At 39.8% G+C, this 52,757-nt stretch overlaps 1 protein-coding gene, 1 non-coding gene and 2 pseudogenes across 2 annotated transcripts; all 4 read left to right on the top strand.

Annotated features, from left to right (window-relative positions):
• The first annotated feature begins 9,607 nt into the window (after window positions 1-9,607).
• LOC104435102 lies at window positions 9,608-13,064 on the top strand (annotated as a pseudogene).
• Window positions 13,065-16,003: 2,939 nt separating this feature from the next.
• Window positions 16,004-18,597, top strand: LOC120290975 (annotated as a pseudogene).
• A 3,404-nt stretch (window positions 18,598-22,001) lies between these two features.
• On the top strand, window positions 22,002-24,888 carry LOC104423680. Its single transcript, XR_005548787.1, has 2 exons — window positions 22,002-23,236; window positions 24,150-24,888. It is a non-coding gene; the product is annotated as a cytochrome P450 736A117 (transcript).
• An 8,311-nt stretch (window positions 24,889-33,199) lies between these two features.
• On the top strand, window positions 33,200-34,798 carry LOC104434242 (cytochrome P450 71AP13). Its single transcript, XM_039305969.1, has 2 exons — window positions 33,200-34,081; window positions 34,161-34,798. Exons 1-2 carry the CDS (start codon window positions 33,200-33,202, stop codon window positions 34,782-34,784), a joined length of 1,506 nt encoding a protein of 501 aa, XP_039161903.1. The 3' UTR covers window positions 34,785-34,798.
• Window positions 34,799-52,757: the final 17,959 nt, after the last annotated feature.

Genomic DNA, 52,757 nt, shown 5'->3' with positions numbered 1-52,757 from the left:
AACTTCGTTTTTTTTTAAATTAATAATTTAGTTTTAAATTTAGTTTACTTAATATTAATGTTAAAATTCAAATTGAGGCAAAATCGTCATTTTTTTGTTATTTAGCTATGCCATCATGCAGAATGATCTCGTTTTTTGCTTTTCTAGCCACATCACATGCAAAACGATGTTGTTTTGTATTTGTCTCCCTAAAAAATTGCCATGTCAAAATTTTGGCCAGATTTTCTCGTCGTTGGCACTTAACTGATTCATTTTACTTTGATTTTGACGTTTAAGTATGCTTTTCCTAACTTTTGGCACTTAAGTGTCCTCCATTGTCAAGTTTTGACACTCTAGAGGTCTGGTGTCTATGTATTATGTAGCTTTTCTTTTGACCCATTATTTATCATGAAATCAACAATAACATAGTTTTTTAGGTGATGTGTATTAGCCATATAATTAGTTTTTTAGGTGATGTGTACTAGCTATTAGACATTATATTCATCACCATACTAGGAATATGTATGAGAAACCATACTGTTAAGGAGAGCAAATCACCTATGAATTATGATTGAATGTAAACAAGAATAAATTAAATTCATACCCATGAATTCATACATTTACATGCAAATGTATTTGCCCGTAAGTTCTTACCATATTTTTTTCCCAATTAGTAAATAAAATCAATGTATGTGGCCGAAAAATAATTTAAAAAGAAAAGTAACTTGTTAGATGTGGGAACCTATGACAAGGTAGGCTCCAAATTTCAGGATATGCAAGGTAAGTGCCAGGTTCCAAAAAGTAAGGAACCTATTCTAATGGAAAGGTTCCAAGTTCCAAGTTCAAGTTTAAGATGAAACTTGTAAAGAATTTGGAATCACTCACTCCTAATGATTGCTACATCCCCACAATCAATGTACCTCATATCATTTTTCTTATCATTTTTTGCTTGGAATGTGTAGAATGTATTTTCTTCACTTTCTTTTCCTTCAACATAGCTGGTTTGATAACTTGCTTTCGAAAGACAATCTTTTTTTTATGTGGTCATATCTTTTACAAAAGCAACTTTGTGGTTTCTTTCTAAATCAACGATCTTTCTCTGAATGGATAGCTTTCTTGCAAATACTGCAAGGTGAATATTTTTTTAATAGTTTCATCCGATCCGGGTTTGACTTAGGTCAGTGCTCAAAAGTAACAGGTCAAGCCACGATTCTCATCTCGTGCTCAACATATTTTATTAATACATTTCCAGTAGGTCATGAGCTACACATCGCTTGACACATCCTTTGGGTACTTATATCTGAGACTAAAGTGGAAGATAAAATAGATTGTGTGATTAATTTGTCTGGTCACACGAGATTTTGTCACTGAAAGTTTCTAGAGACAATGCCACCACCGAGAGATATCGCCCAAAGGTTTCCAGATGGCGTTCGCGGTGATGATTACAGAACGATGCATGAAAGGATACCTGATGGGAGTTTGGATGCCGTGCTCGATAGGGCGAGACGATGTCCCAGATATTTCCAGAAGAACCGTAGGTTTCAGCTATGTGTGGTTAACAATTGGACTCGAGATAATATATTATTATGAGGTATTATATGATTCTCGAGGCGTTAAACGTGTGCGAAGCATTTGAGTGTGATGTGCAAAGTTGCTATATGGCTCGCACATGTTTGATATGGCCTTCTATGAGATGTCGAGACATGTGCATAATTTAATTATCATTTTTTTTGTAAGGATTTAATTATCATTTTTAGTGACTGGGAAGGCATATGTATTTGTAAATGCCGTTAATTATGATGTAAGCAATGCGTGGATGTTTTGGTAGTGATTATTAGAGTCTCGAAGGCTATGATAATATTTTAGATGCTAATATTTGACACGTGAGAATACTATCGGCTATTAATTACACTATGTGTAGTATTTGTGAATTTTTATGCTATTATTTAGGACTCTAGGAAACGTGTATGTTTTTGAAGTGATTAATTGTCGTTCTTGGAATTTTTATGAGCATGAGATGCTTCATAGATTCTTGTTAGGATGGATGTTTAGGTTGAGGATGGGCACCCCTCATGTATATAGTTTTAGCAAAGCAAAGGTTTTGCTATTGATCTACTATTGACATGTTTGGATCAAGTAATTATAAGATTTTGATATGAGGCATTCGCCTATACGAGATTTAGGTTATTTACTTATTGAGTTTTGAACTCATTTGTTGTTGTCTAACCTTTTTCAGGCCAATAGGTATGAGTCTTCCGCCATCTCATTTTGCTCTCGTTGTAAATATGGAGGTTTTGGTGCTTGATGTAGAAGACTCTATGATCAACATCCTCTTCTAACACCACATCAGGATGGTGTGGGTGGACGAGGTCATGGGGTACCTGGTTCCCCATCTCTACGTGGCCTAGTTCGCCTGGGTTGACGAGGACTTCTACAGTCCTCTTCATGGATTTGATGGTCCGTCCAGTGATGTTGATGGGTTGATGGTGTCCCCTCCCAATGGCATCGTGGATGACCTCAAGTCTGGCCTAGATTACAACCCAAACCCAAGCCCTAGCCATGAGGACACCAGCTTTTGACAGGAATCATTTTTGGTAGCTACTCTCGTAGAAGAAGTTAGGACTAACCCTCCTCCATTATATCTTTTTGTGTGGGATGAAAATCGGAATGACCCTAAAAAAGTGGGCTTGTAAATGAATTGTTCTGATATATATAAATGAAGCATATAATATGTATAGTTTATGTATGTTTTCCTTACTATCCATTTGACATTATTGATTGGGTGATTAAGTTGTACGTTTTTGCATATGCTTAAAGGAAAGATGAAACCAATGGGATGGTGACACCTCTTGGGAGGTTGCAAATTAATCCCGATGAAGCAGTTGCCTCATTCCCATGGCGTGACATCATCAATATATCTAGTTGGATCAACATTTACTCAAAACTTAGGCCAATAAGTTATGAGCCAACTTGGATATATTAACTACTATATAGCACATTAATTCTCCGATGTTGGATTTTTCTAACACAATCACTTACACGTGCATTTTAACAATTTTCCCCTCACGTGTGGGTTTCAGTGTTAAGTTTGCTATCCCTTAATTCAAGTATCCTTCTAACCCAATTTCATTACTACGGGCCCACGTTGCTACATCGTAATGTCCACCTACCCGGAAACTGCAATCATGGAAGCTCTAATAACCCCAACAATCTCTCCCTCACACATCAAGCTTAGGTTGGAGGCCACAACAACCCTTTCCGAGTGACTATTAGGTACAGACTTGTTGGTAACCTAGGCTTTTGGTCTTGGGTTTCTCTCATCCCAAAAACTAGCTCAAGAGGTGTAAACTAACCGTTTGCTTCTTCTCCAACCGATGTGGGACAAACCTCAACAATCTACCCCTCACATGTCGGGCTTAGGTCGAAGGGCGCAACAATTGGTTTTGATACCATTTGTTAGGGGCGAGAAGTAGAAATCCGACACCTTCACTTGGGGAGATCACCAAGAGAGGGCCTAAGTCCGACCTCATCAATATATTTAGTTGAACCTACCTTTACTCAAAAGTTTAAGCTAACGAGTTATGAGCCAACTATGATATATTAACTACTCTACATTATGTTAATTTTTCGATATGAATTTATTTTTTCAACACAACTCACTTACACATGCATCTTAACATGCAATTTACATGGGATTAATCCTACTAAATGAAAGTGCTCCTAATATACAAATGCATACTTAGTTTAAGGGTCGAGGTCATCTCCTAAGCAATGAATGACGCAAGGAGGTCACCAAAAGGTAGGAGTTAACACCATCTAACGGCAACGTTGAAAGGGGGAAAAGATTGGGATGATGGGAGGTCAATCGGTCCTCAAGATCCACGAAAACATAAGATACAAGTGACTTTGGAGAAAATTTTACACGTATAGTTCACAAGATGAGTGCTAAAGAATTCTGTAATAGTTAGAAGCAATTAGGCGAGCTCAAGTTTCTCGTAATTTCCAAGTATTAGTTGGCTCCTTATAAACCCTAATCATAGAAGGATATGACACGTACAAACACCTATGGAATGTAGTTGTCAATGTAATATTTGTTCAGTTGGTATAACAAGCTTGATGCTATAGACTTCATGCTTGCTAATTACTTGGTACGATTTGTCAGAAATTCCCAAGACTAGTCAGAAGTAAAGTCCATCAAGGTCACCATCTTCTCCCACTAAATAAATCCAATATATTTATAACGAATTGGCCAATCATATATGACGAAAGGACTTGCAGATTCGTGGAAAGGCACACCAATAAAAATTATGATCCAACCCTTTGTTCAAAGGCACGTGCATGAAGGTCACAGTTGATCTCCATTTATTTCGTAAAAAATAAATATTTTTTTTATTATAAATGATCGTTTGTGTTATTAGAAATAAGTAGTCAATGACAAATATTTTCATTACCGGTAATAATTTATGTCTAATATTTTCAGACAATTAGAATATTCTTTGTTCATTCTGTTTTGTAAGCGAGACGAGTGATAAATTTTAGGAAAATGTATCATAAATAATTTTTTTTTATTAAACATTATAGTCATAAAAATTTAGTTACTTCCATTAGATAAGAGTGAAGCCATCTTGCGTAGACGTGAAGTCAAGAATGGATAACTCGTATCTTCTGCTGTACTCCGTTCCTCGTCACTAAACGACGAAAATGCAAATTTATGCATTTAGATGACCACGCTTATCATAACTTTGTAATTAAGAAATTTTTAGACTTTAGGGACGGTCGCTTGATATAGTCTCAATGGTATCTAACTTATTATCGACTTACTTTTTTCCTTTCTTGACCGTTTTGCAGTTACGACCATACATTCCAAGTCACCTTCCGATCACCGAACTAATTCCACATGTTCAATCCGGTCAACTGCAAGTCATCTATGTCGGAATAAAAGAGATTCACAAAGACTTGTACTCTCATGACCTAGCTCTAAAATCTTGAATTAAGCATACAAAATTGAGCCGGCCACCTTCGGTTTCTTTTAGGCCAGTCGTTTGATTCTCACTCTGCCGGCCCCTTGAAGGCCTAATCTCAAGACCATTTTGTAATGTTCAATTAGAGGTGGGGGCACTTATTCACGCGTACCCTTTAGAATCGCTTTCTTGCAGTACATGTTTCAACAATGCGCAAGCCACGTCAAAGTGCATTATGGTGTTGACCGTGTCGTTGTTGGTTCCTGACAAATGCTTACTGAGCCATCCCAAACGATGTTCCCAATTTTACTCTTTCCTTTCCACGTACTTCTGTTTCTTCTTTACGATAGTGATCTAAAAGAGTCGGCAATTTAGAATGTAACACAAGTACGACAACATGAATATTACCAAAGAAAAGCCACCTTAAGATACATGCGATAGGACCCACGATTCAATCGAATCCATCAAAGAGACACAAAGTTCTTTCGTGATATTTAATCTAAGATCTCAATCTTAAAATTCATTAAGATACACACTTTGCCCTCAAAACCTTAAAAATGATTTATATAGATTCAACTTGGGATGACTTCCAAGCATAGACAAATCCCGTGATTTCTAACATTTTTATTACCCAGGAGTCAGGACAATGCTAACAATCCCCATGCCAAAACATAAATAAGAACATTGACTCTCGACTGTGGAGATAAAGTGCAGTGTGCATTGGACTCGACGAGAACGCAGAAAATTAAAAGACCCACTCTCGGATTTGCCGACCACCTTCTAGTATTTTTAACACGACTTCCTCTGGAAGACCCCAACTTGCTTGAAACTTGATTCATTTGATATTTTACACGTAAGTTAGTCCAATCATATATCATTCGACCACATTGAAGCACGAATTTCTCTTAAGTATCTGATGCAAGTGATCTCTAAAATCCAGCAATAAGCGTTGAACTTAACCCTTCATGTTGCTTCATATATGGGATTGCATCATTTGATTTGAGCTAGTTGGTGATTTGTAAAGGAATCTCTATGTCACATTACCGAGGGCTCGTTTTTAAAATAAAAAAAATACGTTGTCTTGGGGCTTTACTGGGACTGACTAGTAAAGGGCCTAGAGCCAGGGTGATGTTAGAAACTAATCACGCTCCGGGAAAAATATCAATATCATTTTTGTTTAGAAGGAAAACAAAAATTTCGTTTTTATTATGGTCTTACAGAATAATAATTACTTAAATGTGTACTATGTACGCCTTCTCAACCTCTCCTATAAAATTGGAACTACAATTTATTCTTTCATTTTCTTTGCACGGTTAATTGACATGTAGGAAGAGTACGCGATGACCATGCAACAGTAATGGTGACAAGGGGAAAAAAGATTGCGACGCTTTGAACAAATACACCTTGAGCCAAAAAAATTTTGGGGGAAAATGATGCATTCCCCAAAACTCAACCAAACGCAGCTGATGGCAGGTCAATCCGTCCGCAAGAACTACGAAACAGAGAGATCAAACCCTAATTTTTGTCCTTTTGCAACTTTAATTATTCAATAACGCGCGTTAATTTTTAAGGATGTTTGGGAACCCCATGTTTGACTGATTAAGCAGAGAGTGGAAGAGGCAAGATCGAGTCCAAGTCGAGCCTTTTTGTCCTTGCTTGCTTGTCCATAGGGGGGGAGCAGGGTACGTGAGCAGTATGTGAACGTTGCAGACCCTGCGATTGCGATAATCCCGAGATTTGGAGAGGGATCAGACGCCGAAAAACAAGTACTTGGTGACAAAATCTCACACCAACGCGGCAAAGACTACAAGAAAGGAAAGATAATATCTAATCACGCGGTCTAATCCACCTTGGATTTGATGTTTAGTGAGGGATTGGGTAGCTTAAATCCTCAAATTAAGGGTGGATTAAACCGTTTGCGAGAAGTTTTCTATATATCGACAGTGTATGTTTTAATTTTCCGAACTTCACATTGTTGGCTACAAACGGAGAAAAGATATTGTGTGGTGTTATTGTGGAGATGAAAGAGAGAGATATGACAATTTTAGTTTTATTTCATCATCATTTCAGAGTAGCTTCAATATCAGAACACCCATCATGATCCAAGATCTTTATCTTGTCAAACCGTAACCATAAATTTTGACCGACAACCATGTTGATCATCTTGAGAAACCTTCTTTGAGATATTCAATCAAAACGGATCCCCATTTAGGGCAAACGAATAAAAATTTCAGCTTTAAATGAATCTTGTTCATTAAATTTTGAACGTACAAATGAACTTCCAACAAGATTCGAACACAGAGAATTTACAAAGAGAGAAACTCCAATCCAATATGACATGAAGGCAATATCTGTTATGAATATAGACCAGCGAATCGAAAAATAGTCGAATGAAGAAAAATGAATCGGATACCGGATTTACGTGGTTGATCTAAATATTAGAACTTACGCCCACGGGAGAGTAATACGGAATTCCACTATGTAAAACAAGCGATACACTTGGAAATTACAATCACTCGAAAGATTCAAACACACTTTCAGTATTTCACAACCCCAAATTACACCCAAATAAGTCACACAGTGTTTACCCCATTATAATTCCTAGTAAAACCTCACTTAATGAATTAAACAAATTCTACTCACAAGAATTTAATTGGCTAAAACACTCGGATATAATTACAACGAGAAAACCCTCACCCAAGAGAACTCTCTACACTCTTCTACAATCTTAGAGCTCTCTCTCTTGGCCACCGAAATAACTTGGCATGCTCTTCTATGTCAAAACGTCTCTCTATTTTATAATACAAAAGAGAGTCTCTATCATTTATTGCAACATTGCTGAAAGTCTTCTTCTGATAAAGATAAGACAAAGAAGCCCACAATAATTTATGGGCATGGATGCATGTGCATGGACAAACACAGGACCTTCTTTCTTGGACAAAGAAGCCCACCATAATTTATGGGTGTGTGTGGACAAATATAGGACCTTCTTTCCTCTTCTTTTTCTTTCTCTCTCAAAGTCAACAATGATGCTTGTCAAAAAAAAGAAAAGAAAAGTCAATAATGATGGCTTTGGCAGAGACAAGAAAGGAAGTGGGCCACCGTTCACTTTCCTCCATGTGATTTCCCAATTCAAAAGTTCAACCTGTAGAGATGAGCAGAAGAAACGGAAGGAAGCCACACATAATTAGCCCGTTCACACATGCGGCTCACGCTTGTGGCTCATAGATGAAATCCACATGCAATCTTCTTCCGACAATCTCGGATGATCAATTCGCATGTACTGTGTTGACTCGCATGTGGTCAAGTTCACGTATTCTCATTAGTCCGATTTACTCGAGACATATTTTTAATAATATATCAACTTAAAAATTAATACAATTTGACATGTCTTGATCCATTTCCTAAACTATAATGACACGACTCATAAACTCCCTAATCAATATGAAGTGGGGTCGCAATATGAGGCAAAATAAAGTTTATTTGTATTCGGTTTTCTGAACGAACTTTCGTTCGTGGGCAAATGAATTCTGACTCCTCCTTTTTCTGGCTAATTTTTGTTTCCTATTGACAAGATGACCAATAAGGGGAAAATTATAAAAAAATAATCCTAAATTTAGTCACTATAGCCAAATTTTGACCGGATATCGTTGACGTGAACGCTACCGTCCTACATGAAGTGCAACCAGCGTTAACATGCACACTTTTTAATAATATTAAAATATTTTTTTGATTTTAACATTTTTTCTTTTTTTTTTTTTTTTTTCCCTCTAGCCTCAACAAACACTGGCTAGAGGCGTGGATGGTAGAGCCTTTGCTCTTCCGGTGGAGGCCAAGGTTTGAAGCCTTGCGGCGAGTGGAGGCAAGCGCGTGTGGTGATTTACGCGTGTCGTCGGGGTGGTGGTTTCCTGCTATCGACACCTGGGGTTTACGAACCGCCGCTCGGCCACGTAGCGGTTCCTCCAAAGACCGAAAAAAAAAAAATAAAAATAAAATAAAATAAAATAAAAACACCGGCTAGAGGAGAGGTCGAGCCTTGACCTTGCTAGCCATGGTGAGGTCAAGTCTTGCTAGGGGCTAGCGAGGCTCGCCCTCACTAGTGGCCGGCAGGATTGAGCTTGCCCACTCTTGCTTCTAGCTTATCACTTATTGTCAGCAAATAATAATTCCATTTCTAAGTGGACTTGCTGTCAATGATCTTGAGGGATATAAGTAAGTTATGTGAAAATGGACACGTAGACGTTTACGCGTTCAACTCCTTTTAGTATACTTGCTTTCAAACTATAATAACTTACTCATTGGTCAGAAAGATAAGAGGTTTTGTCAAAGGTGGATTAGTTGGCCCAAAAAAATAGATATTTCGAGGATTACAAAATCGATCTACCAATGATGATAACAATATCAATAAAATTGTCGCATCCGGAAGAAAACGTTGTTGGTCATATATAGTGATCAAGGCAAAATAATAGCAAATATCTGTTTATCTTTAAGATGGCTGTTCATTCAAAATTATCGGAGGCGAACGAGTCAATTCTCTTTCGTGACAAGTGAACAAGATGAGCAGTTTCCTGATATTCTGCATATGAAAATTCAGGTGGAGTTCCACAGTCGCACGAGCAATATAAATCCACATGTTCGCTCCCAGTCCCTCCACCACTCGTCTTCACAACCCCTAAAAGATAGGCATTCACTCGAGACGCAGAAACAGCGAAAAGACACCGTCGCCACCGGCAATGTTCAGCTTCAACGTGTCACCGCTACTCTCCTTCACACCCTCGGTGGCCTCAATCACACTCGTCCTCTTCATAACCTTCCTCACCTTCAAATGCCTCCGCTTCCTCTTCTCCTCTGCCGCTGCTACTAACCTTCACCTTCCGCCATCACCGCCGAAGCTCCCTGTCATCGGGAACCTCCACCAGCTCAGTGATTACCCTCACCGCTCGCTCCAAGCCCTGTCGAGACGCTATGGCCCCTTGATGATGCTCCACTTCGGAAGCGCGCCCGTCCTCGTCGTATCTTCCGCCGACTGTGCCCGGGACATCTTGAAGACCCACGACCTCATTTTCTCCGACCGACCCAGGTATAGACTAAGCCTGTCGATCCATGTTCGTGCATCTTAATTCTCTGTTAAGAGTTATATTTTCTGGCATTTATGATGGAGAAGGTCACGGTGGACTACAGATATGGACATTGACCTTGTGCCGATTCATGTCATTTCTTCGACTCAGGTCAACCCTGTCCGAGAGACTTTTGTACCACCGCAAGGACGTGTCTCTGGCGCCGTATGGCGAGTACTGGAGGCAAATGAGGAGTATCTGCGTGCTCCAGCTGCTGAGCAACAAGAGGGTCCACTCGTTTCAGACGGTCGAGAAGAGGAGATCTCTGTTGATGGACAAGATCAAGCAGCATCGCTCGGTGGACCTGAGCGACTTGTTTGCGTCGTTGACGAACGACATCATATGCCGGACGGCTCTAGGGAGGAAGTACAGCGAAGGCATGCAGGGCAAGAAGTTCAAGGGACTTTTAGCGGATATGATGGGGTTGCTGGGCATTTTCAACGTTGGGGACTTCATTCCGAGCCTTGGGTGGATCAACAAGCTAACTGGTCTAGACGCAAAAAGTGGAGCGGGTCGCGAGGGAGTTCGACCAGTTCCTCGATGAGGTGGTGGAGGAGCATCGGAGGAAGATGGAGGAGAAGAGCATCGGCGGCGGAGGTGAAGATAGGAGAGACTTTGTGGACGTTTTGCTGGACATTGAGAAGGACAAAACTGTTGGTTTTGCTTTTTGGTGCGGATAGCATCAAAGCACTCGTCTTGGTAAGCTCCCTCTTTTCTCCACCAACGATCTCATGCAATCAAATTTTTTTCTTTCAAGATAATTATTGGATGGTCTTGAGGCTATTTCATCCCAAAAATTTAAAGAATGAAGCTTTCTCTCGTATCTATAAATTGATATGAAGTTTTCTCTCATATTTATAAATTGATCACTAATTTTTCCACAACCGACTTAGAATAAACCCCAACAACAATATTGTCCACTGTACTTTTTAAAGAAAATTTTCTCCAATCAATTGTTTATAAATGAATCACAAATATAAACTATACTTACATTTAGTTTAACTTAATTATGGATGATGTTCATGTTTCTACCCTACAAATCATATAACACTAATTAGTCGGGTAATTGATGACTTAATTAAGAGAATTCTAAAGTACAAATTACAATTTTATATGATAAGTTCTCGTTAATTTGGAAATATCTCACAATTTTAAATATTAATTTTTTTAAGTCATAGTAAAATTTATAAGTCTCTCTCTATATATATCCCTTCATTCAGTTGTGACTCGTGTTTGAAAGAGTATTTATGAGTCATAACTGAATGAAGCGATAAGCATCATTAGTTATCCATGACGATTGATTATCAAGTACCCTTGTGCTTGTGCAGGATGTATTTGCTGGTGGAACTGATACAACGTACACTGTCCTGGGGTGGGCAATGACCGAGCTCTTAAGGCACCCTCGTGCCATGAACATTCTCCAAACTGAGGTTCGCAAAATCGCCAACGGCAAGCCTAACATAACCCATGCGGACTTGGAGAAAATGCATTACTTGCGAGCAGTCCTCAAAGAGACTCTCCGCCTACACCCTCCGATCCCGCTCCTCGTCCCACGACTGTCGACCCGGGACGTCAAAATCAAGGCTACGACATCGCAGCGGGGACTATGGTGATCTTGAATGCGTGGACCATCGGGAGGGACCCCAGCACGTGGGACGAGCCGGACAAGTTCAAGCCGGAGAGATTCTTGAACAGCTCGGTGGACTTCAAGGGACAGGATTTCAAGCTGATTCCTTTCGGTGCCGGGAGGAGGGGTTGCCCTGTGTTGACACCTAAATTTCGACGATTTAGTTTATTTATTTATTGCATAGGAAATTAGGAGTTAAACTTTATAGCATATAGATTTATATTTGCATTTATTTTGTTATTGGCATTTTATTTATCGGATCGGTGCGAATGGGTTGAAATTAGTTGACCAAGTTCTACAGACAGTTCTTGGCACTCACGCTATGTGTTTTAATTATCTCGTGAAAAATAAAAAATTTTGAAATTATTAGGGATATGAATAATTTGGATAGGGCACATGTGTGAAAAAAATATTACGACTTATCTTTTGCGAGATTTGGATTTTCGAGTAAATATTTATTGTAATCTTGAATTTTTATCAATAGTGATCGGTTGGTGAAAATGTATCACGGATGTAGATTTGAAGGGAAATCGAAGGCTTATCTCTTACCCCCTATAAAAGCAACCGTGTAAGAGGACCTGGAGGAGGAGCTTCTTTTGGAAAAAATTCAGAAAAAGTGGAGAGAAGTTTTGTCTCTGCAGTAAAAGAGAGAAACAGAAAAAGTGGAGAGAAGTTTTGTCTCTGCAGTAAAAGAGAGAAAGAGTACGAAGGAAGAGGGAGAGTGACATGAGAGAGAGAGAGAGGGGAGAAAAGTAAAGAGGTGATTTGACCCCTACTATTCATCATCTTCCCCAAATCGCTGCCCCTCCTCTGCAACCTCCATTCGCAAAGCTTCCGCCACCGCGTGTTCGCCACAGCCGCTTCGGCGGTCTCCCCACGAAGCTCACTGACGACGCCGCGCCGCCGAGGTCCCCGACGCCTGGATCTTCCTCCGCACGAGCCCCGACGACCCCCGCCGTTCCTCTCGCCGAGCCTCGCCGCGCCTCCTTCGCGAACAACTTGCTCGCTGCCATCACCGTCCGTCGCTCCACCCGCGGCGACGCGAAACCAGCAATCGCCGATCGCCTTCTCGCGACGACCCAAGCTCGAGTCGAGCCGCTCTGCCACCACCCGCGACGTCCTATTCGCCCGCCGGAACGCCGGAGTACCGCCGTTCACCGCACCGTGCCATCACCGTCCTCTGCTCAGTCCCCGCACCCGTTCGGAGCCCGATCTACCGCACCGGAGCGTCGATCTCGCCCACGATTTGCTGGTTCGAGACGCCGGAGTGCTCCCCAAGTCCTCTGCCCGAGCGCCCTTGCCCTACGGGTCTCTGCTGCTCGCTGCTCCGCTTGTCTGCCGAGTCCCTTCGCCGGAGTTTCTTCCCTGCCAGACCTCTAATCTGCTGCCCCTCACCGGAGCCGGTGACCAGCCGGACCGACGACAATTGCTCTTGGAGACCCACGGTCACACGTGGGAAAGGAAAGAAGAAAAAACAGAGAAAAGCAAAAACAACAGAAAAAGCAAAATCAATTAGGTTGCTTTTATTTTTTCAGTTATTTTACTTTATTTTGTTTATATTCTTTAGTTATTTACTTAATTGGATCCCAATGTTCACTTTATGAATCTTGCAGGCATTATCCGCAAGAGTTATCCCTAAACTTTTTGTAATTATTAATTTGACCCGTAAGATGTCGGGTTATTTTTTAATTACATTAATTTTTGGGGTTTGTTGATAGTTTTTAAGTACTGAATCAATATAATTATTAATTTGATCCGTAAGAATTCTGGATCAGATTTTTAGTTATTTTGAACTCTTTTGTCGTGATAATTAGGGTTAGGATAATCGTTAATTTAACTTTTGAGACAACATGTTATTTTTTTCGATTATTTTAATCATTCATTTGATTGAATATCTTGATTGTTTAGATTTAATGTTTAGTTGATAATTACTTGCTTTTTTTGAAAACCACTAAAAAATCTAAAAAATATTTGAATTAAGATTCAGTTTGTTTTGGAATATGTCTTGTTATCTTGCATATCTAGAATAGGGATTTTATTCCGAATTTAGGAAAATTAAAAACAAAAACAAAAAATGCACTCATTTAGGTTGTTAGTTTTATCATTATTTGAATTGCATGTGAAATTTTAATTTCGAAATTACTATAAAAACACAAAAAATCATCATACATATATCATGTTAAATTATGACATTTTTTGCACGTCATTGCATATTAGATAAATTGCATGTTAGATTAAGATAATATCTTAGTTTAAATTAGGATTTAATATGACTTGATCCTTAGTTTAAATTAGATAGAATTTTAATCTAGCTAGATCATTTTTGCATAGAAAATATCAAATGCACGTCATTTAGTTTTATTAGGTTCATTTAATTAGAACTTCCTCATCATGAGATTAAGTCATTTAATAAATGTCGCGTGACATATAACTCGCATACTAAATTGTATGTTGTGTCATTTAGTATATCATTAAATCGCATTGCATGTCATTAGAATTAGGTCATTTAGATTGCATTTAATTATTGCATTTCTTCACATGTCATATAGTTTAGGTCATGTTTTGCCATGTCATATTAGATTATTAGCATGCATCGCATGATTTTCATTAAATAAAGTGAAAACAAAAATTGAAATTGCGTGTTAATTAGAAATCATATCTAAATTTGGGATGTGAATTACATTTAACAACGGATCTTTCGTTGCTCCTAGGTATGTTTTGCAATATTTAATTGCTTTCTTGAGTGTTAAATTGGTGGTATGCGCGGCATGTATGATCACCCCACATGTGTTGGAAGTTAAATTAAAATCAATTCAATTGCCAAACATTTTTTTAAAAATGAAATAAAAGGTACCGAAAAGGGCACTAGGATAGTCTAGTGTAATCAAGTCCCGAACTCATAAATCTGCAGTTCGTAGGAGTAAAGTAAATCTCCCGTTACTTTACTTGGGTTTCTAATCGACCCACCAAAAATAGATTAGTGGCGACTCGATAAAATCAATTTGCATGTTCGGAAATTCAAACCTAAGTCGCGAATTGGTATGGGCTTGGGAGAGTCAGAAATTTTGCTAGGCTTAAAGACTTAGTCCATTAACCTAGTTTTAGGTGGTGAACCCGCGAAAAAATTAGGTCGCGACACCCTGGTTCGTCATTCGCGATGGTGACTAACGAACTTGTCTTGGCAAATCTGGTGAACAAGTTCGATTGGGCACTGCCGAGGGTCTGAAAGCGGAGGATTTGGACATGACCGAATGCACTGGTCTTACCATCCACAGGAAAGTTCATCTCCTTGCTGTTGCCACTCCATTCCCTAGTTAAGACCATCGTCATTACCTTATATGTATTGTTGTAAAATCGTGGCGAATGTTTGTGTAATGATTTTCTTACCGTAATCAATTTGTAATGATTTTCATCCGTCATTAATCAATTTGGACTGTGTACGTTGTATCAATTCAATAACTCTAGCCAATTTTAACTAGAGATCGCTGACGTGAACGTTAACATGGCTTATGTAACGTGACAAGTGATTGACATGCACTATTTTTAATAATATTAAAATAATTTTGATTTTATTATTTTAATTTTTTTTTCTTTTTTTCTCTTTTTTTTTCTCCTCCTCCCTCTAGCTTCAAGAAGGCAACCTGTGAGAAGCGAGGGCAAGCCTTGACCTTGCTAGCCACGGTGAGGTCGAGCCTCACTAAGGACGGATGAGGCTCACCCTCACCAATGGCCAGGGGGGTTGCCTCTCCTGCCCTTGCCTCTAGCCGGTTACTGACCGTCAACGAGTGATAATTCCATTTCTAGCCTGACTTGCCGTGGATATGATGTTGAGGGATATATGTAAGTTATGTGAAAATGGACGTGTGGATATTCACGCGTTCAACTCCTTTTAATATACTTGCTTTCAAACTATAATAACTTACTTGTCGGTCAAAAAGATAAGAGGTTTTGTCAAAGATTGACTAGTTGGCCCAAAAAAGTAGATATTTTGAGGATCATTACAAAATCCATCTACCAATAATGATAACAATATTCATATATTTGTCGCATCCGGAAGAAAACGTTGTGGGTCATGTATAGTGGTCAAGGCAAAATAATAGCAAAATATCTGTTTATCCTTAGGAAGGCTGTTCATTCAAAATTACCGGAGGCGAACGAGTCAATTCTCTCTCATGGCAAGTGAACAAGATGGAAATTTCTGATATTCTGCATATGAAAATTCATGTGGAGCTCCACAGTCGCACGAGCAATATAAATCCACATGTTCGCTCCCAGTCCCTCCACCACTCGTCTTCACAACCCCTAAAAGATAGGGATTCTCTCGAGACGCAGAAACAGTGAAAAAACACCGTCGCCATCGGCGATGTTCAGCTTCAACGTGTCACCGCTACTCTCCTTCACACCCTCGCTGGCCTCAATCACACTCGTCCTCTTCATCACCTTCCTCACCTTCAAATGCCTCCGCTTCCTCTTCTCCTCTGCCGCTGCTACTAACCTTCACCTTCCGCCATCACCGCCGAAGCTCCCTATCATCGGGAACCTCCACCAGCTCAGTGATCACCCTCACCGCTCGCTCCAAGCCCTGTCGAGACGCTATGGCACCTTGATGATGCTCCACTTCGGAAGCGTGCCCGTCCTCGTCGTATCTTCCGCCGACTGTGCACGGGACATCTTGAAGACCCACGACCTCATTTTCTCCGACCGACCCAGGTATAGGGCTAAGCCTGTCAACCCATGTTCATGCATCTTAATTCTCTGTTAAGAGTTATATCTTCTGGCATTTATGATGGAGAAGGTCCCGGTGGACTACAGATATGGACATTGACCTTGTGCCGATTCATGTCATTTCTTCGACTCAGGTCAACCCTGTCGGAGAGGCTTTTGTACCACCGCAAGGACGTGTCTCTGGCGCCGTATGGCGAGTACTGGAGGCAAATGAGGAGCATCTGCGTCCTCCAGCTGCTGAGCAACAAGAGGGTCCACTCGTTTCGGACGGTCCAAGAAGAGGAGGTCTCTCTGTTGATGGACAAGATCAAGCAGCATCGCTCGGTGGACCTGAGCGACTTGTTTGCGTCGTTGACGAACGACATCATATGCCGGACGGCTCTGGGGAGGAAATACAGCGAAAGCACGCAGGGCAAGAAGTTTAAGGGACTGTTAGCGGATATGATGGGGTTGCTGGGCATTTTCAACGTTGGGGACTTCATTCCGAGCCTTGGGTGGATCAACAAGCTAACTGGTCTAGACGCAAAAGTGGAGCGGGTCGCGAGGGAGTTCGACCAGTTCCTCAGTGAGGTGGTGGAGGAGCATCGGAGGAAGATGGAGGCGAAGAGCATCGGCGACGGAGGTGAAGATAGGAGAGACTTTGTGGACGTTTTGCTGGACATTGAGAAGGACAAAACTGTTGGTTTTGCTTTTGGTGCGGATAGCATCAAAGCACTCGTCTTGGTAAGCTCCCTCTTTTCTCCACCAACGATCTCATGCAATCAACTTTTTGTTCTTTCAAGATAATTATTGGATGGTCTTGAGGCTATTTCACCCCAAAAATTTAAAGAATGGGCTTTCTCTCATATCTATAAATCGATTACTAACTTTTTCCACAACCGACTTAAAATAAACCCCAACAACAATATTGTCCATTGTACTTTTTGAAGAAAATTTTCTCCAACCAATTGTTTATAGACGAATCACAAATATAAACTATACTTACATTTAATTTAACTTAATTTTGGATGATGTTCATGTTTCTACCCTACAAATCATATAACACTAAATGAAAATGTTTCCTAATTATGAATAAAAAATATAACCATTTGTTTTTGTCCCTACCAAAATTAGTCGGGTAACCAAGTTGATGACTTAATTAAGAGAATTCTAAAGTACAAATTACAATTTTATATGATAAGTTCTCGTTAATTTTAGATACTAATTTTTTAAGTCATAGTAGAATTTATAAGTCTCTCTCTCTCTCTCTCTCTCTCTCTCTCTCTCTCTCTCTCTCTCTATATATCTATCTATATATATATATATATATATCGCTTCATTTCTCTCTCTCTCTCTATATCTATATATATATATATATCGCTTCATTCAGTTGTGACTCGTGTTTGAAAGAGTATTTATGAGTCATAATTGAATGAAGCGATAAGCATCATTAGTTATCCATGACGATTGATTATCAAGTACCCTTGTGCTTGTGCAGGATATATTTGCTGGTGGAACTGATACAACGTACACAGTCCTGGAGTGGGCAATGACCGAGCTCTTAAGGCACCCTCGTGCCGTGAACATTCTCCAAACTGAGGTTCGCAAAATCGCCAACGGCAAGCCTAACATAACCCATGCGGACTTGGAGAAAATGCATTACTTGCGAGCAGTCCTCAAAGAGACTCTCCGCCTACACCCTCCGATCCCGCTCCTCGTCCCACGACTGTCGACCCGGGACGTCAAAATCCAAGGCTACGACATCGCAGCGGGGACTATGGTGATCTTGAATGCGTGGACCATCGGGAGGGACCCCAGCACGTGGACGAGCCGGACAAGTTCAAGCCGGAGAGATTCTTGAACAGCTCGGTGGACTTCAAGGGACAGGATTTCGAGCTGATTCCTTTCGGTGCTGGGAGGAGGGGTTGCCCCGGTACGTCATTCGCGATGGCGACCAACGAACTTGTCTTGGCAAATCTGGTGAACAAGTTCGATTGGGCACTGCCGAGGGTCTGAAAGCGGAGGATTTGGACATGACCGAATGCACTGGTCTTACCATCCACAGGAAAGTCCATCTCCTTGCTGTTGCCACTCCATTCCCTAGTTAAGACCATCGTCATTACCTTATATGTATTGTTGTAAAATCGTGGCGAATGTTTGTGTAATGATTTTTTTACTGTAATCAATTTGTAATGATTTTCATCCGTCATTAGTCTATAATGGTTTCGTAATGTTTTATAATAGTTTAGTAACGGTTTTGTACCAATTTGCGATTGATTTGTAATGTTTTTAATTAAATGCAAGAATTGATGATGGATAATGGCTCTCTTTGTTTTTCTTTTTTCAATTACAAATTGTCAGTCCATACATAATTGAAAAGTGATAGATATATCAAAGTAAGAAATTCTTGTTTCTCTTTGAATTTGGGAGAATTACTAAAAAAATCTTAAATTGATCACAATTGTGTCAATTCGGTCGTAAATTCTTTTTTTTTTTTGGTCAATTGAGTGATAAAATTTTTGTATTTGTGTCAATTCACTTCATCCAATCAATTTTGTCTAATAATTGCTGACATGGATGTCAGCTGCGACTGTCGTACGTGGCACCCGTAGCTGACGTGAACAATTTTTTATAATACTTTAATATTTTTTGAACTACTTTTTTTATTCGCCCCAGTGGCCGTTTCAAAGGGGGAGGTGAGGGGTTCAAATCCCCACCTTCAGGGGGGATGGGGTGGGGAGACGCATGTTTGAGAAATGTTTATTTCCCACGCCCGTAAGCGAAAAGTCCAAGAGTGAGTGTAGAATAGGAATAGAGTAGGACTGACAAAAAAAAAACTACTTTTTTATTTATTAGTTTTTATATCTTCTTCGTTGCTCTGTATGGCAGCTGTGCAATGCAAGGACCAACCATCATCACCAACTCGGAACAGCTTCTATACCAAAGCACCAGCCGTGACCCATCCCGGTCTCTACTCTGCCAAACCAACTGCAATGGCAATGTTTGATTCACAGCCGTGATGATCATCTCGAGAAACCTTCTCTGAGATATTTAATCAAATCCCCATTAAGGACAAACCCATAAAAGTTCAGCTTTGAACGATTTTTGTTTACTAAACTGTGAAAGTACAATTGAATTTTCTACAAACAAATCAGAACACGGAATCTACTAAAAGAGGGAAACTTGAATCCGAGATGACATGAAGGTGACACTAACTTAAAAGCCAAACACAATTCGACATGTCTCGTTCCGTTTCCAATCTATGATGACACTGACCCATAAACCACTAATCAAAATGAGGCGGGTCGCAAGAGGAGCACGCCATCTTCTTGGTTCACGCTTCGCGTCGCTCTTGCAGATCAGATAAAACAAATTTGTATTAGGATTTCTGTCCATTTCGTTCTTGGACAAATGAACTACGGAGACTCCTTTTCTGGCTGATAGACGAAACTAGCAAGGTCATCAGAGAGTGATAGTTCCATTTCGAGGCAGAGTTGCGGTCGATGATGTTGATATTTTTGTAAGTTCTGTGAAAATGGATGCGTGCATCTTTGCGCGTTCAACTCCTTTTAGTCGACTTGCTTTCAATCAATCAATTAAAATTTAATGAACCCCACATATCATTCCTTACACATCGGGCAAAAAGACAATTTTTGCAAAGAGGTACTATTGTAAAGTTAAGCCTACAGACGGTCACAAAAGAAATTAGATATTAAGACGATGATTACAATATCGATCTACCAATAATGATAATAATATTAATATATTTGTCTCAATTCGGAAGAAAATCGTTGTTGGTCATGTATAGTGATCACAAGGCAAAAGAATAGTAAATATTTATTTATCCTTAGTTAGAGATGTTCATTCAAAATTACCGGAGGGGAACGAGTCAATTCATTTTTATGGCAAGTGAACAAGACAGGAAATATCCTGGTATTCTACATAGGAGAATTCACGTGGAGCTCCACAACAGCACGAACAATATAAATTCACATGTTCGCTATCTTTTTCCTTCACCCCTCGTCTTCACAACCCTAAAATCACTTGGGACGCAGAAACAGTGGAAAACCACCGTCGCCACCGGTGATGTCGAGCTTCAATGCCTCACCGCTACTCTCCTTCACTCCTCGCTGTCACTGTTGAAGCTCCTAATCATCGAGAACCTCCACCAGCTCGGCGATTATCCTCACTGCTCGCCCCAAGCCCTGTCGAGGCGGTGTGGCCCCTCGATGATGCTCCACTTCAGGAGCTCGCCCGTCCTCGTCGTATCATCCACTGATTGTGCACTTGACATCATGAAGACCCACGACCTTATATTCTCCGACCGACCCAGGTATAGACTAAGCCTGTCAACCCGTGTTCATGCATCCTAATTCTCTGTTAGAGTTATATTTTCTAGCATTTATGATTGGAGATGGTCCCGGTGGACTAGGACATTAACCATGCGTCAACTCGTGCTATTTTAAAACGTTGTATTTTTTATTTAACAAGACGAAAGCTTCATATGTACTAAATATGTGCCAATTCATGTCATTTCTTCGACTCAAGTCAACCCTATTCAAGAGGCTTCTATACCATCGCAAGGACATGTCATTGGCGCCATATTATTGGGGTGTAGTTCATACTCCCGATCAATTATGTAGAGGTAGTGGCCCTATGACTTTAATTTGGGTTTGACCCTATAAATAGTTACTCATGAATAGTAACTGTGAAAAAGAGTTGACTATTTTAAAGGTATTTATTTATTATCCATAAATTATCCAAAAAAAAAAAAACCAGTAAAATTTTATCAACGTGTGTGATGAAAATTTTCTTTTTTATTCTTCTGAAAGCCAGAGGATCGTCCATACATAGAAAATAATAGGTTCAGTTCACACAAACTGTCCACCCTGAAGAAGACCCCACGTGACAAGAGGACTGCAAAATGCAAATGTCGTGTCTATTCCGGCGGCCGATGGGGCGGCTGGACCATACAAACTCTGTCATCGATTTCACATTGATTTGACGGAGATATGAAACGAATCAGGTCGATCCGATTAATGGTGACGGAAAAGAAAATTAATCATCGAAGATATAGTTGAAATCTCGCAAGTAATTGACTGGCAATGGGCCACCCACTTTACCATGTCCATCACGAAACATCGTTTGCTTTGAAAGGCTTAGTGGTCCCAAACTTTATCTTATAAGTGGTCAAATTCAAAATGATTTAATCCCCATCTTAAAATCATTGGTCGAATTAGAAGGGTCAATTCTCAATTCGTGGAATGACAGTTGGCCCATTTGGTTTTAAATCGGACCAACCAGTCCCATCTAGTCAAGAACCAATGGTGATATCTTCTTCTTCTTTTTTCCCATATTCCCCTTGAGTGTAGTTGCATAGTCTAAACTCTTGCTCTTTGATATTTTGGATATTTAATCAATAAAAATCTTGATAGAAAGACATTAAAGGTGTGATAAAGTATAATCAAGTATCATTAACTTGTTAATAAAAAAATATCGAGCCAGTCTAGGTAGTCCGGATGATTTGGTTTACACCTAGAACAGGAGACCGGACCAACAGTCACCGGTTCCAAGTTTTAGGAATGGGGAGCTGTCCAAACCGGTCCAGAACCGGTCGATTTGCTCTAATTCGGTTCAGTTTCAGTACTCACCCTTAGCCGCACATACATGTTTGATTCGGAGCAACTCAGTTCCCGTGTCCAAATTGTTGAGGCCAATGTATGGTGCAAGCGAAGAAGTTGGACTGGTATTCCATTTTACCGCACATCCCATTTCGATACTAATGCATTCTTGAATGACATCTCGTGACTTTCGTTTTGGATGGATAGCGTGTAAAGGTTCCTCAACGCCTGCTCCTACTCACTACAAAAAGAACCAGACGCAGGAGGAAGCAAGTTGTATCTGGGGTTCTGATAGAAGAAAATGATGTCAAGTGCACTTCTCAGGCAATATCTTTATCCCCTTTTAATACCATTTACCTTCTGCATCTTGCTCCTCTTCAAATGGTTGCTTTCACCTTCCACCACCCAAAAACACCACCACCCACCACCTTCGCCACCAAGGCTTCCCATCCTCGGAAACCTCCACCAGATCGGCTCGCGCCCTCACTCCTCACTTGCAAACTTGTCCCGTAAACATGGCCCTCTCATGCTCCTCCGACTCGGCCGTGTGCCGGTGCTTGTGGTCTCGTCAGCGGATGCCGCCCGCGAGATCATGAAGACCCACGACCTCATCTTTGCCAACCGCCCAAAGTCGAAGATCTTCGAAAAGCTTGTGTACGACTACAAGGACGTGTCGATGGCGCCATACGGCGAGTACTGGAGGCAGATGAAGAGCGTCTTCGTATTGCAACTCCTGAGCAACAAGAGGGTCCAGTCGTTTCGCCCGGTCCGGGAGGAAGAGGTGGCCAACCTGATCGCCGACATCGAGGGCTTGCTTTCTTCCGCATCGCCGACAACCGTGAATTTGGGCGAGAGGTTCGCAGCGCTAACCAACGACGTGGTGTGCAGGGTGGCTTTGGGGAGGAAGTATGGTGGGAAGAGGTTCAAGGCGATACTCATGGAATTTGTGGAGTTGTTGGGAGCTCTCAGCTTCGGGATTATATTCCTTGGCTTGCTTGGGTGGATCGAGTGAGCGGTTTGGATGAGCGGCTGGACAAGGTGGCTAAAGAGCTTGATGGTTTCTTGGATGAAGTTGTGGAAGAGCATGTTGAGAAGAGGATGAACTGCGAGGGCGGCGTCGACGTACAAGAAGGCAAAGAAGATTTTGTGGATATCTTGCTTTCTATCCAGAAGGATAGCTCCGTTGGTTTTTCCATTGATAAAATTACCATCAAAGCTCTCATCTTGGTACGCAAGTTCTTGCACGGCCCTTTTTGTTTATTTGGCTAATCATTATTCCTAGAATCATTCTACGGTGCGCGGAGCTATATGAACCATCGATATGTGGCCACGATCTCTTCTAATTTTCAGATCACTCTGTCCATTATAGACTTTTGTCTCGGCATGTTTTTCAATTTGTTAGTTTAGCACACATCTCTTGCAAAAAGATGATGCTTAATTCCCTTAAAAACTCCAAACTTTTAAGTCCAATTCTGATTTTATCCATAACATTTTTCTTAATAAAAATTATATTTTTCTTTCTAGTTTTAAATCTGCTCTCGCATCCAAAAATAGCCACCAATTTCTTCCAAATTATCAATATCAGGAGGCTACTGTTATTCCGTGCAAAAGTGAGAGTGTTGTGGGAGTGAATTTGGCAGTATAGTGAAAATCTATGATTTTTTTTTTTTAACTTAAATAAGTTTGGGCAGAATTGAGATTTGACCTAAAATTTAGATTTTTTTGGGGGGAGTTAAGCCCAAACGGACGGTTTAATACCTCTTTCAGTTGTGAGCATGCAATGTCAGTCGATGTCATTTTAGCAATTTGCACTCAAGTTTTTGGCAAAAGTTGCACTTTAATTAGCCTATGAAATAACGTGGAATCACTCTAGATTGCTACGTGATGGTACTGATCATGTAGGTAGAGACAGACTAAAATGAACAGAGTATTGTATAGTCTAGATCCTAGCACTCTCCTTCTCTGATTGAGCTTTCTCCTTTGGTCAAGGAGCACTATTTTGGGCACTTTGGATTGATGGGCCAATTGTAATTTCATCTTAATGTTAGTCCCCAATGTTGGCAACAAGGTTAATCATCAGGCAAGAATACTTTCGAGCAGGCGTACGATAGTCATGCCGACTACGTTGTTATAATTGCAGGATGCATTTGCAGCGGGAACAGACACTACATACACTGCCCTAGAGTGGGCAATGACCGAGCTTCTCAGACATCCAAATGCAATGCGACAAGCACAAGCCGAGGTCAGAAGGATTGCCGGTCACAAGTCGAGCATAACCGAGGAAGACCTGGACCAAATGTGCTACTTGAAGGCCGTGATCAAGGAAACCCTCCGATCGCATCCTCCGATCCCACTACTAATCCCCCGAGTCAACCCAAGACACCAAAGTGATGGGCCATGACGTCGCGGCAAGGACGCGAGTGATTGTCAATGCTTGGGCCATCGGGAGAGACCCTTCGCTGTGGGACTCGCCAGACGAGTTCCGTCCGGAGAGGTTCTTGAACTCATCCATCAATTTCCAGGGACATGACTTTGAGCTCATTCCATTCGGAGCAGGGCGGAGAGGCTGTCCGGGAATCGCATTCGCCATTGTTGTGGATGAGCTTGTTTTGGCCAATCTCTTGCACAAGTTCGATTGGAGATTGCCTGATGGCGTGGGGCAGCTGGACATGACCGAGTCCACTGGTCTAACCATTCACAAGAAGTTCCTCTCATTGCTTCTGCCGCTATAGCCACTCCATAATGCTACCAAAGATTTTTACTTATTTTTACATCTAATTCAGGCAATGTTGTCCGACAGATGTGGCGGATGAAGTTCCTTCTTCCCATTTTCCAAATATTTCTGGCAATGCAAAGTTCTTATGCAGCCTGATGGTCGGGATACACTCTTTTCATAAAGATAGGTTCAGTGAAGTATCAATTAGGCCTATATGCGCATGTGGAAAACAGTTATTGTGAGAAGAAGACGATCCAAAATAGGGATGTATTTAAAGATATAAGCGATGAACGTCATGAACTGATGTAGGAGCTTCGGTACTGAGAATTGAGGAAGGTGAAGGGCTCTTTGCGAACACGAAATGGGACAGGCCAACACGTCTGAGCAAAGGCACCAAATTTTATGATAGCCCCAGAGATTCATCTGAGAGTCGATTCGGTCAATCCAAATCTTGGATGGATTTTGATTTACAAAATTTCAGAATTGCTCTGTTTTCTTAATGACTGAATAGTTAGAATAATCAAGGAAAATTAGTGTATAATGATATTTAATAATGGATGGTACTCAAGATGGATGGCTTGCAGCCTAATTTCTTAGAATCATTAGTTGACAAGAAGGCGCGAACTCTTAATTTTCAATCTGTGGCTGATCGAAACTTAATTCAACCTAATCAATTGATCTTAAAGAGTTTAATTTGTTGACAAACTCTCCACAAAGGATTCCCAAAACACTGAATAAAAAGAAAAATATACCCATCAGTCATCTCTTTCATTTCCCCAATCACTTAAAACACTTAAAAAGACCTAAGCACTTAATTATTATTTCGCAGATATCTATCAAAAAGCGAGATGCTTAAAGCATGATGATCTCGTGATCAACCCATCCCTAGATGATTTGGCGGGGCTCCAATGATTAATCGGAAGAGCACTGATTTTGCGTCGCTATTGCCATCGCTAATCCTAGCAGCATTCTTTTGTCACCCCGCTCAGGATGATATCCCAGGATGGCTTTCAGGACATAAGAAAATTCTACCACGATGCACTGCATTGCATGTGAATGGCTTTGTCCATGACAAATGCATCATATAATCACCAGAGGACATTTTTTATAAGACTGACATTGACTAAAATTAAAACCAAATGGCCAGCAAATCAGATAGATAATTTCAGTGACTTCCGTATATAAAACTGCGTGGGAATCAATTAAGAAGTAGAGAATAGCAATATTACATACCTTGCAATGCCTCTCCTTCACGATCTGTTTCTCCCGACATGCTTGGTCCTAGCAGCTTTGCTGATTGTTTTGGGAAAGAGCGAGTCTAGGAAAAGAAAAAGAAACCTCCCACCGAGCCCTCCCAAGTCGCCAATCATTGGCAATCTCCACCAGCTTGGCAAATCGCCGCACATATCTCTGCATCACCTCATGAGGAAGTACTGCCTGATCATGTCCTTGCAGCTTGGCAAAGTCCGAACCATAGTTGTATCCTCGGCCGCGATGGCCAAGGACTCCGCCAAGCACTTGTTTTATTATTACTCCCACACGGCTCCTTAGTTTTCACTTAATCAAGTCGTATATGCCGACTGTCATTGTGACATGCGACATATGTCAACCAAAGACTTCCTTCAAATAACCCAACGCTAGCATTGATTAACAATCGGTTGTTTGGTATCAATCTTAAGACAGATTTCGCATCTCAAATTCCTTCTACCCGATTTTCCTAGTTTCTGACATTGCAATGTTTCTAACATAGGTTCTATGGAGGCATTATGTGGTCCAACGTCCACGATACGATTTCTTTGTATACGTAGGTCCAACAAAAAAAATCAGTCGGGGTCGACATTGAGAGTCAGAGATGCTGCAAAACTCAGCACATGGGCACATGCGAACAACGTTAATAGCATGACAGAGAACCCTTGATCGAGATAGAGGCGCCGCAGAATTATAGTGAGAAGAAGACGGATGAAAATCCTGGATGTGTCCAAAAGGTATCGGCGATGAGCATCTTGAATAATCTATGAACGGGTGGTACCTGAAGAAGTTACTGAGATGCTTTCTAAACTAGTTGCAGAGGAAAATGATGCCCTCAGCTACTTTTTCTTATTCCACAACCTTTATCCGAGCGTGAGCAAGGGATTTTGTTTGCCAAATTGCTTCTGCAATGGAATATCTTTTACCGAGAGTCTTTCTTCTGTTTTTATTAAAAGGGGCAAAGGTTTTTACTCCAATTCCAAACATAGGATATCAAATGCAAAATAATTATTAACTTCTGGATCCAAACAACGTTGTGCAACACTGAGCGAAATTGGAATATAATCAACAACAAAGCTTGTAAATTACAATACCAAAGCCAAACTATGCCAGAATTCAATCAACAACACAATTTGGGGATATTAGACACAATATCAAAATTTAATTGACAACACTGCTCCAAAATATTGAGATACAATATCGAATCTAATCAATGACGATGCATCAGGATAGATGACACAACGTCAGAATCTAATCAACAATAATGCACTGGGATACAGACACACATCAGATTCTAAAAGCTATAGCTAGAGAAATTAAAATGCAATATAGGAAATGTAAAGATAAAGAGATAACATTTTGATTGATTTGTTGCCGGAGGAAGGGGGGGAGGGACTCTTTGCTGGACGAATGGTGGTATTTATAGAAGAACTTGGTAACCACTGGGTAGTTGCATATTCTTTAGTAACTGCCGTTTCTAACCTTGTTCATGTTCGTTTGTCTTTGCAAATCACTTAACCCATGTTCTTCATAACTGCTTCTATCATGTTCTAGAGATATTACAGTTATCGGTGGCCGTTCCATCACTGGGTCTTCAAATAGTAACTACTTCTTAACAATGGGCATCCTTAGTGCCTGTTATTCTAGTGTTCTCAAGTAATATTTATAAGTGCTTTCATCTAAAAGTATACCTCCATAATCCATTTACGCGGCCACCAACTATCCATCATTGAATTTCAATAAGTGGACAAGTGACAATCCCCTATTATTGTCGACCATTGGATTTTTATGCCTATACCTATCAATGATCGAGGATATACCAATACTAACCACATGATATGCATGCGATCCAGTTGGCCCACACTAGAGTAAATTTAATGGATCAATATTTTGTATAATCAACCAAATTTATGTGGATAGCTATTGTCTTAAGCTTTTTTTATAGCTAAAGTCGGCAATGTGATTAAAAGAAGTCCAAAGACAAGATAGAAAGGTAGATAAGCTTGACTTCTTAGGATTGGATAGTTGGACAAAGGAGACCTATGGTTAGGAACGTTAGGTTTTGTTAGAATTTGTGATCCAAATTCTAGAATAGGATAGGGTGACATGTAGAAATATCTCTTTAATACTAGAGAACTCTAGATGTATTTGACAAAAAATCTTGTCTTATGAGGTAGTTAAAGTTTATGGTTTTGGTTTATTTTGAGAGAATTTCTCAAAAAAGTCTTAAATTTATTATATTTGTATCAATTTAGTTCGAAATCTTTCAATTTTGCCAATTTAATCTTATACCATTTAGCAATTTACCAATTTGAGTCATAAACCTTTCAATTATGCCAATTTAAAACTAAACATTTGGATTGCGTTTGGTCGTCCAGATTCAGATTTGGATAGGATTGGATAAAGAATGATTTAAAATCCTCCAAATATTCTTGGATTGTAAAGATATCCTATCATATATATAATGTAACCTAAGATTTAAGATTTTTGTAAAAAAAAAAAAAGATCTTTGAAAATCTACAACCTAAAATAGAATTGAAAATCTTTGAAAACTCTTTACATTCGAAAATCTTTGAAATCCCCATCTCCTAGGAGATTCAAACCCTTCGGATCACGTATCTGGAAAAGTTAGCCTCAAAGCATGAAGACTCTCAATCGACACGATGTGATAGCCTCGTGAACAATGGGACGCACTTCTTGTGGGTCATATGGCTAAACTTCATCGCCGAAAAAAGCGGCTCTTCCATCATGGAGGAGCTAAGGGAGGCGATAGTGGAGAAGGTATGTGTCATGGGGTGGGCTCGCTGGAGGAGGTTCTGCACTACGATGCCATTGTGGCGTTCTTGATGCACGTCGAGCGGAACTCAACACTTGAGAGCAAGGTCCCTAGGAAGCCAATGGTGTGCTAATCTTTCTTCGTCAACCAAAGGGTGAACAGCCGGCTTGCAAGTCATTCGTGAAAGGTTGAGATCAATGTGAAAGATGCATGCATACAACAATTGTATGGAATGTATGATCTATGCCAACCTAGCACGTTATTGTCTTTAGATCCCTTTTCACCCTCAATCATCAAAACACGATTACTGACCAGCAATGACGACTAGCCTAGTTGGAGGTGACGATGATCATGTAGTGGTTGGAAGTAATGATGATGGGCTATCTTGGTAGCATCCGCACGTGATGCAGCTTGCGAAGAAATATATGATTTATTCACTCCATCACTTTATTTTATTTTTAATTTTATACTAAATCCGGATTTATCCCACCCCTAAGCTAGATTTCTTATGACATTTTTTCTGAATGTATTTGGGTTTATCTGATCTGAAGAGCATCACTAAATACTAGATTGGATAATTTGTTATCCTATCCAAACTCAAATCTTATCTGAATTCAACCTTTGATGATTTGTCGATTTAGCTTCTTCTTTTTTTTTTTTTTTCTTTTTTATTGATCTGATGATCTAGTCAACACTGACCATCCTATGTGGCATGGTAGACATTGATGCAAATAATTTTTTTGCACTTTTTTTCCCAACTCTTGGCCAGCGAGGATCGTGATGCCCTCACCCAGACCAGGTGAGGGTCGTCGGCCTTCACGACCTCACCGACCAAGAGTTGGAAAAAAAGAAAGAAAAAAAGAAAAGAATAGAAAAAAAGTTTACAAAACTGCAAAAAATGGTCCACGTCAATGCTAATGTTGACCATGTCAAATAGGATGGCTGGCATTGAATAAATCATCATGTTAGTATTTTCTAGCCAAAATTGATCAAAATGATTAAATTGACAAGTTATTAAAAGGTTCAAGACTAAATTAACAAAATATTTATCACTAAATTAACATAATTAAAAGGTTTACAATTGCCTTGGCAAATTATGATAATATTTAAGTCTAAATTGGCTAAATTGAAAATTCATGACTGAATTGGACAAGTATAATTAGGAATTGTGGGCAAAATATACTGAGGCAGTGGATGTGCTCTATAAATGGAGATTGGATTGATGGTGGAGGTGAGTGGGGGAGTAGTCCTCCACCGTGTGTGTGGACCTAAGAATGAAATACATATCTCTTGTAATGCTCTTTCATAACTTGTCCAACTATTTTGTTAAAGTGTTCAGATTATCCTTGTCCCATGAAACCTTAGATTTATATACCTTGTCTCCTTGTCATTCCCCTGCCAAATATATCAAACACACGTACATACTTACACATGAAATCACAAACTAACGGCGGTATCAAAGTCACGCTTCCGCACTCCAGCATTGGTACCAGAGATCTAAATATCAACAGGTTTCGGACACAATTTTCACATATTTGCATAAATGTGTTAAGTGGAACTTCAACCTACTTTCATCAATAGTTGCTGTCAAATTCTCCAGAAAAATCAAAAACATAAAAAAAAAAAAAAAAAAAAAACTTCCTTTTAAAATACGGTGGAATGCCACGTAAAAAAAAGACTCATAAAATTGAGTTCACGCCACTCCAGATAAGCAACTTAAGAATAATCTTGCAGAAATAGGTAATCAGTTAGGTTTCCATCTCATTGCACATCAAGAAAAGTCTTTAAGGACATAATTGCTTGTCAGATCTTTATCAAAAGGGATTTTGCAAAAGTATGACGATCCCACGACAGATGAGATTTTTCAAAGACGCTGGCTTCCAACGTGGGGCTCTACGTATTGGTCTAGAAAAAGAGGACCACAAGCCAGTTTTCACGAGTAAAGAGAGCAGCCCAAGTGCGTCTTGTACGGAGGGTCGGCTTAAGTCGCCATAACTTTAAAATGGGAAACTTGAGTCTTGCTTTGAAGTTAAATAGGACACTTAAGTGTCACTCCGAAAATCCGGCCAAATGACTGACGTGGCGACTTTCCGTGAGTTTGGTCCAAAAACGGCATCGTTTGCACGCTGATGTGGCGGAGAAAATGCAAAAACGACACCGTTTCATATCTACGTGTAAATAATAATATAAAAATTAATTAAATTAGATTTAAAATTAATTTTATTTAAAATATTCAAAAAATTAAAAAAAAAATTAAAAAATTAAAAAAAATTTAGAAAAAGTTAAAAATTTTAAAAATTTTAAAAAATTAAGAAAATTAAAAAAGGGGGTTGAGCGGGCGGCTGAGGGCTGAGCCCTCGTCGCCGCCGCCTCCCGCCGTCCCGGGAAGGGCCGGCGACGGAGGGGCAGGGTCGGCCGGGGTCGCCGGCCCCTCGCCATCGGTTGGCGGGGGGACCAGGCCGACCCTACCCCCTCCGTCGCCGGCCCTTCCCGCGACGGCGGGAGGCGGCGGTGGCGAGGGCTCACCTCAGCCGCCCCGTTCGAACCCCCCTTTTTTTTTTAAATTTTTTTGAAATTTTCTTAATTTTTGAAATTTTTCTTAATTTTTTAAAATTTTCTTAATTTTTTGAATATTTTTGAATATTTTTGAATATTTTAAATAAAATTAATTTTAAATCTAATTTAATTAATTTTTATATTATTTACACGTAGACACGAAACGACGTCGTTTTTGCATTTTCTCCGCCACGTCAACGTGCAAAACTACGCCGTTTTAGATCAAACTTGCTGGAAAATGGCCACGTCAGCCATTTGGCCGGATTTTCGCCGGAGTGGCACTTAAGTGTCCCATTTACTCCGATATTGGCACTTAAGTGTACTATTTTAAAGTTATGGCAACAAAATGTCACCCTCCGTAGCTGCAAGTTATGGCTCCAAGGTCCTAACCTCAGTTTTTCACATAACAGTCCAACAATCATGAGACCAGTAGCTGAGGGATCGCTAGGTAGTTCGGCAGCTTGTGTCACAACAGCATTCGTATTTCTTGCTATTTTCACCTCTATCCCGGTTGTATGCTATCATAACCCCTCCCGAGATCATTATCCTGAGGCAATGCTAAGGGGATAAGACAAAGGAACATACGCAAACTTGCAACTAGGGTTGATGTCTTGAACCATGACAAACCTATCACGGAAGTACAGAAAGAAAGGGTGACATCTGCTAACTTGACTTACATTGACTAAACCGAAAATTTTCTCAGCAAACTGATGTTTTCTACAAGTCCCATGTATAAGAAGACAGATTGTATACAGATCAAACAAAACCACGGTTGCAACATCACATATTTTGCAAATTTCTCATGCAATGAAATTGTTGAAATATGCCTCGAGTTTGAGCCCATCAAATGGACATGGTGCAAATTAAAGCATGGACGTATGGCTGTATGAATGCAAGCTGAGATGTCCCTTCTGCATACGCACCTGATGTTGAAAGAAGATCTATGAAGAAATCAAAGAAACGTGCATGTTTTATTCAACTCACTGAAGCTGGGGCACACAATATTTGACAAAAAGGATTTCTTTATTTGTTTTGATATGGACCATTGTATTAGCAAACATAATTTTATGGGCCGGCTTACTTGTAAAGATAGATTACCGACAACAAAAGTCGTATCATGATGGAAGTCTTTAGTTGGTATTTAATATTACTTTTGTATGCCTAGTATAGAAGACATAACTCGTTTACTCTTCTAGTGTAACTAGATGAGGAGTACATGGCGAAGTATCCTTGCAAAGAATGTTATCCCATTTTCGGGGATTTTGAACTTCATTGGATGATAAGAGCTACAAAGGGCAAGAATTTGGGAGCAAGGCTCATCAAGTTATCCATCCTAGCAACCATATATTATATTTGGATGGAGCGCAATCGTAGACATTTCCAAAATAAGTCAATTGATGTGCATCTTCTCTTGGCTAGGATATGTAAACTTGTAAGAGGTAGGGCTTCACTTTTCCATAAATGTAGACCCTCCCAAGCAAATATATTATTGGCAACTATGTGGAGGCTTCCTACCTCCATACTCTCGCATAATTACTGTGCAAAGAGTTCTGCTTGAAAGAGATTTTCTTACTTGTAATTACATTGAGTGATTTAGCCAGTTAAATTTTTGTGATTAGAATTTGTTTAATTCCTTGACTAAGATTTCATTAGGAATTGTGAGGGAGCAAACACTATGTGAGTTATTAGGCGTAATTAGGGGTTATGAAATACCGAGAGAGTGTTTGAGTGCTCGAGTGATTGTAATTTTTGTTTATCGCTTGTTTGGAATTTCGTGCTGCTCTGTCAATTTCCTTTCCTTCCATTCGGCTATTTTATCCAATTCACTTGCCATCAATATTCACAACAGGAAATGGCTCTCCTTCAGCATCTGTTTCTCTCAACCTTGGTAATAATGGCTGTGATTGCAGTTCTCTCAAAGAAAAAATTTAGGAAAAGGAAGTGCAACCTCCCACCAAGTCCTCCCAAGTTACCGATCCTCGGCAATCTCCATCAGCTAAGCAAATTGCCACACATATCCCTCCACCACCTTGCGAGAACTTACGGCCCGATCATCTTCTTACAGCTTGGTGAAATCCCAACCATAGTTGTTTCCTCAGCTAAAATGGCGAAGGAGGTAATGAAAACCCACGACCTCGCACTTTCGAGCCGTCCTCAGATTTTCTCTGCCAAACGCTTGTTCTATGACTGCACTGACATGGTCTTCTCCCCCTATGGTGCTTATTGGAGGCATATAAGAAAAATCTGCATACTTGAACTGCTTAGTGCAAAACGGGTTCAGTCATACAGTCATGTCAGGGTAGAAGAAGTTGCTCGGTTAGTTGACCGGATTACAGAGTCTTATCCAGGCACCACAAATCTAACAAAGCTGCTTGGTTTATATGCAAATGATGTTCTCTGTGGGGTAGCTTTAGGGAGGAATTTTTCGGGAGGAGGGGACTACGACAGGTATGGGTTTCAGAAGATGCTGGAGGAGTATCAGGAGTTGCTTGGAGGATTCAGTATAGGAGATTTCTTTCCTTCAATGGAATTCATCCATAGCCTGACTGGGATGAAATCAATGGAATTCATCCATAGCCTGACTGGGATGAAATCCAGACTTGAGCACACGTTTCGGCGCTTTGATGATCTTTTCAATGAGATACTAAGAGAGCATCAGGAAGAAAATAAAGCTACGGAGCTGCACAAGTATCTTGTGGATGTTTTACTTGATATACAGAAGAACCGTTGTGGTGAAATGCCTCTCACCAGGGGCAATGTTCAAGCCATCATCCTTGTTTGTGAATCATTCTTCCCTCTGGTTCAGTATTTCATAATAGCAATACACTTGTATAGCCATGCAGATCCCTTAGAAGGAAGAAACCTCTCATACGGCAGGAACTGATACAACATTCATAACACTTGATTGGGGAATGACAGAACTTGTCATCAATCAAAAAGCCATGGAAAGAGCACAAGCCGAAGTACAAAGCGTCCTTGGAGAGAGAAAATTCGTGCAAGAAACTGACCTACCTCATCTGCCATACTTGAAGGCTGTCATTAAGGAGATATTCCGGTTGCACCCTCCTGCTCCAGTGTTAGTCCCCAGAGAATCTATGGAGGACATAACCATTGATGGGTACTCCATCCCAGCAAAAACCCGTTTCTTCGTCAATGCTTGGTCAATTGGGCGGGACCCAGAATCCTGGGTCGATCCACAATCGTTTCGACCGGAAAGATTCCTTAATGAAAATAGCAACATTAACTTCAAAGGACAGGATTTTGAGCTGATACCCTTCGGTGCTGGTAGGAGGAGCTGCCCGGCTATTGCATTTGGAAATGCCAGTGTTGAGTTTGCTTTAGCTCAACTTCTTCACAGTTTCGATTGGGAGCTTCCTCATGGGACCCAGCCTAAGGATTTGGATATGACCGAAGTTTTTGGCATCACAATGCACAGAATTGCCAACCTCACGGTTGTAGCCAAACCCCACTTCTCCTAGACGACAGCAGAGACGAGCGAACAAGCTGGCTAAAAGTCTTCTCTCCGACTTAATAATCAATCGCCTTTTACTTGTAATTGAATCATGCTATCTGTGATCTATTGTTCTATAGTTAAGAATATGTCATGTACTCTCCGACTTAGTAATCAATCACCTTTTGCTTGTTACTGAAGCACGCTATCTGTGACTACAGTTCTATAGTTAAGAATATGTCATGTACTTGGTCGGCAAATACATAATCTCGAGCATTTTAAGACATGCTAGCTTCTGAAATCAGCACATAAAATACACACACATAATTCCATTTCAAATATGAAGCTTATTGTTAAAATATATCTCGAGTTTGTCCCAAATGCGAAAGTTTGAATATTCCAAATTGGATATTGTGCAAACATCCAAAATTGAGCAAAGTTAACTTCTTTTGGCGAATTAGAGTTGGTATGGAAGAAAGTGTAAAAGGAAATTAGAGATAATGATTTCCTGAATTAGAGTTGGGATGGAAGAAAGTGTAAAAGGAAATTATAGATAATGATTTCCTAATTGGTATCGCCAAGAAGGATTCAAAGGAGATTTGAACTTTGGATTTTCTTCTGTCAATTGCAGTCGGTGAAGAAATAGTTATCTATTGACTTTGTTGACCAAATTTACTTCAGATTGCATGGGAATCTTTTCCACGTTGGAGGCAGTCAACAAGCGTGCCTTTTGTTGAGAATGAGACATACGTACATATATATATGGGCTATTCCTCCGTTGCAAGAGCGCACGCCATTGTCAGAGGTTGTTGAAGCCTCGTATCGAGTGCTTGGGCAGCGAGTTATCTTCGTGGGTATGTTCGTGAATTACATCTAAGGAAGATTAGTGTTTGTAGTCGTGAAATATTGTGATAAGATGTGTAATTCCTTGTGAGATTAAAATATTATTTCGTGAGGATTTCAGAACTAAACACTACGTGTATCATTGGGTATAATTGGGACTTGAGAAACCCCGAGAGCGATTGAATGACATAAATATGTAATTTACTTGTATCACTTGATCTATTCGTCGTTGCTCTCCCTATGGACATAGCTCTCTACGACCGAATCATATAAATCTCGTGTCCGATATATTTTCTTCTCCTGTCTATTTTATTGTTCGATCACTTGTTTTCCGCAACACTTATAACCGAGCTCTACTATGATATCTAGTCTGAAGATTCATGTTTTGGCAATCAATAGGGGAAATTTTGGCTTGATTATATGTAACAACCCGAATTTTTATAATTTTTTTATTAAATAAATCAGGCCTTTCATCGACGCGCCGATAGTACTATTCTCTAAGCTGATCTCTCACGAGATAACTGGATTATCTGGGGGAAGCAATTAAGGAATCTAAATGCAATGGACTTGATAATTCAACTAGGAATCGACTGCTCGAACGTGTTGGTTTGCAAGGATCATTATGGCACTGTCGAAATCGATTAGAGACTGGAGATAGGTCGATTTGACCGAGATATGTGATCGAGTGTGGGTGATTCCACCTAATTACAAAATACTCGTCGATCGGCATTAGGCCGATTTTTCTATCGTTTTGGTACCCGGTACCCATAATTGAAATCTCGAGGTTTCACGACAACCAAGAATCGCCAATGTGTCAAAGATGTACAATGTAACTCGAGATAAATCAATTACGGGTCAATTGCATCAATTTTTTTTTAAAAGTTACCCGATAAACTAGGTCAAGCTAAAAGCACGCCGGATTGAAGTTAACCGCGAATTTGAATCCGATTTCAGAAATTGAAAGTTTTGTGGCGTCATGATCTATTTTAGAACGTTAACTCATCCTCCAAGATTTTTCAGAGATTTCGAGATTTTTACGAAAATCGTTTCGAACGTTATGGAAAATTAATGGAAATTCGGATGGGCCAAATTAAAGGAAATTTGGACTTCCAGCCAGCCTTTGAGTGTAGGGATTTACAGAAAATTGTTTAAGATTTTTTTTCATCGAAATTGGACCTTAATTGGGGAATTGAGTGAAGAAATTGAAATTAAATTGGTGAAATTCGGAGGTTTGGTTGGTGGGTGCATTATTTGCATCAAAATTGACTTATTATGGACTTATATTATTGGAAAGAAATAGAGGACAAAGGCTTTAATTGAAGAGATAAAATTGTTTGACTTTAAGCCCTTCCAAGCTTGTTGAACACGCTCATCCACTCTACCCCCCTCTCCTTCGTGCGTAGCCTCCTCCGTCCCCATCTTCTACACGGCTTCTCTTCATTTTGATTTCTTTCTATCTCAGCTTCTGCCTTGACGTCCACTAGCCCCCTCTCCATCGAGCTTCACTTCATCAACGCCACCTTCGCTTCTCTTCCTTCCACCGTCAGCCCACGATCGACAAATCTGCAGCCCAGCATCTCCACGGTTTTTCCCTGCATCCACTCACTTACGCCCACGTTTTCGAAGACCACCGAATCAGCTCATGTTTAGCCGCTCCCACCTGCCCGCTTTCCAGCTTCTTCGGTCAGCTCCAGCAAGTTTGTTGACTCTCCCACCTCCTGTCGAAGCCACGCTAGCCACGTCCACAGCCAGCAACTTCCACCGTTCCTCTCTCTAACATAGCCGCGTGCATCTCCCTCAGCTGCACGCCTTCACCAACGAAGCCCCATCTCCACGGACGTTCTTCGCCAGCAGCTGCTTTCGTCCATTTCTCCTACGTGTGGTCTTCAGCAGCCCCCATCGTCGCTCGTGGATCGGTTAGCCCACCTGCTTCTTTGTTTAGCCCAAGTGAGCGAGCAGCCAAGCGAATTCCGGCAACTCTAGGCCACGCATCATCTTCAAGCCCAGTCTAGCAGATTCTTTTGTTGTTTGGCCCAGCAGCCCAAGAAGCCAGCGAAGCCCAGCAAGTTTCTGTTTTCAGCTCAGCCTAACTTCCATTCTAGCTTAGCCCATTGGATTTTAGCCCAAGTCCAGCCTAGTTTTGAAGCCCAAGAAGCAGGCCCAAGCCCAAGTCTAAGCCCAGAAATTTTTGTGGGCTTGCAAGACATTTAGGCTCGGCCCGAGTGTCCATCGACGCCACCGAAAATTCGGAATTTTGTTATCGCATCACCATCGCAGTGATCCGGCCTTCGCATTTAAACAAGTGAGTTTCACTCATTAATCCTCGCTTAGTAGGTTAATTATGCCTAGGGGTTAATTAGATTAATTAAGCATGGTTTAGGTGGATAGATTATATTAGATTAGTTAATTTAATTATCTGCTAATGTATGTTAGGTGGTTAGTTAGTGACATTAGCAAGTTGCCTCATGCTAGTATTTATTGAACGAGTCTCGGGAATTTTCCGGGCTCGTCTCAGATTCCAATTAAGCTATAACGAGCATAAGTTGGATTTATTGCATTTATTTAATATTTTTCGTAATTATTTAATTATTTATTTATTTTCCAGAAATTAGGCTGGAATAGCCAATAACCGAAATTTTATGCTGGTTATTGTGGCGCATCTGTTTATTTAATTGAACATTGGTTTGTGAGAATTGAGTGAATTGGTGATTATAGGGAAATTATCCCAAATTTGGAGAATGTCATTGTTTGAGTGGGAAATAACTATGAAAGGCTGTGAGTAGACTTAGAAAGCCACAAAAGTATAGCTGTGCTAGTTAGGCCAAGATTCACCATCGAATTGGAATTGGTCGTGCCCATTAGGCCGTGATTTGCCACATGTTAAAAGTCGTGCCCATCGAGCCATGATTCACCACCTAATAGAGGTTGTGCCTAATATGGCCGTGATTTGCCACCTATTAAAGGTTGTGCCCATGGGGCCATGATTACTACCTAAAGATAGGTTGTGTCTATTGGACGGAGATTTATAGCCAAGAATTTGATAGGCTATGCTCGTTGAACTGTGAGTGAGAATTTGAGATTGAATAATCGAAATGACCGTGTGATCGTCTTGATGACATGTAATCGACTTAGTCGATTGATCAATGATTCGATCTGATTGAATTGAGTGGATGATGTACCTATCGATATTTATGAATTGAAGTGACTTGTAAGGAGGAACTGAGGCCAAGGTAAGCCCTCCGACTCGTGCCTCTAAGGCATATTTTCTTCCTAATTAGGTTTTAAGGAGTAGAACTCGCTGAGACGTCGTTTCATCCCATTGTAGGATAACATTTTCTGGTCCCTAGACGTAGGTCGTGGAGGACTTGAAGTCCTGAAGTTTGGGGAAGTGAAAGAAACAAAATTAGCAAATCTGTCTAACTCGTTAGTCATAGGACAATCCCTTTTTGATTAAGTTGATATTTTTGTAAGCGACCTGATATTGTAAATAAACCTAAATGTTTATAAAAGGTTGGTTTTGGTTTGAAAAAGTTGGCCCTGCTTTCCTATTCAATTATTTTATTATCTGGGGATTATTTATATGCTTCCGCATGCATACTAAAATAGAATAGGTTAGCGATGCGTCCTGAGACATTGCTATTATATCGACCAGCAAGGATGGGCACGTGTTCGAAGGGTCGAGACGTGACATTATATATGCTCTTGGAAATGTTTTAGGGATTGAGCTACTTTTTTTGTTATTTCCTTCCTTCTACTCTCTTTGGGGAACAAAACTGTTGTCATGCATCCATTTGAGGTATGCTTTATATTTTCCTAGTTTTATGAGCTCTAGTTATTGGAATAGTTCCTTTGAATGTAGTGATAAGGTGATGCACAGCCGATGCTCCCACCGTCGTGACTTCATCGAAAGATCTTGGAGTTATAGGTTTTTGACCTTTGAGATTAATAAGATACGTGCGGAAACTTTTCTGGGAGGGTCTAATGTTGTCTAGCCCTTTTTTTTCCCGTTTCGAGCGGAAGAGGGATATCCATCGAGTTGAGAATAAGATGATTCGGGTGATGTAGTGGATTTGCGACTTTTCTTCTCGAATAGAGGAGCGTATGCCGAGGGCCCTGGAGTTTTGAAAGAACAAGACTGTCTGTCGCCGTTGTTGTCATCGTCGATAAAAAGTCGGAGTGACGGGACAATTAGCTATCCCGATCAAAGGCGGAATATTGGAGGAACCGGCCGGAAGCACAGCTATCAGTTGATATCACCCCTCTTTCCAAGTTAGTCTGATTGCCAAAAGCCAAATGTCTACGGATCAGTGGTCCCCTGGACGGAAAATTTGGGCCCAGCACCAGCCTAATCTTCTCCCTAAATCATTTGACAAAAAGAATTCGACTCTTTCTGTCTCCATCCATGGAGCGTGCAATCAGGTTCACATCATCTACTTGCAAATACAGGAACACTCATTTACCTTCAACGGCTAAAAAAGAATTTGAGATGGACCCGTAATCTCACTAAAGGTTGGAAAAGTATGCTAAAAGTTTTGAATTTATACGGCTCTTAATTTAGTGTTACAACTTTTGGATCACGCATCTAAGTTCCTTAATTTTGATTTTTGCTCATTAAAGTTAGGGATAAGTCTTTGTAGAAGTCAAAAACTTGTCAAAAATGCACTGATTGAGTCGTAAAAACTTACAAAAAAATACAATCGAGTTTTAAAACTTGTCAAATGGTTCATTGAGTCATAAAGTTAACACAATTAGTCTTATTGACGGAAAATGCCGACGATGGCGTTGACGTAGCATTTCAAATGATTTTTTTATTTTCCACCTAGCTTTTTAAAATAATTTTTAATTCAATTTTATAAGAAAATTATATTTAAAAACTAAAATTCATTTTTTAAAAACTGTTAAAAAAAGAAAAAAAGAAAAAACTAAAATTCATTTTTTAAAAGAAAAAAACTAAAATTCATTTTTTAAAAAAGAAAAAAAACTAAAATTCATTTTTATTTTCCACCGCCGTCGTTGCCACTGCCCATTGTCGGAGGGGCCAGCTTTCTTTTTTAAAAAATGAATTTTAGATTTTTTTTTCTTTGTTTCTTTTTTTAACAGTTTTTTAAAAAATGAATTCTAGTTTTTAAATATAATTTTCTAAAAAAATTGAATAAAAATTATTTTAAAAAGCCAGGTGGAAAATAAAAATCATTTAAAATACCACGTCAGCATTTTCTGTCAATAAGACTAACGTGTTAACTTTAGGACTCAATTGAACAATTTTGACAAGTTTTAGAACTTGATTGCACTTTTTGCAAGTTTTAGAACTCAATTACATTTTCGTGACAAGTTTTAGGACTTCTACAACACTTATCCCTTAAAATTACTAGCCGAGAATGGTGACGTGATGTTAATGTATTGATAAAGTCACTCCCATGTGCCTTTTTAATTTAAATAATGCTATGTCAACATTTTGGGGAAAAAAGTCATAAACCTATTGTAGCGATACCAATTCAGTCCTAAACCTTTTAATTAAATCAATTTAGTTCTAAACATTTTTACATTGGTACCAATTCAGTCTATCCAGCTAAATTTAGTTGGCTGGAACCGACATGGACACCGGGCGGTGGACGGATGCTAATGTGGCAAATTTTTAATGATTTTGTATTTTTTTCAAAATTTTTATTTATTTATTTATTTATTTTAATTTTCTTTTCCTTTTCTTTTCTCTCTTCTTCCTCCTTGGACTTTTCTCACAGTGGCCGGAGCCTCCGGTGAGGCTTGCCAACCATTAAATGAGGATTTGCGAAGCCCTCGCCAACAGCCGGTGAGGGTCATGATCTCGCCTAGGGCCGTGGGCTAGATAGCTTTGCCTAGATCCGGGCTAGGCTAGCCTCGCCCACGGCCTTGGGTGATGTTGACGAGGGCTGTGACCCTCATTGGTGGTTGGCGAGCCTCACCAAAGGCTCGCCAGCCACCGTAAGGAAAGTCCAAGGAGGAAGAAGAGAGAAATGAAAAGAAAAAGAAAAGAGAAAGGAAAAAAAGGAAAAAGAAAAAAAAAAAAAGAAAAAAATTAATAAAAAGTTATAAAAGAAATTACTAAAAAATTTGCCACATCAACATCCAGCTACGGCCGGTATCTACGTTGGCATCGGCCATCCAAAATTGATTGGATAGACTTAATTGGTATTAATATAAAAAGTTTAGAACTGAATTAGTTCAATTGAAAAGTTTAGGATTGAATTGGTACCAATGTAATATGTTTATAATATTTTAGGTACTTTTCCCATATTTTGTTGAGCAAGTGATCAATGTAACACAGATAAAAGAAGCTAAGGAATTTTATTACACCTCTGTACATATTTTTGTCTCACCACTGGTATGGTGAAGATTCCATCTAGATCGACAACATACTATGGAAGTAGAAAGTAGGTTTCTCCGGAATCTTTATTTTAGGTATGGGTGTCCGTTGGTCTTCGTATGTTCCTTTACTTTTTCCAGAAGTATGGCTCAAATTCACCTTTCTTTTGCAAACTTTGTATATGAACAATTGAATAAATGCGGCCTCGATCTCTTCTACTATTTCAGACCACTCAGTCCATTATAGACTTTTGTCTCGACATGTTTTTTATTTTGTTAGTTTAGTGCATATCTCTTGCTAAAATATGAGGCTTAATTCCATAGAAAAACCTCAATTCTAGGTCAAATTGCAATTCTATCCTAAACTTCTTCTTCTTCTTCTTCTTTTTCTTCTTCTTCTTCTTCTTCTTTTGTATAGAAGACATCACAAATTTTCTCTCTAGTTCTAAATCTACTCTTGTGTCCAAAAATAGCTACCTATTTCTTCCAAATTATGAACATTTGAAGGGGGAGAGCGATTGTGGAAGTAGATTTAGGACTATAGTGAAAATTTGTGATTTTTTAAAGACAAAAAAAAAGTTTGGAAGAATTGGGATCGATCCAGATTTTTTTTTTAAAGGGATTTAGGCCGAACGGACGATGTAATACCGCTTCTAGTCCTAAGCATGCCATTACCTACGTTCACTCTCATGTGAAGGAAGCCCAATAAATAGCAAGCCCTTGAGCCCATATGATAAGTCATATGGAGAAATAGGGTTTCTCGATATTCTTTAAGTGGTAGTTGCCAAGAAGTTATCACAGACACAGTAGCAAGAGAAAAGAGAAAGCAAAAAATTTGAGGTTTGGGGATTAGTCTAATTTGCATCAAGCTAGCGTTGGAGGTCGATTCATGGTTTGATTGAGCTGAAATTTTGTTAGCGTGTTTGTGGCGCACTCTTCTCAAATCTGGACAATTTAATTTTTGTTTGAAGTTCTCTACACCAGATTTTTTTGTGGATTAATCAAAATTTGCGTTTTTTTGTTAGATTTTTCCTTGATTTCTTGTAAAATTAAAACGTATTGCCAAGAATGATGTTCTTGAGGTCTTTGCTGCTATGTATCTCTAGTAATTTATTATAGAAGAACTTTGTTTACCAATTTTGTTGACAGTGAAGATTTTTGCGTAGAATCCGGTCCCATGATTTTTTTATCTCTTCATACCAAGGACGTTTTCCATGTAAAAAATCGTCTTATATTTGTGTACTTGATATTTATTTTTCTATACTATATCGAATCCTATTAGGTTTACATAAGAGGGGAGATTATTTTATTCCCCTAAATGAATCCGATATTATCAAGTTGTTACTGTTCTCCCATCAAAGTAGTATCAAAGCATTGATTATTGCTTAATTTTTCTACCTTGTGTTAAACAATGGAAATGAATACAAGTAGAATGGTTATATTGAATGGTTCAAATTATCATATTTGGAAAGGAATGATGGAAGACCTTTTATATGTGAAGGATTATTATATGCCTGTATTTGCTAAAGAGAAACTAGAGAATAAAATTAGTGCTAAATGGTCTATATTTCATTGTTAAGTGTGTGGTTATATTAGGCAGTGAGTGGATGATAATGTTTTGGACCATATCATTGAGGAAATAGATGCACGCAGTTTGTGGGATAAGCTCGAATAGTTATATGCTCGAAAAACTAGGAACAATAAGTTATCTATGATAAAACAGATGATGGCTTTGAGATATCAAAATGATACTCATTTGAGTAATCATTTAAATTATTTTTAAGGAATTATCAATCAATTAGCGGCGATGGAAATCAAGTTTGATGATGAGATACAAGCGTTATGGTTGCTTGATACTTTGCCGGACTTGTGGGAGATGTTTCAAATGTTTTTATTTAATTCTATCCCGGATGGTACATTACCATGGATCTAGCCAAGAGTAGTATTTTGAATAAAGAGATGATAAGAAAGACAAAGGGATCATTCTCTTCACACTCTGATGCCTTGGTTGTTGAGAAAAAAAGGGAAGAAGTGAGTCTTGAGACCTGAGAAATAGAGACCAAAGTAGAGATAAAAGCGGAGGCAAATACAATAGATTTGCTAATGTTGAGTACCATTATTGCCATAAGAAGGGACATATTCAGAGGTTTTGCCATAAATTCAAAAGGGAGAAAAAAAAAAGAGAAAGGTAAAAAGAAGAAAAGTGACAACGACAACGATGACAATCGCATTGCTGCACTTAAAAAAGACTTTCCCATTGTCTTTGATGATGATGCGGTGAATCTTGTATGTCATGAAACTAATTGGATAATTGATAGTGGTGCATCTATTCATGTTACATCCGTAGAGATTTCTTTACATTATACAGGTCAAGTGACTTTGGATATGTGAAGATGGGAAATAATGAGCTGGTTGAAGTTGTAGGCATTGGTGATGTGTGCCTAAAAACCAGCAATAGCATGAGATTAGTATCGAATAATGTTAAGCATATACCAGATATTCATTTGAATTTGATTTCCACAGGCAAGCTGGATGATGAGGGGTATAGCAGCACTTTTAGTGATGGTCGATGGAAGCTTACCAAAGGTTATTTGATTATGGCTAGAGGTGAAAAATATTCTTCAATGTACATTATGCAAGCAAAGTTGTCCATAGACAAAATTAATGTAGTAAATAGTGAAGAGAAGACTGAGTTGTAGCACAAAAGGCTCAGTCGCATCAGTGAGAAAGGTTTGTCGATATTGATCAAGAAGAAACTTCTTTTAAGTATGAAAAGTTCAATACTAAAGAGGTGTGCTAACTGTTTAGTAGGGAAACAAAATAGAGTTGCATTCAAAAGATTTCCTCCTTCAAGAAAGTCAGGTATATTTGATCTAGTGCATTCTGATATTTGTGGTCCTATGAAGATAAATTCATTTGATGTATCTTTTTATTTTGTTACTTTCATAGATGATTATTCAAGGAAAATATGGGTTTATATCTTGAAAACTAAAGATGAAGTATTATATGCTTTTAAGCAGTTTCACATTTCAGTAGAGAGACAAATTGGAAAAAAATTGAAATGCATTCAAACTGATAATGGGGAGAGTATATTGGACATTTTGATAAATATTGCAAACATAAGGGTATGCGACATCAAAAGACATCTCCCAAGATGCATTAGTTAAGTGGCTTAGCTGAGAGAATGAATATGACACTAGTTGAAAGGGTAAGATGTTTATTTTTACAATCAAAACTACTTGGATCCTTTTGGGGTGAGGCTTTAAGTATTGTTGCACATGTACTATATCTCACTCCATGTATTTCTCTAGAATTTGATATTTTTAATATAGTTTGGGTAGGTAAGGATGTTTCTTATGATTATCTCCGTGTCTTTGGGTGCAAGGCATTTGTGCATATCCCCAAAGATAAGAGGTCTAAACTTGATGTGAAAACACGATAATATATTTCTATTGGCTATGGCCTGGATATGTTTGTTTACAAATTTTATGATCTAGTTGAGAAGAAAATTATATGAAGTAGAGATGTTGTGTTTATGAAAGATTAGACAATACATGATATTGACAAATCAGAGATGATTTCAATGACATAGGTTAGTGATGATTTGGTTGATTTGGATCTAGTTCCTCCCACACATATTCCTGCGCAGGTTGATAATGAGCAGTAAGAAGTGAACATTCTAGATAATGAACATGTCCCTGAACATGTTGAAACAAATAACATTATTCCTGAGTTAGAAGCTCCATTAGTTGCTCCACTATATGTTCTTGTTTGGAGATCCATTAGAGACTGACGACCTTCCACTGGATATTATGAAGATGAGTATGTATTATTGACTGATGTAGGTGAATCGGAGTGTTATGCAGAAGCAATAGAAGATGAGTGTAAAAGTAAATGGCTTGATGCTATGCAAGATGAAATGCAGTCACTTTATAATAATCATACTTTCAAACTGGTGAAGTTACCTAAAGGCAAAAGAACTTTGAAGAATGAGTGGGTGTATAAGGTGAAACAAGATGAACAGACTTCACAACCACGATACAAAGCTAGATTGGTTGTTAAGGGATTCGGTTAGAGAAAGTGCATTGACTTTGATGATATATATATATATATCAATGGTAAAAATGTCTTCTATCCATGTAGTACTAGACTTGGCAGCTAGCCTTGACTTGGAGATTGTATATATATATATATATATATATCAATGGTAAAAATGTCTTCTATCCATGTAGTACTAGACTTGGCAGCTAGCCTTGACTTGGAGATTGAGCAGATGGATGTCAAGACAACCTTCTTACATGGTGACTTGGAGGAAGAGATATATATGGAACAATCAAAGGGTTTCAAAGTAAAAAGGAAAGAGGACTATGTGTGCAAAGTGAAGAAGAGTCTCTATGGCCTAAAGTAAGTACAGAGATAGTGGTACAAAGAGTTTATGTCAATTGTGACGGAACAGGGCTATAAAAAGACTTCGTCAGATAACTGTGTGTTTATCCAAATTTTTTTTGATGATGACTTTGTTATTTTTTTACTTTATGTTTATGATATGCTGATTGTTAGTAGGAATGCTTCACAAATTGAGTTGTTAATGAAGCAATTGAATAAGTCTTTTGCCGTGAAAGACTTAGGTGCAAGAAAGCAAATTCTGGGCATTAGAATTACCCAAAACAAAGGTGCTAAGAAGTTGTTCCTTTCGCAAGAGAGGTATATCGAGAAGATTTTTCAGAAATTTTACATGGACAAATCTAAAGTGGTTAGTATAGTACTACTTTTGTTGCTCACTTTAAGTTAAATGCAAAGTAAAGTCCTATGATTGATAAAGAGAAAAAGGACATGGAAAGTATTCCATATGCTTCAGTAGTAGAAAGCTTATGTATGTGATGGTATGCACACGTCTAGACTTAGCACATGCAGTCGGCATTGTCAGTCGTTATTTGTTAAATCTAGGTAGAGAGCACAAGAATGCAATAAAGTGGATCATGAGCTATCTTTGGGGGACTTCCAGTTTAAAACTCAATTTTGGGACTGAGAAATTTGAGCTAGTTGGATACACGGATTTTGACTTGGCATGAGATATTGATACTCATAAATCTACTTCTGGTTATTTAATTTTTTTTGCGGGTGGGGATGTGTCATGGAAGTCAAAATTATAGAAATGTGTTACACTTTCCACAATAGAAGCTAAATTTATTGTAGCGACTGAAGCTAGTAAAGAAATGTTATGGCTGAAGAAGTTCTTGGAAGAACTCAGGTTCAAGCAAAAGAGGCATATGTTATTTTGTGACAATCAAAGCGCAATTCATCTTGGTAAAAATTCATCTTCCCATTCTAGATCAGAATGCATTGATGTTATGTGACATCCTAAAATTCAAGCCCTCTGAGGGACGAGTGAAAGTGAATTCCATCAATGCATTGTTGGTTGATCTCACTTGGAATTGATCACTCCGGAGATACTGACCTTGAGGGGAAATACTAATAAGGACAGAACTCGTACGACTAAAGGACTCGACCTGGGAAAACGACTTGACCGTGAGACTTGCGTGAGGATGATCCTGTAGATAGGCATGCCGATTCTAAGGATGACTAGAAGTTTATTCGCGGATAGAACATAATGGAATGACGGGTGATTCCGTTTACTGTTATCGAACCCACGAACGACCCTATGTTGATCCTCAGTGATCGTGTACTTTGAAATAAGAATCTATCATCTGTAATTTCATGTAGTCAAGAACGTCCATGCGTCGAGATGTCTTGAATGTGATTTGGCACAAGTCGGTTACGCGTTGCGTGAATCCTCGGAGCCGCCTGTCAGTCTGAGTGTAATCGAAATGGCATTTGGTGAAATTGACATGGCAAGAGAACTTAGGATTGGACTTCGAATTATCGGGAACGTCCGGGACGGACTTTGGATGAAGCTACATCAAACAATTGACAGAGCCAGTTAAGCCGAGCAATTGGAAAAGGGATTTTTGGACCAAGGAAGCGAGCCCATGAGGACATGGGCTGGGCCAAGTCAGTGTGGGCCTTAGGCCCAAGGTGGACAGCCACCGTGGTGGGCCTAAGGAAATCAAATGAGCCCATTGGGCCCAAACCAACTATTCGTCTTTCAAAGCCCATGGTAACTTTGAGCCCAATCAAGCCCAATAAATTCCCAAGCCCATTCCTATCCATGGCCAAGCCCAATTCTTAGGCCCATCTACCAATTTCATTCTAAGGTCAGATTTGTAATTTGTGCAAGGTGAAATGACCATTTTGTCCCTAGTTGTTGTGGATAAGGGCAAAGGAAGAGAGAGAAGATGATGTCATGCATGGGGACTTGAAGCAAGCATGCGAGGGCCTTAATGAGGCTTGACAACCAGCCCTCACATCACTCTCTCTCCCCCTCTTCAGCCCCAAACCGTCGCAGCTCCTCTCTCCCTCGTTTTCCTCTTCCTCCAGTTTCTGCTTCAACCGACCCTTCAGTGAAGAATCGAGTCAATAGTGGTCTTCCCGGATGAATCAGCCAACTAGGCACCCATCACCATGACCGGCAGAGACATACCATTGCAACGAGCATGATTTCGTCCCAAACAGAGCTGCCGAACGTCCTGTACGGCCGTCGTAAGCCGCCGGTCTCCGGTCCGTCAGTCCGCCTGCAGCCTGCACTGTTTCTCGTTTTTCTCCATTTTTTTCCCATTCTGACCATTCCTCCGCCCATCCCAACCTCTAGCAAGACCCCAAGACCCCCTAGTGCCGCTGGTTGTGGGCCACCCCCCTCGCCGGAGCTCCGGCCAAGCCGTTCAACTTATTTTCTTCTTTGGCAAGGCTGTTTTTCCAGAATTTCAGAGGGAGTCCGAGCTGTGGTTGCTGTGTTGAGCTTAGGACCACCTTGGATCATCTTGGTAGAGGTCCTGGTGTGTAGCCACCGTCGGTGCCTTTAGCCCACTTAACGGGTGAGTTTAGCTCATAATCCTTCTATTAGTGCCTAAACTTGCTTAGGGTTGGTTTAGTTAGATTTAATTCTAGTTTAAGTGATTTAATTAAGTTGTATTAGTCCTAAGATAGGTGGTTAGATTAATGGCCAAGATTAGTTTAGCTTAATTTTACTTTATTAGCTTAATGATGCTTATGTGATTAATTAAGCATGTTTATCTTAATTGATTAGTTTCATTAATTTAATCATTGTTTTAATGATTTTTGAATATAATTTATTATTATTAAATTCTGGGAATTTACTGTTCATGCGACGCTATTCACAAAATTACTGTTCACGTGCACTGTTCACGAGTGCTGTTCACGTGCACTGTTCATCCAGAATGCGAAAAATGTATAAAATTCATATGTGTTGATTTTATGAAGTAAATGGATGTGAAAATGGATGGCATCCGCATGAATTGAGTGATGATTGTGCAATTATGTGGTAATTGCACATTTTGGTATTTATTCAGAAAACCCTAGGTGTCGGATTTGAACACCAAAGGTGGTTTTAATGACTACATCGAACTGTGGGATTTCAAAAAGGAAGAGTATCACTTTTCAAGGTTCGAATTGACCATGTCATGCCCCGAACCTCGGGCGTGCCAACATCCCACCATGGTCATTCAAATGCGACGTTCCCAGGATAAGTCGCCGACCCAATCAGTTCTTTATTGCACATGTGGAAGCATATTATAAAACCCCTAACAATAAAATATGAGATAGAAAAGCAGGAAGTAATTTCACAACGATACACTTTCATAAATCAACGGAGTTACAAACGAAGACCTACAGCCAAAAGTCTACAAAAGACCGTCTCTTAAAAAGGAACTGTCCTACGACCTACAAGTCGGACACGTTCTCCAATCCTCCTGACTTCACCTCTGCAATTCCTCTAGGCCAACCAAAGTGATCCGGTCGCTCTGTCCACAAGGGACCTGAAAATGTTGGCCCACAACGGGATGAGACATTGTCTTAGCAAGTTCAACCCCCTAAACCCCTATTAGAAAGAAAATATGCCCAAGAGTGGTGTAGCCACACAGCACAGAAGACTTACCTCGTCTTATTTCCTTCCTGCAGGTTAGTATAGCTCATATCACTCAATCACATGTTCATATCACCCAACTACATACAGTAATACGAACTTAAACAACCAGAACACATTCGCTTTCATATAACCGACAACCATGGGGGTCCTCATTATAAGACTAAATCGTTATGACATGTCCCATTCCATGCCACACAATTCCGTTCGATAATCCGACACATCAACAACACTCAACATGCATTCCAATTGTTATTCACTGCCACACAAGGGCATAGCCTACTCGCAGTTCGGCTATCTACTAACATTAATGCCAGGCATCCCCTCCCCTCCATGGAGTGCGGCTTCGTCAGTACGTCGACGGCATTCCCGAAGGAGCATAGGTCCAGTTGGCCTAACCTCTACTGCGACCCGAGCCTCGTCACTATGTTGACGGCGTTTCTAAAGGAATAAAGGTCCAGTTGGCCTAACCACTACCGCGACCGAGTCTTTCAACAGCACACAAAAATTCAATATCGAATTCCTGATACTTTGCATTTCACTCAAATACTCCAATTACAATATTAATCCTTAAAAATCCAATTTCGGTGCCAAACTCGACACTTGGGATTTTCTAAATAAAATCCATATTTTTCACAATCAACACTCAATTTACATTATCCACTCATCAAATTTAAATTCTAAATACACAACAAAGGATCGGCACGAAATTTTGAGCAATTGAGGTCAAAAATAATTTTTTTAAAATTTTTTAATAATAATATTTTAATAATTTTCGGAATATAATATATTATTAAATAATCCAATAATTTCGAAACATTTATTTAAATCAAAAATAAATTCCTTTAAGTCACATCAAGGCTTATATTAAAATAAATCTACTTAGCTTTAAACTAAACACACTTTAACTTAATTAAACACCTTAATCTAATTCACAACTAAATAAACTAATCTAACAACCTAATCTCAATCAACCTAAGCTAAACACACTTAAGGCATCATTAACCCTCTAATCAAGATTTAGTGAGCTAAATTCACTCGATTAACGAACCGAATGGTTCCAAACGACGGGGGTCGACGAGGGGATCGACTTTTCTCAAGGCGGGCCAAGCTTCGGGCCGGAAGCCGGCCAAAACGGGCCAAAACTAGGCTGTGAAACCCATTTTTGCTTGCTACTGGTTGAGACCGACGGAGGGGGAGACGGGGGCTAGTCGGGCGGAGGAAGATCGGTGGAAGGTAGCAGCTAGTCAGGCGGGTTGAGGCGGCGGTTCCAGCGTCCAAGCGGGACCTCCCAACCTATACCAACCTAATAAAGAGGCAAATTCGTAGGTTCGATTCTGCTGGATGCACTTGGAACATTCGGTTCTCCGGCGACCGTGGCGGCGGCGAGCAGCAGCTCGTGACTCCAGCACGACGATGCCGGGCGACGGACAAAAGGGCGGAGCGGCGAGCAGCACGATGGTGAGCAGGCGCGGTGCGCGGGCGATGACGACGGCACCGCGACGGCGTCAACGAACGAGCGACAGAGGGGCGGACGAAGGGGGCTCGGGCTGCTGGTTCCAACCGGTTCTCTCTCCCTCCTCCCAATTTCGAATTACAAGAAGCTAGAGGTTGAAGATGATGTTGATAGGTTGAAGTGAAATCCCAACTTTCCAAGAGCAAATCCTCACCCTCCATTTGTCAACATCCTAGCCACTCTTGCCCCACACCAAGTACTCCATTAACTCAACCCTCCACAACATCTTCCAATGGGTGCAAATTTCATTTTCCGCCGAGGCATAAAATCTTGTACAACAACTTCTTCAATTCCATTTGATTCTTTTCCAATTGAACCAAATTGAAGTCCATAAAATTAATCCAATGTCACCACACTTCAATTCACATCTTCACTTGTCCATAGAACCAACTTAAGTCCCATAAGCACGACCAAGGGCGGGCCTACTAATTTCTCGAGCCAAATTGGCCATTCCTTGATTAATTTGCTGAAAAACTCTATTGCATGAAAAATCTTCTGAAGATGAGTCAATGTTCCTAAAATGATTTGTGACACACCATGACTTCCAATTTTTGAATTCAATCTCAATTTCACAGTTAATTTCACTTTGACACGATACTAGCGCATCCTTATCTACCGGGCAGCTTTTAGAAATTTTCATGCATTTGACCTGTGGTTGATCAATTCAAGCCACCATGTACATCTTTGACACATTGGCGACTTTCGGTTGTCGAGGTAATCTCAAGGTTTCAAATACGGACAGAGGGTACCTAATCAACAGAAAAGTCGGTCCAGTGTCGATCGACAAGAATTGTGCGATCTGGTGGAATCACCCACACTTGATCACATACCTTTGTCGAGTCGACCTATCTCCGGTCTCTAATAGATTTTTAATTGTGCCGCAATGACCCTAGCAGATTAGCTCAGTCGAAAGGTCGCTTCCTGATCAAATTCTCGAGTCTAATGCATTAGAATCTCTTAACGACTTCACTTGATAGACTAGTTTTCACATGAGTGGCCGACTCAAGGAAAAGAATTATATGCGTGCCAACAAAATGCCCATCTCAATTTATTGAAAATAGAATTAGAAAATCGGGATGTCACAACTCTTCCCCTCTTATAAAAATTTCGTCCTCGAAATTTAAACCATTACACATCTTAAGCAAAAAGGTGGGGGTACAATTGTCTCATCAAATATTCGGTTTCCCAAGTTGCTCCTTCAGTACCGGTGCTGCCAGATCACTGCTATATTGCTCAAACCACTTCGGATCCAAAATATTAAACACTTGCCCATTTTGCAAAAATAAAAGTTGCAATTTTTT

The sequence above is a fragment of the Eucalyptus grandis genome, chromosome 2 (genome assembly GCF_016545825.1).
Source record: "Eucalyptus grandis isolate ANBG69807.140 chromosome 2, ASM1654582v1, whole genome shotgun sequence".
Taxonomy (NCBI): Eukaryota; Viridiplantae; Streptophyta; class Magnoliopsida; order Myrtales; family Myrtaceae; genus Eucalyptus; species Eucalyptus grandis.
Note: the sequence above shows the minus strand (reverse complement) of the source record. Positions and strands in the feature narration are given on the sequence as shown.

Bases quoted from the DNA above. Each gene is read 5' to 3' on its own strand.
- LOC104434242 (XM_039305969.1), top strand. From the start codon at position 33,200: ATGGCTGTGATTGCAGTTCTCTCAAAGAAAAAATTTAGGAAAAGGAAG. The intron at 34,082-34,160 runs GTTTGTGAATCA...ATCCCTTAGAAG, and splicing joins ATGTTCAAGCCATCATCCTT to GAAGAAACCTCTCATACGGC.